Source organism: Triticum aestivum, chromosome 4D, assembly GCF_018294505.1.
Source record: "Triticum aestivum cultivar Chinese Spring chromosome 4D, IWGSC CS RefSeq v2.1, whole genome shotgun sequence".
NCBI classification, from domain to species: domain Eukaryota; kingdom Viridiplantae; phylum Streptophyta; class Magnoliopsida; order Poales; family Poaceae; genus Triticum; species Triticum aestivum.
The window spans coordinates 235,587,110-235,659,198 of record NC_057805.1 but is presented as its reverse complement, the minus strand read 5'-3'; the positions used below and the strand labels follow the sequence as shown (position 1 = coordinate 235,659,198).

At 45.0% G+C, this 72,089-nt stretch overlaps 1 long non-coding RNA gene across 1 annotated transcript; it reads left to right on the top strand.

Annotated features, from left to right (window-relative positions):
- The first annotated feature begins 21,726 nt into the window (after positions 1-21,726).
- On the top strand, positions 21,727-23,600 carry LOC123099881 (uncharacterized). The gene is made up of 2 exons (XR_006448278.1): positions 21,727-22,873; positions 23,051-23,600. It is a non-coding gene; the product is annotated as an uncharacterized lncRNA (long non-coding RNA).
- Positions 23,601-72,089: the final 48,489 nt, after the last annotated feature.

Here is a 72,089-nt window from a genome sequence, read left to right as displayed (position 1 = left end):
CTTCTATTGCCGTGCCTCCTAGTGATCCTTTAGAACAATATTTGCTAGACCATGAAAATGATATGTATATGAATGAAAGAAGGGAAATAGATGAAGTATTCTTCAAACAGGAACCCATCCTGAAACACAATTTGCCTGTTGAAATCCTAGGGGATCCTCCTCCACCCAAGGGTGATCCCGTGTTTGAGCTTAAACCATTGCCTGATACTCTTAAATATGCTTATCTTGATGAAAAGAAGATATATCCTGTTATTATTAGTGCTAACCTTTCAGAGCATGAAGAAGAGAGATTATTGAAAACTCTGAGGAAGCACCGCGCTGCTATTGGATATACTCTTGATGATCTTAAGGGCATTAGTCCCACTCTATGTCAATACAAAATAAATTTGGAGAAAGATGCCAAACCAGTTCGTGATCACCAACGACGGCTGAATCCTAAGATGAAAGAAGTGGTAAGAAAGGAAATACTAAAGCTCCTTGAGGCAGGTATAATTTATCCCATTGCTGATAGTTAGTGGGTAAGTCCTGTCCATTGTGTCCCTAAGAAGGGAGGTATTACTGTCGTTCCTAATGATAAAGATGAATTGATTCCGCAAAGAATTATTACAGGTTATAGGATGGTAATTGATTTCCGCAAATTAAATAAAGCCACTAAAAAGGATCATTACCCCTTACCTTTTATCGATCAAATGCTAGAAAGATTATCTAAACATACACATTTTTGCTTTCTAGATGGTTATTCTGGTTTCTCTCAAATACCTGTGTCAGCGTATGATCAATCAAAGACCACTTTTACTTGCCCTTTCGGTACTTTTGCTTATAGACGTATGCCTTTTGGTTTATGTAATGCACCTGCTACCTTTCAAAGATGCATGATGGCTATATTCTCTGACTTTTGTGAAAAGATATGTGAGGTTTTCATGGACGAATTCTCCGTCTATGGATCCTCTTTTGATGATTGCTTGAGCAACCTTGATCGAGTTTTGCAGAGATGTGAAGAAACTAATCTGGTCTTGAATTGGGAAAAGTGCCACTTTATGGGTAATGAAGGTATTGTCTTGGGGCATAAGTTTTTGAAAGAGGTATTGAGGTTGATAAAGCCGAGGTTGATGCTATTGAAAAGATGCCATGTCCTAAGGACATCAAAGGTATAAGAAGTTTCCTTGGTCACGCCGGTTTTTATAGGAGGTTCATTAAGGACTTCTCAAAAATTTCTCAGCCTCTGACTAATTTATTACAAAAAGATATACCATTTGTCTTTGATGATGATTGTGTAGAAGCATTTGAAATACTTAAGAAAGCATTGATCTCTACACCTATTGTTCAGCCACCTGATTGGAATTTACCCTTTGAAATTATGTGTGATGCTAGTGATTATGCTGTAGGTGCTGTTCTAGGGCAAAGAGTTGATAAGAAATTAAATGTTATTCAATATGCTAGTAAAACTCTAGACAATGCTCAGAGAAATTATGCTACTACTGAAAAAGAATTCTTAGCAGTTGTATTTGCCTGTGATAAGTTCAGACCTTATATTATTGATTCTAAAGTAACTATTCACACGGATCATGCTGCTATTAAATATCTTATGGAAAAGAAAGATGCTAAACCTAGACTTATTAGATGGGTTCTCTTGCTACAAGAATTTGATTTGCATATTATTGATAGAAAGGGAGTTGAGAACCCCGTTGCAGACAACTTGTCTAGGTTAGAAAATGTTCTTGATGACCCACTACCTATTGATGATAGCTTTCCTGATGAACAATTAAATGTCATAAATACTTCTCGTACTGCTCCATGGTATGCTGATTATGCTAATTATATTGTTGCTAAATTTATACCACCTAGTTTCACATACCAGCAAAAGAAAAAGTTCTTCTATGATTTGAGACATTATTTTTGGGATGACCCACATCTTTATAAAGAAGGAGTAGGTCGTGTTATTAGACGTTGTGTATCTGAGCATGAACAGGAACAGATCCTACGCAAGTGTCACTCCGAGGCTTATGGAGGACACCACGCGGGAGATAGAACTGCACATAAGGTACTGCAATCCAGTTTTTATTGGCCTGGTCTCTTCAAGGATGCCCGTAAGTTTGTCCTATCTTGTGATGAATGTCAAAGAATTGGTAATATTAGTAGACGTCAAGAAATGCCTATGAACTATTGACTTGTTATTGAACCATTTGATGTTTGGGGCTTTGATTATATGGGACCTTTTCCTGCCTCTAATGGATACACACATATTTTAGTTGCTGTTGATTACGTTACTATGTGGGTAGAAGCTATTCCAACTAGTAGTGCTGATCATAACACCTCTATTAAGATGCTTAAAGAAGTTATTTTTCCGAGGTTTGGAGTCCCTAGATATTTAATGACTGATGGTGGTTCACATTTTATTCATGGTGCTTTTCGTAAAATGCTTGCTAAGTATGATGTTAATAATAGAATTGCATCTCCTTATCACCCGCAGTCTAGTGGTCAAGTAGAATTGAGTAATAGAGAGCTCAAATTAATTTTGCAAAAGACTGTTAATAGATCTAGAAAGAATTGGTCCAAGAAACTTGATGATGCATTATGGGCCTATAGAACTGCATATAAAAATCCCATGGGAATGTCTCCGTATAAAATGGTTTATGGAAAAGCATGTCACTTACCTCTCGAAATAGAACATAAGGCATATTGGGCTATTAAAGAGCTCAATTATGATTTCAAACTTGCCGGTGAGAAGAGGTTATTTGACATTAGCTCACTTGATGAATGGAGAACCCAAGCCTATGAGAATGCCAAGTTGTTTAAAGAAAAAGTTAAAAGATGGCATAATAAAAGAATACAAAAGCGTGAGTTTAATGTAGGTGATTATGTATTGCTATACAACTCTCGTTTAAGATTTTTTGCAGGAAAACTTCTCTCTAAATGGGAAGGCCCTTACGTTATCGAGGAGGTCTATCGTTCCGGTGCCATAAAAATCAACAACTTCGAAGGCACAAATCCGAAGGTGGTGAACGGTCAAAGAATCAAACATTATATCTCAGGTAATCCTATAAATGTTGAAACTAATGTTATTGAAACCGTAACCCCGGAGGAATACATAAGGGACACTTTCCGGTACGTTTCAGACTCCGAAAAGGAATATGTATGTGGTACGGTAAGTAAACCGACTCCAAAACAGTTCTAATGGCAATTTTTCTCCGTTTTGGAATATTTAGAAAAATAGAAAAATAAGAAGCAGTCCGGGAAGGACACGAGGCCTCCACGAGGGTGGAGGGCGCGCCCTACCCCCCTGGGTGTGCCCTACCCCCTTGGGCGCGCCCCCTGCCTCGTGGGCACCTCGTGCGCTCTCCGGACTCCGTTTTCTTGCACGATACGTATTTTGGTCGGTAAAAATTCATTATATAATCTCCCGAAGGTTTTGACTCCTGTATCACGCAAATATCCTCTGATTCTTGTTTCGAGCTGTTTTTCTGATAGATCTAGATCATCATGACGTCTTCAAGTGCCCCCAAGGACAAGTTCTTCGAGAAGGTCATCAACCCCTACCTCGCGGAGGTGCTGCAACACCCTCAAACCATTGAGATGCGTGAGGGGGTGCTGTACATCTGCGATGTTGAGGGACCACGGAGGACCGGAAGCGTTGAGGCGAGGCTCGAGGCAATGGAGCAACAAGTATTCAAGTGCCAGGAGATGGTGGAGCGTCGACTCGACTCCAATCACATAATGATCACGGAGTTCACCAACAACCACAAGCTGGATGCCAAGGACATTGGGGAGGCCATCTTCAAGCTCCACGAGAAAATCGAGCACCTCCAAGCCCAAATCTATGACCTGCAAAACCAAAACTGTGAGTATGAATATAGATTCAAGAGGATGAGTTTGGCTGCAGATTTAAGGATCCCGGAGACTCGATCATCCTTCTATGATGGTGAGCCTATGCCCTGGAAGACGGACGACAAGCCTACATCATCAACAATCCCTTCACCAGCAAAGGAGACATAATCACATGGGTATGGGCACTCCCCTTGGCAACTGCCAAGCTTGGGGGAAGTTCCCCGGTATCGTATCACCATCACACTTCTATCTTTACCATTTTTCTTAGTTCGATCCTTTTAGTAGTATCTTGATCTAGTAGAATAAAGTTTTGGTATGATTTAGTTTTGAGTCTTGCCTTATGATCCCTCTATGTAATCGAGTCTGTGAGCTATATAATAAAAATTAGTGTTGAGTCAAGGGCTTGATTATCTTGCTATGATCTTGAGGGAATAAAAGAAAAGAAAAAGAATAAAAAGAAACAAAGAGATCATATTGGTTTTATGGAGAGTAATGACTTCACATAGAAAGAGTATGATGATTAAAAGTTGTTGGGAGTTGACAAACATAGCTTTGGTCATCGTTGCAATTAATAGGAAGTAATAAAGAAAGAGAGGTTTCACATATAAATATACTATCTTGGCATCTTTTATGATTGGGAGCACTCATTAAAATATGATATGCTAAAGAGTGATGTTGGACAAGGAAGACAACGTAATGGGTTATGTTTTCTTATATCTGAGATAAAGTATATTGTCATGGATCATCCAACATGTTGAGCTTGCCTTTCCCCCTCATGCTAGCCAAATTCTTTGCACCAAGTAGAGATACTACTTGTGCTTCCAAATACCTTTAAACCCAGTTTTGCTATGAGAGTCCACCATATCTACCTATGGATTGAGTAAGATCCTTCAAGTAAGTTGTCATCGGTGCAAGCAATAAAAATTGCTCTCTAAATATGTATGATTGATTGGTGTGGAGGAAATAAGCTTTATACGATCTTGTGATGTGGAAGAAATAAAAGCGACGGACTGCATAATAAAGGTTCATATCACAAGTGGCAATATAAAGTGACGTTCTTTCGCATTAAGATTTTGTGCATCCAACCCTGAAAGCGCATGGCAACCTCTACTTCCCTCTGCGAAGGGCCTATCTTTTATTATTATCTTCTACCTTATGCAAGAGTCATGGTGATCTTCACCTTTCCTTTTTACATTTTATCCTTTGGCAAGCACAGGATGTTGGAAAGATCCTGATATATATATATCTAATTGGATGTGGGTTAGCATGAATTATTATAGTTGACATTACCCTTGAGGTAAAAGGTTGGGAGGCGAAACTATAAGCCCCTATCTTGTTGGGGAACGTAGTAATTTCAAAAAAAATTCCTACGCACACGCAAGATCATGGTGATGCATAGCAACGAGAGGGGAGAGTGTTGTCCACGTACCCTCGTAGACCGAAAGCGGAAGCGTTAACACAACGCGGTTGATGTAGTCGTACGTCTTCACGATCCGACCGATCAAGTACCGAACGTACGGCACCTCCGAGTTCAGCACACGTTCAGCTCGATGACGTCCCTCGAACTCCGATCCAGCCGAGTGTTGAGGGAGAGTTTTGTCAGCACGACGGCGTCGTGACGATGATGATGTTCTACCGACGCAGGGCTTCGCCTAAGCACCGCTACGATATTATCAAGGTGTAATATGGTGGAGGGGCACCGCACATGGCTAAGAGATCAATAGATCAATTGTTGTGTCTATGGCGCGCCAGGAGGAGGAGTCCTCCTCCTAGTAGGAGTAGGACTCCCCTCTTTCCTACTCCTACTAGGAGGGGGAAAGGAAGGGGGAGAGGGAGAAGGAAAGGGGGGCGCCGCCCCCCTCTCCTAGTCCAATTCGGACCAGAGGGGGAGGGGGCACACGGCCCCTCCTGGCTGCCCCTCTCTCTCTCCACTAAGTCCCATAAGGCCCATTACTTCTCCGGGGGGGGGGGGGTTCTGGTAACCCTCCGGCACTCCGGTTTTCTCCGAAATCACCCGGAACATTTCCGGTGTCCGAATATAGTCGTCCAATATATCAATCTTTATGTCTCGACCATTTCGAGACTCCTTGTCATGTCCGTGATCACATCCGAGACTCCGAACAACCTTCGGTACATCAAAACATATAAACTCATAATATAACTGTCATCATAACGTTAAGCGTGCGGACCCTACGGGTTCGAGAACTATGTAGACATGACCGAGATACGTCTCCGGTCAATAACCAATAGCGGAACTTGGATGCTCATATTGGCTCCCACATATTCTACGAAGATTTTTATCGGTCAGACCGCATAACAACATACGTTGTTCCCTTTGTCATCGGTATGTTACTTGCCCGAGATTCGATCGTCGGTATCTTAATACCTAGTTCAATCTCGTTACCGGCAAGTCTCTTTACTCGTTCTGTAATACATCATCTCGCAACAAACTCATTAGTTGCAATGCTTGCAAGGCTTGAGTGATGTGCATTACCGAGAGGGCCCAGAGATACCTCTCCGACAATCGGAGTGACAAATCCTAATCTCGAAATACGCCAACCCAACAAGTACCTTTGGAGACACCTGTAGAGCACCTTTATAATCACCCAGTTACGTTGTGACGTTTGGTAGCACGCAAAGTGTTCCTCCGGTAAACGGGAGTTGCATAATCTCATAGTCATAGGAACATGTATAAGTCATGAAGAAAGCAATAGCAACATACTAAACGATAGAGTGCTAAGCTAACGGAATGGGTCAAGTCAATCACATCATTCTCCTAATGATGTGATCCCGTTAATCAAATGACAACTCATGTCTATGGCTAGGAAACATAACCATCTTTGATCAACGAGCTAGTCAAGTAGAGGCATACTAGTGACACTCTGTTTGTCTATGTATTCACACAGGTATTATGTTTCCGGTTAATAAAATTCTAGCATGAATAATAAACATTTATCATGAAATAAGGAAATAAATAATAACTTTATTATTGCCTCTAGGGCATATTTCCTTCAGTCTCCCACTTGCACTAGAGTCAATAATCTAGTTCACATCGCCATGTGATTTAACATCAATAGTTCACATCACCATGTGATTAACACCCATAGTTCACATCGTCATGTGACCAACACCCAAAAGGTTTACTAGAGTCAATAATCTAGTTCACATTGCTATGTGATTAAGACCCAAAGAGTACTAAGGTGTGATCATGTTTTGCTTGTGAGATAATTTTAGTCAACGGGTCTGTCACATTCAGATCCGTAAGTATTTTGCAAATTTCTATGTCTACAATGCTCTGCACGGAGCTACTCTAGCTAATTGCTCCCACTTTCAATATGTATCTAGACCGAGACTTAGAGTCATATAGATTAGTGTCAAAAACTTGCATTGATGTAACCCTTTACGACGAAACTTTTGTCACTTCCATAATCGAGAAACATATCCTTATTCCACTAAGGGTAATTTTGACCGTTGTCCAGTGATCTACTCCTAGATCACTATTGTACTCCCTTGCCAAAATCAGTGTAGGGTATACAATAGATCTGGTACACAGCATGGCATACTTTATAGAACCTATGGCCGAGGCATAGGGAATGACTTTTATTCTTTTTCTATCTTCTGCCGTGGTCGGGCTTTGAGTCTTACTCAATTTCACACCTTGTAACACAGGCAAGAAACTCTTTCTTTGATCGTTCCATTTTGAACCACTTCAAAATCTTGTTAAGGTATGTACTCATTGAAAAAACTTATCAAGCGTTTTGATCTATCTCTATAGATCTTGATACTCAATATGTAAGCAGCTTCACCGAGGTCTTTCTTTGAAAAACTCCTTTCAAACACTCCTTTATGCTTTGCAGAATAATTCTACATTATTTCCGATCAACAATATGTCATTCAAATATACTTATCAGAAATGCTGTAGTGCTCCCACTCACTTTCTTGTAAATATAGGCTTCACCGCAAGTCTGTATAAAACTATATCCTTTGATCAACTTATCAAAGTGTATATTCCAACTCCGAGATGCTTGCACCAGTCCATAGATGGATCGCTGGAGCTTGCATATTTTGTTAGCACCTTTAGGATTGACAAAAACCTTCTGGTTGCATCATATACAACTCTTCTTTAATAAATCCATTAAGGAATGCAGTTTTGTTTATCCATTTGCCAGATTTCATAAAATGCGGCAATTACTAACATGATTCGGACAGACTTAAGCATCGCTGCGAGTGAGAAAATCTCATCGTAGTCAACACCTTGAACTTTGTCAAAAACCTTTTTTCGACAAGTCTAGCTTTGTAGATAGTAACACTACTATCAGCGTCCGTCTTCCTCTTGAAGATCCATTTATTTTCTATGGCTTGCCGATCATCGAGCAAGTCAACCAAAGTCCACACTTTGTTCTCATACATGGATCCCATCTCAGATTTCATGGCCTCAAGCCAATTTGCGGAATCTGGGCTCATCATCGCTTCCTCATAGTTCGTAGGTTCGGTATGGTCAAGTAACATGACCTCCAGAACAGGATTACCGTACCACTCTGGTGCGGATCTTACTCTGGTTGACCTACGAGGTTCAGTAATAACTTGATCTGAAGCTACATGATCATCATCATTAGCTTCCTCACTAATTGGTATAAGCGCCACAGAAACTGGTTTCTGCGATGAACTACTTTCCAATAAGGGAGCAGGTACAATTACCTCATCAAGTTTTACTTTCCTCCCACTCACTTCTTTCGAGAGAAACTCCTTCTCTAGAAAGGATCCATTCTTAGCAACGAATGTCTTGCCTTCGGATCTATGATAGAAGGTGTACCCAACTGTCTCCTTTGGGTATCCTATGAAGACACATTTCTCCGATTTGGGTTTGAGCTTATCAGGATGAAACTTTTTCACATAAGCATCGCAACCCCAAACTTTAAGAAACGACAACTTTGGTTTCTTGCCAAACCACAGTTCATAAGATGCCGTCTCAACGGATTTAGATGGTACCCTATTTAACGTGAATGCAGCTGTCACTAATGCATAACCCCAAAATGATAGTGGTAGATCGGTAAGAGACATCATATATCGCACCATATCTAATAAAGTACGGTTACGATGTTCGGACACACCATTACACTGTGGTGTTCCAGGTGGCGTGAGTAGTGAAACTATTTCACATTGTTTTTACTGAAGGCCAAACTCGTAACTCAAATACTCTTCTCCACGATCAGATCGTAGAAACTTTATTTTCTTGTTACGATGATTTTCCACTTCACTCTGAAATTATATGAACTTTTCAAATGTTTCAGACTTCTGTTTCATTAAGTAGATATACCCATATCTGCTCAAATTATCTGTGAAGGTCAGAAAATAATGATACCTGCTACGAGCCTCAATATTCATCGGAGCACATACATCTGTATGTATGATTTAACAAATCTGTTGCTCTCTCCATAGTTCCGGAGAACGGCGTTTTAGTCATATTTCCCATGAGGCACGGTTCGCAAGCATCAAGTGATTCATAATCAAGTGATTCCAAAATCCCATCAGTATGGAGTTTCTTCATGCGCTTTACACCAATATGACCTAAATGGCAGTGCCACAAATAAGTTGCACTATCATTATTAACTTTGCATCTTTTGGCTTCATTATTATGAATATGTGTATCACTACGATCGAGATCCAACAAACCATTTTATTGGGTGTATGACCATAGAAGGTTTTATTCATGTAAACAGAACAACAATTATTCTCTAATTTAAATGAATAAACGTATTGCAACAAACATGATCAAATCATATTCATGCTCAACGCAAACACCAAATAACACTTATTTAGTTTCAACACTAATCCCGAAAGTATAGGGAGTGTGCGATGATGATCATATCAATCTTGGAACTACTTCCAACACACATCGTCACCTCGCCTTTTACTAGTCTCTGTTTATTCTGCAACTCCCATTTTGAGTTACTACTCTTAGCAACTGAACCAGTATCAAATACCGAGGGGTTGCTACGAACACTAGTAAAATACACATCAATAATCTGTATATCAAATATACCTTTGTTCACTTTTGCCATCCTTCTTATCCACCAAATACTTGGGGCAGTTCCGCTTCTAGTGACCAGTCTCTTTGCAGTAGAAGCACTTAGTCTCAGGCTTAGGTACAGACTTGGGCTTCTTCACTTGAGTAGCAACTTGCTTGCCGTTCTTCTTGAAGTTCCCCTTCTATCCATTTGCCCTTTTCTTGAAACTAGTGGTCTTGTTAACCATCAACACTTGATGCTCTTTCTTGATTTCTACCTTCGTCGATTTCAGCATCGCGAAGAGCTCGGGAATTACTTTCGTCATCCCTTGCATACTATAGTTCATCACGAAGTTCTACTAACTTGGTGATGGTGACTAGAGAATTCTGTCAATCACTATTTTATCTGGAAGATTAACTCCCACTTGATTCAAGCGATTGTAGTACCCAGACAATCTGAGCACATATTTAATGCTTGAGCTATTCTCCTCCATCTTTTAGCTATAGAACTCGTTGGAGACTTCATATCTCTCAACTCGGGTATTTGCTTGAAATATTAACTTCAACTCCTGAAACATCTCATATGGTCCATGACGTTCAAAACGTCTTTGAAGTCCCGATTCTAAGCCGTTAAGCATGGTGCACTAAACTATCAAGTAGTCATCATATTGAGCTAGCCAAACGTTCATAACGTCTGCATCTGCTCCTGCAATAGGTCTGTCACCTAGCGGTGCATCAAGGACATAATTCTTCTGTGCAGCAATGAGGATAATCCTCAGATCACGGATCCAATCCACATCTTTGCTACTAACATCTTTCAACATAATTTTTCTCTAGGAACATATCAAAATAAACATAGGGAAGCAACAACGCGAGCTATTGATCTACAGCATAATTTGCAAAATACTATCAGGACTAAGTTCATGATAAATTTAAGTTCAATTAATCATATTACTTAAGAACTCCCACTTAGATAGACATCCCTCTAATCCTCTAAGTGATCACGTGATCCATATCAACTAAACCATGTCCGATCATCACGTGAGATGGAGTAGTTTCAACGGTGAACATCACTATGTTGATCATATCTACTATATGATTCATGCTCGACCTTTCGGTCTCCGTGTTCCGAGGCCATATCTGTTATATGCTAGGCTCGTCAAGTTTAACCTGAGTATTCCGCGTGTGCAACTGTTTTGCACCCGTTGTATTTGAACGTAGAGCCTATCACACCCGATCATCACGTGGTGTCTCAGCACGAAGAACTTTCGCAACGGTGCATACTCAGGGAGAACACTTATACTTTGATAATTTAGTGAAGGATCATCTTATAATGCTACCGTCAATCAAAGCAAGATAAGATGCATAAAAGATAAACATCACATGCAATCAATATAAGTGATATGATATGGCCATCATCATCTTGTGCTTGTGATCTCCATCTCCGAAGCACCGTCATGATCACCATCGTCACCGGCGCGACACCTTGATCTCCATCGTAGCATCGTTGTCGTCTCGCCAATCTTATGCTTCTACGACTATCGCTACCGCTTAGTGATAAAGTAAAGCATTACAGGGCGATTGCATTGCATACAATAAAGCGACAACCATATGGCTCCTGCTAGTTGCCGATAACTCGGTTACAAAACATGATCGTCTCATACAATAAAATTTAGCATCATGTCTTGACCATATCACATCACAACATGCCCTGCAAAAACAAGTTAGACATCCTCTACTTTGTTGTTGCAAGTTTTACGTGGCTGCTACGGGCTTAGCAAGAACCGTTCTTACCTACGCATCAAAACCACAACGATAGTTTGTCAAGTTGGTGCTGTTTTAACCTTCGCAAGGACAGGGCGTAGCCACACTCGGTTCAACTAAAGTGAGAGAGACAGACACCCGCCGGTCACCTTTAAGCAACGAGTGCTCGCAACGGTGAAACCAGTCTCGCGTGAGCGTACGCGTAATGTCGGTCCGGGCCGCTTCATCTCACAATACCGCCGAACCAAAGTATGACATGCTGGTAAGCAGTATGACTTATATCGCCCACAACTCACTTGTGTTCTACTCGTGCATAACATCAACGCATAAAACCTGGCTCGGATGCCACTGTTGGGGAATGTAGTAATTTCAAAAAAATTCCTACGCACACGCAAGATCATGGTGATGCATAGCAACGAGAGGGGAGAGCGTTGTCCATGTACCCTCGTACGAAAGCGGAAGCATTAACACAACGCGGTTGATGTAGTCGTACGTCTTCACGATCCGACCGATCAAGTACCGAACGTACGACACCTCCGAGTTCAGCACACGTTCAGCTCGATGACGTCCCTAGAACTCCGATCCAACCGAGTGTTGAGGGAGAGTTTTGTCAGCACGACAGCGTGGTGACGATGATGATGTTCTACCGACGCAGGGCTTCGCCTAAGCACCGCTATGATATTATCGACGTGTAATATGGTGGAGGGGGGAACCGCACACGGCTAAGAGATCAATAGATCAATTGTTGTGTCTATGGGGTGCCCCCTGCCCCCGTATATAAAGGAGCAAGGGGGAGGCCGGCCGGCCCTTGTTGGCGCGCCAGGAGGAGGAGTCCTCCTCCTAGTAGGAGTAGGACTCCCCTCTTTCCTACTCCTACTAGGAGGGGGAAAGGAAGGGGGAGAGGGAGAAGGAAAGGGGGGCGCCGCCCCCCCCTCTCCTAGTCCAATTCAGACCAGAGGGGGAGGGGGCACGCGGCCCCTCCTGGCTGCCCCTCTCTCTCTCCACTAAGGCCCATAAGGCCCATTACTTCTCCTGGGGGGGTTCCGGTAACCCTCCGGCACTCCGGTTTTCTCCGAAATCACCCGGAACATTTCCGGTGTCCGAATATAGTCGTCCAATATATCAATCTTTATGTCTCGACCATTTCGAGACTCCTCGTCATGTCCGTGATCACATCCGGGACTCCGAACAACCTTCGGTACATCAAAACATATAAACTCATAATATAACTGTCATCATAACGTTAAGCGTGCGGACCCTACGGGTTCGAGAACTATGTAGACATGACCGAGATACGTCTCCGGTCAATAACCAATAGCGGAACTTGGATGCTCATATTGGCTCCCACATATTCTACGAAGATTTTTATCGGTCAGACCGCATAACAACATACGTTGTTCCCTTTGTCATCGGTATGTTACTTGCCCGAGATTCGATCGTCGGTATCTTAATACCTAGTTCAATCTCGTTACCGGCAAGTCTCTTTACTCGTTCTGTAATACATCATCTCGCAACAAACTCATTAGTTGCAATGCTTGCAAGGCTTGAGTGATGTGCATTACCGAGAGGGCCCAGAGATACCTCTCCGACAATCGGAGTGACAAATCCTAATCTCGAAATACGCCAACCCAACAAGTACCTTCGGAGTCACCTGTAGAGCACCTTTATAATCACCCAGTTACGTTGTGACGTTTGGTAGCACACAAAGTGTTCCTCCGGTAAACGGGAGTTGCATAATCTCATAGTCATAGGAACATGTATAAGTCATGAAGAAAGCAATAGCAACATACTAAACGATCGAGTGCTAAGCTAACGGAATGGGTCAAGTCAATCACATCATTCTCCTAATGATGTGATCCCGTTAATCAAATGACAACTCATGTCTATGGCTAGGAAACATAACCATCTTTGATCAACGAGCTAGTCAAGTAGAGGCATACTAGTGACACTCTGTTTGTCTATGTATTCACACAGGTATTATGTTTCCGGTTAATACAATTCTAGCATGAATAATAAACATTTATCATGAAATAAGGAAATAAATAATAACTTTATTATTGCCTCTAGGGCATATTTCCTTCATATCTTTCTCTGTGTCCGATTAAAACTCCGTAACCACAAGTATTGCGTGAGTGTTAGCAATTATGAAAGACTAAATGATAGTTGAGTATGTGGACTTGCTAGAAAGCTCAGACATAGACTCTTTCTGATGTTATGATAAATTGAATTGCTTCAATGACTGAGATTACAGTTTGTTGGTTCTCAATAAAGTTTCTGATTCATACTTTGCATTGTGAATAAATTATTACTTGAGCATAAGAAATCATATGACAATATCCATATATGTTGCTGTTATGAGAATAATCATGATGCCCTCATGTCCGTATTTTATTTTATCGACACCTCTACCTCTAAACATGTGGACATATTTATCGTTATCGGCTTTCGCTTGAGGACAAGCGAGGTCTAAGCTTGGGGGAGTTGATACGTCCATTTTGCATCATGCTTTTATATCGATATTTATTGCGTTATGGGCTGTTATTACACATTATGTCACAATACTTATGCCTATTCTCTCTTATTTTACAAGGTTTACATAAGGAGGGAGAATGCCGGCAGCTAGAATTCTGGGCTAGAAAAGGAGCAAATATTAGAGACCTATTCTGCACATCTCCAAAAGTCCTGAAACTCCACGAAAGTTATTTTTGGAAATAATAAAAAATACTGGAAGAAGAATCTACGTCAGGGGGGCCTCCACTTGTCCACGAGGGTGGGGGGCGCGCCCCCCTGCCTCGTGGGCCCCCTGTTGGCCCTCCGGTGCCCATCTTCTGCTATATGAAGTCTTTCATCCGAAGAAAAAACATAAGCAAGCTTTCGGGAAGAAACTCCGCCGCCACGAGGCGGAACCTTGGCAGAACCAATCTAGGGCTCCGGCAGAGCTGTTCTGCCGGGGAAACTTCCCTCCGAGAGGGGGAAATCATCGCCATCGTCATCACCAACGATCCCCTCATCGGAGGAGGGTCAATCTCCATCAACATCTTCACCAGCACCATCTCCTCTCAAACCCTAGTTCATCTCTTGTATCCAATCTTTGTCCCAAAGCCTCAGATTGGTACCTGTGGGTTGCTAGTAGTGTTGATTACTCCTTGTAGTTGATGCTAGTTGGTTTATTTGGTGGAAGATCATATGTTCAGATCCATTATGCATATTAATACCCCTCTGATTATGAACATGAATATGATTTGTGAGTAGTTACGTTTGTTCCTGAGGACATGGGAGAAGTCTTGCTATTAGTAGTCATGTGAATTTGGTATTCGTTCAATATTTTGATGAGATGTATGTTGTCTTTCCTCTAGTGGTGTTATGTGAACGTCGACTACATGACACTTCACCATTATTTGGGCCTAGAGGAAGGCATTGGGAAGTAATAAGTAGATGATGGGTTGCTAGAGTGACAGAAGCTTAAACCCTAGTTTATGCGTTGCTTCGTAAGGGGCTAATTTGGATCCACATGTTTCATGCTATGGTTAGGTTTACCTTAATACTTCTTTTGTAGTTGCGGATGCTTGCAATGGGGGTTAATCATAAGTGGGATGCTTGTCCAAGTAAGGACAGCACCCAAGCACCGGTCCACCCACATATCAAATTATCAAAGTACCGAACGCGAATCATACGAACGTGATGAAAACTAGCTTGACGATAATTCCCATGTGTCCTCGGGAGAGCTTTTCTCTATATAAGAGTTTGTCCAGGCTTGTCCTTTGCTACAAAAAGGATCGGGCCACCTTGCTGCACTTTATTTACTTTTGTTACTTGTTGCTCGTTACCAATTATCTTATCACAAAACTATCTGTTACCTACTATTTCAGTGCTTGCAGAAAATACCTTGCTGAAAACCGCTTATCATTTTCTTCTGCTCCTCATTGGGTTCGACACTCTTACTTATCGAAAGGACCGCGATAGATCCCCTATACTTGTGGGTCATCAGCCGGGATGAAAAGAAATATACTGATCCAGATAAAGACTGGCAATGAAGAAGATAAACAAACATGCCATGACCAAGTTTAGCGACACGTTGGCCGCCTGGAAAGCAAGGGTGAAACATCGGATCATCAACAAAAAGGAACCCTACTCCGAGATTGTAAAGGATAATCCAACAATCACGGAAGAGCAGTTTGAAATATTCAAGGCGGCTTGCGATGCCGAAGCTGCCAAAGAAAAGTCTAAGAACATAAATGGGCTTCAACAGAGGAACATGGGGTGCCACCACCTCGGATGCCGTGGTTACGGCGAGAAGAGGTCCATATGGGCCAAGGAGGACGCGGAACGCGAAAGTCTGGGCATCCCAGACCCCTTGGCGGAGTATGAACATCAACACCCCACCTAGCCAATTAGCGTCGGCTGCCGTGCTGGGTGATAGCGGACGGGGTGAGGAAGAGGCTCCATTAGTTGTTGATGACGTCGCCATAGATGAGGATGAGGATGACGATGACACTCAACAATATCTCAATACTGGCACCTATGATGATGGAGGATTGATGGCTCAGCAGTATGAGTACTCAGGGTTTGAGCGTCATGAGTTGGTGCCTGAATTGCCACCTCCGGAGGCTGAACGCATTATAGATGACCTTCCGGTAGCAAAGAAGCATAGGAAGAGACCGAGGAAAGGCAACAAAGCTGCTTCTTTGATCCAGCCGCCTCAGCAACCTCGGGTTCAAGACCGTATACCTATCCCCGGTGCGGCAAATGGCATATCCCCGGTGAACCAATCCTACCTAAGGCAGCGGTAGAGGCCACACACGGCGATCTAAGGAGACTTCATGACGATGTGCCGCGGAGAGAGAAAAGCCTCATCGCCTCAGAAAATCCAGGATACCCACTCTACGTGGTTAACGTGCCGCGGCAAAGGTCGTACGTCGACACATTCCCTGCAAAGAAGTTCTTCCTTCGATTCAATTACATCTTCGACATGTTTCACTTGAAGAAGATGGATTTTACGTTTGTCCGCCTTTATGCCTTGTACATGAACTACATCATCGGGATTGAGCACATACCTTATATCTATGTCGCTGACCCGTACTTCATGCACGAGGGCTTCTTGGCAGTCTGCACAGAGCACCGTGAATACGCGAGGGACTACATCATCGATTTCATGGTCACCAATAAGGACAAGGAGACGATTCTCGCGCCTAATCATCCCCTGTAAGTCATCTGTGCGGATATCCTTCCTTCGATTTCAATCATTCGTTTGCACGGTGGAGGCTAATCAATTTGAGGTGTACTTATTTTGCACAGCGGCGGGCGCGCCGTTCTCACCATCCTTTACCCCCGATACTCGCACGCTCTTTACTTGGAGTCATCGAAGAACATGAACAAAAAGGATTACACCCACATCAAGTCTGTTCTCAACAGTGCTATCTTTTACTACGGCGTACGGGGTGGAGAGATCAAGACCAAGAAGAAAAGGGACGGCAGGCCTGCCTTCGGCCATAAGACCGACTTCTGCTGCATCCAGAAACCGAGTGATACTCTTAGTGGTGGATTCTATGTCCTACACCACATGCTGGAGTACAGACGGGATCAGCAGAACCTTCGCATGTCACCTAAATCCGGCGATGCCCATATTCTGCAATGGGCAAAGAACGTAGGAGATATCCCGGATCATCGGCTTTGAGCTGAGTTCTATCACATCCAGCGCGAACTTGCCCAATTCATCATGAAGGAGGTCCTCGACAAAACAGGCCTATTCTACGAGGAAGGGAAAATGTCGCGGGAAGACGTTCGAACATGTGTAGCCGCTCAGCGCCTTGACCTGAAGCCTTTCACTAAGCTCAGGGACTATCTCCCTGACTTGGATGGATGGCACGACATGTTGGAGTGATTGTCGATATATGACAATGTGTCCGTTTAGTCCATACTTTCTGAATGACGAAACTTTGAGTTATGCACGACGAAACTTTATTTGTGATGTAATTAAACCGTCCTCCTCAACTAGCGAAGATCACTCTAGTTAGGGCATTTTGGGTACGATGAACTTTGTTATTTATGCCTATGATTTGTTGCTTCTATTTTTGCCATGTATGTATCTTTCTGTTGCTCAACTATATATGTTGCATATCATCGACTCATGTGACGATGCAGGTGCATAGATCATCGATGGCAAAGAAGTGCTACGCCAGGAGTATACGACGAGTGGCCGGAGTGTCAGGCCCAGGTGTACCGGTTTCCGGTTTCCGAGCGACAACCAGTAGTTAGTTTAGGTTCGCGCTAATGCGAGAGAGGGATACGAACTCATGTACTGCATAGTTCCGCTCTCACTCATAGTGATAGCTCTTCTCGCGTATATCATTGTTTAGATGGATGACGATGTAGTTGCAAGAAATCGAGATTTGTATCGCTATTTTCGAGATGATGACGAGAGACCACTTTGTGTTGGATGATGATTATGATGATGACATGATTTGATGAGACTATTTGTATGTATATGCTATGATTACATTTGTATGTGTATGATATGCTAAAGATTATTGTATAGAGCCTGTTCAAATACAAAACAAATATGTAGTAAAAATAGAAACTAATAAACTAGCAGTAGCGAGGGGAATAAAGTTAGCAGTAGCGCTCTCTTACCAGTAGCGCGTCCTAGTTAAAAGCGCTGCAGCTATTAGCAGCAGTGCGTTGCACTGAAGCTCGCTGCTGCTAGCCATGTATAGCAGTATCATGGGACAACATGCACTACTGCTACATGTTAGCTGTAGCACCTTATCAGTAGCGCGGCACCCCGCACTACTGCTAGGCAAAAAACCAGCGCTACTGCTAGGCTTTTCCCTAGTAGTGTAACCGTATGCCACGCATCGCACACACATCTCTGATCTGAATCGTGTTTGATGTCTACGCAACTGCAAACAGTTCGTCTCATTTTGACCGTTTTTTAACACCATCATTTGTGATTAATGCATCGCACACAGTTTCATTGAAGAGTCTCTGATTGTAGTGTCGCGTTCGCAGCATCTTGCAGTAGTGTATACTATTGCATAGCCTGTCCTTGCTACTGTTATTGATACTTTTACCTATTATCCCAAATGCTTAGTATAGGTATGCTAGTGTTCCACCAATGGCCCTATGTTCTTGTCTGTCTCCCATGCTATACTATCAGGCCGTGATCCCTTCGGGAGGTGATCACGGGTATATATATACATACTATACATGTTACATGATATGTTTAAAGTCGGGTCGGCTCGTAGAGTAACCGTGAGTGATTCACGGGCTGAAAGGACATTTCTCCTGACGCCCCCCTGAGTGATTCTTTGTGGCGGAGCGACAGGGCAGGATGAGACCACCTAGGAGAGAGGTGGGTCTGGTCCCTGGTCGGTGTTAGTGGTTACTTCAAACTAACACACATAACGAGATTAAGTATTTGATATGAGTTGGTCGTTGAACTATACGCACTAACCGCCACGCGGGAATAGTTATGGGCACTCGGTGTCGTACGATTTATCCCGAAAGCTTTTCAGACGTCACAGTAGCATCACGTACCCGGGTGGTCCGTGTAAGCACCTTCCTTATATAAGGAGGTAGCCAGGACTGATCCCGGCCATCCTCGCAACATGCAGGAGTGCAAACGGTGATGGGCCCAAGTCCCCTGCGCACTTAGGGTGTAGACCAACATGCTGACCTCTCTGGAGAGCCTAGATAGGACTACGACATGTTGATCTTCCGAGGCCGGGCATTACCCAGGAAAGTGTGTCCGGCCAGAGTGATCGAGCATGTTGGGTAATGTGGTGCACCCCTGCAAGGAACAAATCTATTCGAATAGTCGTGTCCACGGTAACAGGACGACTTGGAGTTATACTTCGACCTCTTACAACTAAAACCGGATACTTGATAAAACACACCCAGATAAGTGACAAATACAACTCGGTGATCGCTCTCTCATAGGGAGACGAGGAGAGGATCTCCGGGTATGATTATGCTACACGATGATACTTGGTACCATACAAGCTACTCTCTTCTCCTGCTTCAAGATAGTGGCTGCCAGAAGATGTAGTCTTCGATAAGACTAGCTTCTCCCCCCTTATTCTGGCATTTTGCAGTTTAGTCCACAAATAGTACCCCTTTTATTGATACCAGTGCATATGTAGTGTAGATATGATGTAAGTCTTGCGAGTACTTTGGATGAGTACTCACGGTTGCTTTGCTACCTCTTGTCCCCCTATACCTGGCTGTTGCGATCAGTTGACGGAGCCCCAAAGCCAACTGCCACCGCCGACGACTACTACTACCCCAAGGGTGCCTACTACTACGTGGAGGCCGCCGACGACCAGGAGTAGTTAGGAGGCTCCCACGCAGGAGGCCTTACCTTTTCGATAGTTGTTGCTTTTGTGCTAGCCTTCTTAAGGCAGACTTGTTTACTTATGTCTGTACTCAGATATTGCTCCTTCCGATGACTTGTTTGTATTCGAGCCCTCGAGGCACCTAGCTTGTAATATAAAGCTTGGATGACTTTAATTTGTTTCTAGAGTTGTGTTGTGATATCTTCCCGTGAGTTCCTGATCTTGATCGTACACATTTGCATGTATGATTGAATCGAGGGCGTCACAGAAACATCATTATTATTCTCAACAGTTTTGTCTGTAACAGGTTTACTACAAGCATGCGAAGTTCTTGATACGTCTCCAACGTATCTATAATTTATGAAGTATTCATGCCATGTAAATAACAATTTTATATGGTTTTGGTATGATTTGCGTGGAACTAACCCGGACTGGCGCTGTTTTTAGCAGAACTACCGTTGTCTTGTTTTTTGTGCAGAAATAAAAGTTCTCCAAATGCAACAAAACTTTTTGACGAATTTTTTGGAATAAAAGAGGCACTAGAAGCTTCATGGGACGACCAGAAGGTGAAGGAGGTGAGCACAAGACACCTGGGCATGCCAGGAGGCCCAGGCGGGCCCAGGTGGGTCGTGCCCACCTCGAGGCCCATCTTCGCATGATTCCAACGCTGAAAAATCCTATAAATGGAGAAACCATCAGAAATAACCCTAGATCGGAAGTTCCGCGGATGCAAGCCTCTCTAGCCACGAAAAACTAATCTAGACCCCGTTCCGGCACTCCGTCGGAGGGGCAAATCATCACCGGTGGCCATCTTCATCATCCTGGCGGCCACCATGATGAGGAGGGAGTAGTCCACCCTCGGGGCTGAGGGTTTGTACCAGTAGCTATGCATTTAATCTCTCTCTCTCTCTCGTGTTCTTGAGATGGCACGATCTTGATCTATCGCAGGCTTTGTTAATATAGTTGGATCATACTGTGTTTTCCCCTCTCTATCTTGTTGTGATGAATTGAGTTTTCCGTTTGAGATTTCGTTCTCACCAGATTGAATACTTTTACAGATTTGAGAACACTTGATGTATGTCTTACTATGAATACCCATGGTGACAATGGGGTATCATCTTGATTCACTTGATATGTGTTTTGGCACTCAACTCGTAGATTCCCGAGGTGACATTAGGGTAATCTATGCATAGGGGTTGATGCACGTTCTCGTCTTTGTTTCTCCGGTAGAAATCTTGGGGCACTCTTTGAGGTTCTTTGTGTTGGATTGAGTATTATGAATCTGAAACTGTTTGATGCATATCGCATAACAACTCATGGATACTCGCTGTGACATTGGAGTATTTAGGTGACATTAGAGTTGGTTGATGTCTAACATATGGTGTTATTTTAGTACGAACTCTTGGTTAGATGAGATTGATCGGAAAGAATAGCTTTGATGTGGTTTCGTACCCTACAAACAATTTCTTCTTATGTTCTCCGCTAGATAGGAACTTTGGAGTGATTCTTTATCGCACTTTGAGGGATGGTTATATGATCCAATTATATTAACATTGTTGAGCGATTGCACTAGCGAAATTACGGACCCTAGGCCTCATCCTATATACATAAGAGATTCATCCCCACTAACCTATTTATCTAAACATGCAAACTGTCCACGTCATCAACCCTGTCATCTCAGGAAAAATTGTTCCCACGTCATCACGAAAATAATCATTAGATTTTTCATCGCACCGCTATGTTAGCCCATTGGATCAGGCATCAGCTATAGCCTGACGCGGGGAAAACAGCCACGATCATCTCCACCCAGCCTCTAACATGCGCCCCGCTATTAATGCCCATTGCTCCGCAATCTTCTCCCCTTCCCATCCCATACTTTTCCTTCTCCCCTCCAGCCGCGCTCACATCTTCTACGCAAGCGGCAGCCCATCAAGCCCTCCATCAAAAATCTTATCCTGTCTACAATACGGCGCGGCGGCTGGGATCCCATCTCCAGCCAGGTGCTCCTCTGGCACGACACGACCACCGATCTGGCTCGCCTCCGTGACACTCTGGGATTCTCTTGGGCTACGCTTTTCTTGCTGGTGTGGTACCTACATCGTAAGAGGCGGTGCCCTAGTCCTCCCCTCCCGTCTATGTCTCCGTTTCATCCAAGGTAGCTCCAGCGCTGCTCCTCCACTGGCCGTCTGCGACACCCAAGCCAGCCGCAACCTCTTCTTGGGTCCACCGTCCAGACAGTTGTCACCTTCCTTCCCCGTTCATGTGTGCCGCCCAAGCTGGCCGCACAACCATCAGCGACCCACATCGGAAGCGTCACTCCTCCTATGGACGCCACTGCAACTGCCCCATCGCAACAACAGGCCATTGCACGCATGTTGACTCTGTGTAGAGAGCTATGTTGTGGATTTCCCCCTTTTGACTATTTCCAAAAAATTAAGTGTTGCGTGTGAAGAATTTTTCATATGAGTAATCAAGATTGGTACTTGACTGTCGAAGTTTCTCTTTCGATTCCTATAATCTCTCTATTCCTCTTCGCCATAGTGTCTTTATCCATCATCTTCCTTTTTTGTTATTTTTTGGGATGTGTACTTGCACATGTGTCTCTTGATTTTGCAGCAGGCCGTACCTATTCTAGTACTGCATGGAGGTATACGCACGGATGTTTCATCTTGTGTTTGGTCATTCAAGCCCATGCTGCATTCTAATTTCTTCCCCTTCCCTTACTGTTGTGCATCAGGATGTTCCATATGCCTGCCTGTTTATCTGTATTCAACCTTCTGACCACTACATTTTTATTCGTCTACAGAGATCGATACTGCACTGTATGATGAGATGATCTGCTCAAGATTTTTATGGTTAATGTTGTCACTTTGTGATTATCTCTATACTACAATCTGTATGTTTTGGCAATAATGACAATGGTTTGTTCGTTTTATTCCTATAGGTAAACAGTGCATTCTATGCATTCCCCTATATTTTACCCAAATCAATATGACCTCACTGACGACCGATGATCTTCTCTGCTCTTGAATCAGTATCCCACATATGCATGACTAATGAAGATTTTCTCTACTCTTAAATCCGAGCGATCTTAATATTGCAAAACTTCCTTCACTTTCAGGATTGATGCTTCAACTTATCATGCATGTACTAAGTATAAAGGTTTAGTATTGCAAAACTTCCTTTACTTCCAGTCTGGTGCTGCCTCAACCTGCACAAAGATTGGGAGAAAAGGATGGCAATCAACTTCCTATGAGGCAACATGATCAGGTAGATATGCAGCCGGCTGAAGTGTTTGCTTGGTCAGGGGAGGAGAACTGCTGCATCACACATGAAGTACACAATGATCTGTTGCCATGAAGAGAGACACCCCAGATCAAGATAGTCGCAATATTTTGATGATGATTGCAGGTTACTTTTTTTTGTATTCGGTGACTGAGTCTCAATCATTCCGTTGGTTTATTGTCAAGAGTTAATTCAACATATATGCACACCCAAGAGTGTTTACAAGTATAGGCATGTGAACTGTCCAAGGAAGATGATAGTATCTGATGGAATCATCTAGCAGTTCCTGATGATTGCGCTCTCAAGTGCTATTTTCCTAATATATAGATGTAAGAATATCTCCTGCTTTAATTTTTATAACAGATTTTTATTCTTTTATTGCTTCAGTGCTACACCTATAGTCTAATTATGTCCAGCTTTTGTGGAATTAGTAAGGTTAACTTTACTTATCTCTCTACATTATCATAGTTGTTTGACACAACGTAAATGCAATTGTTTTTGGAACAAGTTATCCTGACTTCCCAAGCCATATTTTTTACAATATTAATTAGAATATAATAGACAGGATGCATGATATGCTTATGGAAAGCTATATTCAGTTATTAAACCAAAGTTCTTCACTATGCTAAGTTTAAGAATGAAAGTACGTTATATCGACTAGGGGGGGGGAGTGAATAGGCGATTTTTACAAATTCGTCACTGAGGAATTTCAGGGTGAGGAAATTCCTAAGTCACGAACAACTAGCAGCGGAATAAGTACTCAGATGCATGCATAATAGAACAGAAGCACAGTCTTCATGATGAAATGAAAGCAAGCACAAAGTACAAGTAGCAAATAACCAGGATAAGCAAGCTGAAGACAAACTGACTGAAGAAATAGGATTGAGAAAATTGAGAAAGTCTTTAGTCAAAGTCTTCAAGCAGTAATGATCAAGTACACAGTATCTGAATGAGGAAATGAAAGGGTTGAGGAAATAAAACCAGTAGCTCGGTGAAGACAGTGATTTGGTAGACCAGTTCCAACTGTTGTGACAGTCGTACGTCTGGTTGGAGCGGCTAGGTATTTAAACCTGAGGACACACAGTCCCGGACACACAGTTGTCACCGTATTCTCCTTGAGCTAAGGTCACACAGACCTCGCCCAATCACTCGTGGTAAGTCTTCAGGTGACTTTCAAACCTTCACAGACTCAGTCACTCGGCGATCCACAATTTCCTCTTGGATGCTCTAGACCATGATGCCTAACCATCTGGAGGATGCACAGTCCTCAAAGGTAACAAGTGTGGGTTCTACACAGGAACAATCTCTTCAGTGATGCTCAATCACTTTGGGTTTGTAGGTGTTTGGGTTTGAGTTTTCCTCACTTGATGATTTTCGCTCAAAGTCCTCGAAGGATGGGATGCTCTCAATGACAAGTGTCAGTTTCTCTCGGAGCAGCCAACCAGCTAGTGGTTGTAGGGGGTGGCTATTTATAGCCTAGGGAGTAGCCCGACATGATAAGACGTAAATGCCCTTCAATGATATGACCGTTAGGTGGGTAGATATTTTGGGACAGCTGGCGCGTAGCACAGCAACGATCGGAAATTTGAGCTCTCAAATTCCTCAGGGCTATCATGTTCCTCACTTGTAGGCAATCCCCACTGGCGAATTCCTAACTCCTCAGTCAGAACAAATTCCTTAGAGACCAGAAGATCTTCGTCTCTGCCACTGAAGAAATTGACTGAACTGTATGAGATTTTCAATGGCTTCACTCGAAAGGATTGGTAGGTGTAGGATTTTGAGTATGAGCATCACTTGGAAACTTTTCCTTAGTTTTACCTCGACCTGCTTTAACAGTACGGTGTTTCCTATGACTCAAGAAAGAGAAAATGAAACTACGAAAACAAAAGTCTTCACGCTTCATGTTCCTCACATGAATATCAAGTCTTCACGGTCACATCAATTTCTTCACTATCAAAGTCTTCAGAAAGCCAAAGTCTTCAGTTGAAGACATTCATTTTTTGGGGTCGACTTTCTCTGTAAATATCAAACTCCTCATAGACTTATAGACCTGTGTACACTCACAAACGCATTAGTCACTTAACCTATAAGTCTTTAATACACCAAAATCACTAAGGGGCACTAGATGCACTTACAATCTCCCCCTTTTTGGTGATTGATGACAATATATGTTAAGTTTTCAACGGGGATGAAGTGTAAATACTGATATTGAGGAATTTGATTGAAAGATATAGAAGAACTCCCCATGAGGATGTGCATATGCGAGGAATTTGCTTTTGAAATAGCAATGCACATTGTAGAGTAGAATCATGGAGATCTCCCCCTATATCTTATAATTCATATACGCATTTGACATAGGATATGAAGAATTTGAAATGCATGATGAAATATGGTGACTGATGTAATTCTGTAACATCCCAAATTTTCAATTTGGAATGTTATACATTAGATCATCATTGCATATCATATTTTATTGCATTTTGGTTTGATCCTAGAAATTCTACGCAACTCAAGGACCCACGGAGAGAGTTGGGGATTTCGTTATTTTCGTATTTGAGATTTATCAAAATTTGAAAATAGGATCATTTGGTTTTATTCATTTTATCCTCAATTATTTCAATTATAAAAATATGAGAGAGGGAATAAAATGACTTTCCCAAAATATAGGAATATTGAAGATTTAATAAAAAAACAAATAAGATTTTATTTCGGAGTTTTCAGATATTTTATTTGAATTTAGAAAAAATGTGCGTTTTTCAAAATTGCACTTAGGCCCCAAATAAATGTTCATCTTGTCCGGCTTGATTTTAGAAGCCGGGGAAAATTTATTTCGGAATTTTTGGAGTCCGTTTGGTATTTCTTTTAATCGTTTTTCTGCGCGTAATTATTAAAAAAAAACGAAACCGACTATGGGCCGTAACCGGTCAGGACTCCGCCTGACCGGGGCTTTATATAGCGCCGAGCCGGCCCAGCCTGAGGCCAAACCCTAGCCGCCTCGAGCCCCGCGCCGCCCCAGCCCGACCCCGCCGCCGCCGCCGCCGCGCCGACGCCGCTCCGACGCCGCCGCCCCTCGCCGTCCCGCCGCCGCCCGACCTCGCCGGAGCCGGAGGTAGCCGCCGGTTTTCTCGCGAAAAATCGTTTGGTTTTTCCGCGGTTTTTCGTCGGTTTTTTTAGATCCGTTTTTCTAGATCGGTTTTTTTTGGTTTAGGTTAATTAGCGAGCGTTCGCTCGGTCGTTCGTTTTATTGAACGCGTTCGTCGTTTAGATCCAGTTAACGAACGTTCGTTCGTTAATCTGTTCGACGTTTTTCTTTTCTTTATTCCGCGATTTTTCTGATCGCGATTTCTAATCAGATTTTCGAACTAGTATAACCTTTTGCTCGTTTATCGGAATCAGGCGATTCAAGCGCCTAGAGTTTCGTCTCGAAATTCTCTTTCCGTTTAACCAACTCAAACAAGTTTTCTGTTTCTGTAAAATTTGACCTAGGTCCAGATTAGTAAACGAAGTTTGTTTCTTTCGCCGTTTGACTTTCGTTGCTTCGTTCGATTTGATTCTTTTTGCAAACCGGAGTTTTTAAGTTGAACTTTCTGGTTAGTTCTCTTATTTGAGTTTTACCCGTGCATTAGATGAGTACTTATTGTTTGCTTTTTTGTTTACGATAGAGTACCCGGAGTGCGCCGCTTGCTACTTCGAATCGCTAGGTTTCGCGGATCATCAGCAAGGCAAGTAACACTTTGATCATACCCTTTTACTACCCAGTTTTATTGCATTAGATCAATCCTCAACATTTCATGATTAGGATCTAATTAAATTATGGGTATTGGAAAGTAGAAGAGGTAGTACCTATCACCTGTTTCATTATCAAACCTTTGGGAGTTACTTCTACGTTTGCTTATATTGCTATGCTATGCTTGTAGACGTGGATTGGGTTTGAGAGATATTCACGACAGATGTGAGATTGTTAATTAATGGTTTACTTAAGGTGGCAACTAAAACTCACATCTGGGTGGATTGAGGTACCTGGGTATTCCAGGATTGCCTGTTTTTCTTTTTGGACCGCCACCCAGGTTCAAAGGGATAATGAGATTATTCATGCTAGAAACTTTCGTGTGCAGCCACAAGCTATTATGGGCTCTAGCATAGTTGATTAAGTTGTGTGAACTCTTACAGTGGTAGACTAGCAGATGTAGGGGATGTAGGTGTACCGGTCTACCCATCGTAAGGTGCTAACGCTTCTGAAAGACTGTGTCTCGGCCATCCGTTTCTCAAACATCATGTAGTGCGAGAATCAAGCGGAGGCGATCGAGTCTTGTGGGGAAAAGTGTGCAAACCTCTGCAGAGTGTACAATCTAATCATGGTTAGCCGTGTCCCCGGTTATGGACATCTTGAGTATCTAGTACTTGGATTATCATGTGAATCTCATCATGTTACTTTAATTAATCTTGTTGGGTTAATGATGATACTTAATTGGGATTGAGATGCTGTCAACCATCTCAATGTTTAACAACCACCATGATAGTTAAATAAAATTTATTCCTTTGCAGTAGGAAAAAACTGGCTTTTCGCAAAACTGTAACCATAGAGCTTTCTACCGGCCATATATGCATGTAGTATAGCATTATTATGTTCATTATTCTCTATGTGTTACATTGCCAGCATATTCCATGTGCTGACCCGTTCCCGGGCTGCAACGTTTCATGTTGCAGACTTTTCAGATGACGAGTAAGGTGCCTTAGGTCGTGGTCTTATACTCAGTGATGCCGTTGGAGTTGATGGACTCACTATTCTTCCAAGTCTTCCGCTGTTATCGTATTAGATGGCCTTAAGCCATATTTATCATACTTATTCTCTTTTGAGATATTCATTGTAATAAGTGTGTGATTGCTACTCTGTTATAAATCCTCCATTTGTACTGTGCGTGTCAGCATTACTGATCCAGGGATGACACTGGTGCACAGCAGCACAAACTGTTTGAGGTCTGGTCGCTACAAATTCAGCATGCGTGCATTAACATATATGAGGAAATAGCATGCAGAAAAACATAGCAAAAGTATCAGACCATCATCGGACTTAAGTTTACAACTCGATCCAGCAAATACTTTAGAAGAATGAGAGTTGTAACCTAGCAAAAAAAACGCCCATATATAGAGACCCGCTTGAAGACTAACTCAAATTTCTCCCCCTTTGTCATCAAATGACCAAAAGGGACGAAAAGTGAGGACTAACGCCCCTGAAGAATATCATCACGAAGTTGATGGAGGAGCGCCAGCGTTGTTGGGGTCGTTCGTTGACGTAGGGCCTGCCGTAGTGTCGTCCAAGTCTTCATGTTCATCAGTCTCGCGCTATGAAGAATAGGAGCTGGCCACCAAGTGAGGAATTTTGACCTTCTTGAATTTCTTCGAAGGCGTCTGAGACCAGTCAAAGTCCTGCTTGAAGCCCATCTGCTTGAGATCTTCTTCACTGTAGAGATGAGACAGAATAGCTCAGGTGCGATCAAATACTTCATGCAGATAGTAATGGTTCTTCTTCACAGAGTTTTGCATGATTGTCATGTTCTGAAGAATTGAACCAAACTGTCGCTTGACCCATTTGTGGTCGCGATCGACCTTCTGATGAAGACTGAGGATGAGCTCATGATCAGTCATCACCCTTGGAGCAGTGCCTTGAGGATTTGGCTTTGAAGCATTTGCGGCAGTGTCATGAGTGGTAAAGTCATCTTTGGTGGTGTAGGATGCAGCTTTGCGAAACTTGCCATCCAATGGAAGAGTGCATTTATCAATAACAGCGGCCTGGCCCTTCTCATCAGCTGAGGAAATAGTCCATTTAAGGGCTTCAATTGGGGCAAGTAGCTGCCATGATTGAGAGTGTCAGCCTTGTAGTTGATAGAAGACCTTGATCTGATGAATCTCATGATCCAGGGAGCATAAGGCTTCAATTCAAACGGTGAAAGAGCGACATTGGCCAAAGTCCTCATGAAGAAATCATGGTAGTTGATAGGAATACCATGTACGATGTTGAAAAGCAGATTCTTCATGATGCCAACAACCTCTTCTTCATTAGAGTCGTGGCCCTTGATTGGACTGAGGGTCTTGGTCAATATCCTGTACACAGTTCTTGGCATATAGAGCAATTCCTTGATGAGGAATTTGCTCCCAGGAGCTTGGCCTGGCTTCAAAGGCTTCATCAACACTTGCATCAGATGATCTGACAGTTCAGCGTCATGGTAGATGAGCCTTGCACCTTCAAGGGGAGGACTGATTGGGATGGCATGAAGTAATTAAGAGGTCGGAGCTTTGTAGTGAGTGTTTTCAGTCATCCAGTCTAACACCCATGAATTCACATCTTCAACGTTGTCTGTGATGTGCAACGTAGCATAGAACTGAAGAATGAGTTCATCATTCCAGTCGCAGATGTCGGTGCAAAAGTTGAGCAGCCCAGCGTCATGAAGAACACTGAGGACTGGTGTGAAGCAGGGCAGCGACTCCATATCCACATGAGGAATGTGCTCATTGTCAAAGATCTTGTCTTTATCAAACAGCGGTGAAGAATAGAAATTCATTTGACTCGCTGTCCAGAAGTGCTTCCGTTGAAGACGAGCAGAGTCATAGGGATTGAAGTGAGTGAAGAAAATGTGCTCATTGAAGAAATCTTCATCTTTGAACTTCTGGTTCTTGGAGAAGGGATTCTTGGGCTTGGGCTGAGGAGTGTTAGTCAAAGTCTTCACAACCTCTTGAATCACATTCTCTGGAGCCGCAGGCTGAGGAATTTCAGTTGCAATGTCATCAGTAGCAGCCTAGGTCTCCATTTCTTCAGCAGCATTTACATCAGCACTAGTGGCTAGAATTTCTTCAGGTATGGTGAGAAGAGAAGCTTGAGGTTAGTCAGAGCCCGTGTGAATTTCTTCGGCCTGAAGAGGGGACTGAGGAATCTGTTGCAGAGGTGTGAACAGTGGTGAATTAGGGTGATGACTTTCCCAGTAGTCATCATTAAGGATTGGAGTGGTGCACCTAATGTCCACGTCTTCATTTTCTTCATTAATTTCCTCAATGCCTGCCTCTTTAGCTGTGAACTGAGGCATGGGCGATGATACCAGCCAAGTTGAAGTGACGTTGTCAACTTCAATTTCTTCATCAATCTGCTCTGACGAGGCAGCAGAAGGATCTTCTTCATCAGATTCATTGGGAATCACATATTCCTCACCAAAGGGAACAATCTCCTTTGATGGCATGCTTGAAACAGGAACAACATCTATGGGATTTTCATAGGAGCTTATCAAAGTCTTCGCCTTCTTGGGAGCGGAAGACTCTGAGGAATCAGATGCTTTCCTTTTCCTCACAGCTGCTCGCTCCACAACTTTGATCTTCTTCGCTTCTGATGCAGAAGGAAGGATATAACTTGTTGTTGGTGCAGGAGGAGCAGAGGAATTTGGTTCATTTTCTTCAGGCGCAACTGATGCAGTTGCCCTGGCATTGTTAGTGTCTTGAGGCGCAGCAGCAGATGCTTCAACTGGCCTGGATTGATCCTCAGGTGCAACACTAGAGGTTGCCCTGGCAGTTTCTTCAGTGGCTGGAATCTCTTCTTCAGCCCTGGTGGTTTCAGAATCATCAACAGTCTGATTGTCATCAGCTGTGCTTGCATGTTCTTCTGTTTGTTGTGCAGAAGCTTTAGCCTAAGGAGATTCACGTTGCGTCGAGGCTACAACATTTGAGGCGAATCTTTCAGCTATCTTGACGAATCTGACTTTGGCTCCTAGAAAATCTGCACGGTAGGCGTCAAATTCATCACTGAGAGTTTTGATCTCAGCTTGCGTGGTCACAAGTTCATCAGTTGTCATTTTGACAACGTTTTTCTTCAGGAAACACTCCTTCTTGTACTAAGCTTTCTTCAGTTGCCTGGCCTTTTCAAATTTCCATTTTTCCTCGCCTATGAAGGCTGTCAACATGTGACTTTGGCCAGGTGTGAGATCGAAGTCAGGCATAGGAGTGTTGGGGTCCTTTTGCCAGAGATCAATGAAATCAAGGATCAACTTGGGATCCAACAGAAGAGGCACATCTGTGCCTTTGGCTCTAGCGGCCCATTGTTGTCTGTCTCTGAAGATTTCAGCGAGTTCTTCATCATCAGCTTCATCTTCACTGGACGGCACATGAAAGGCAACCTGGTTCTTGTGAGGACTTGGTCTAGTGCCTCATCCAACAGTGGCCTTTGTCTTCAGCAAAGTTGGGCCTGTTGAGGACTGCGGAGGAGCTGAGGAACTTGGAGAAGCTCCTGAAGCAATTGACATGCCTGTGGTCCTTTGGCAAGTGGCGAGATGCGCATGTGCCTAGGACTTTGTAGCAGCAGCTGAAGGTCTTGAAACAGAAGGGACTGGTGCTGCTTGAGGAATTTGCTATGAGGGCTGTGACAAGCTTGGCCGTGAGGGCATATCTGAGGAACTGGGCTTGCGAGCTGGCTTCTTGGGCATAGCCTTCTTAGGCTTGCTAGCAGAGGCCTCAGCAGCGGCAACAACAGAGTCTTTGTTGAATTTTCTCATTGCTTCTCTGGTCATTTCGGCCAACTTAGCTTGCCGTTTGGCCCATTCATCAGGATAGTCCTCACCGCGCTTGAGGCTTGTGGGATCAGCAATTTGGCCAGGTGCCAATGGAGGTCTTGGGCAAGGAGGGTGTAGTGCGAATTTCTTCATGTACCTAGGAGTAACATATCTCTACTCCCTCCATTCCCGTGCCCATCTTCTCTCAGTCCTCTGTATGTGCACCTTGCCACTACTAGGGAAAACCCTAGCAGTAGCGTGGGTATTTTTCCTATCAGTAGTGCGGGACGACGCGCTACTGATAAGGCACTACAGCTAACGTGTAGCACTAGCGCCTGCCGTCCCATGCTACCGCTATACATGGCTAGCAGTAGCGCACTTTAGTGCAGAGCGCTGCTGCTAATATCTGCAGTGCTTTTTAGCAGGAAGCGCTACTGGTAAGGCAGCGCTACTGCTAACTTTGTTCCCCTTGCTACTGCTAGTTTTATTAGTTTCTGTTTTTTTTTCTGCATATTTGTTTTGTATTTGAATAAGCTTTATACAATAATCTTTAGCATATCATACACATACAAATGTAATCATAGCATATACATACAAATAGTCTCATCAAATCATGTCATCATCATAATCATCATCCAACACAAAGTGGTTTCTCGTCATCATCTCGAAAATAGCGATACAAGTCTCGATTACTTGCAACTACATCGTCATCCATCTAAACAATGATATAGGCGAGAAGAGATATCACTTTGAGTGAGAGCGGAACTATGCAGTATATGAGTTTGTATCCCTCTCTCGCATTAGCGTGAACCTAAACTAACTACTGCCTGTCGCTCGGAAACCGGAAACCGGTACACCTAGGCCTGACACTCCGGCCACTCGTCATATATATACTCCTGGCGTAGCACTTCTTCGCCATCGATAATCTATGCACCTGCATCGTCACATGAGTCGATGATATGCAACATATATAGTTGAGCAACAGAAAGAGACATACTTGGCAAAAATAGAAGCAACATATCATAAGCATAAATAACAAAGTTGATCGTACCCAAAATGCCCTAACTAGAGTGATCGTCGCTAGTCGAGGAGGACGGTTTAATTACATCACAAATAAAGTTTCATCGTGCATAACTCAAAGTTTCGTCATACAGAAAGTATGGACTAAACGAACACATTTTCATATATCGACAATCACTCCAACATGTAGTGCCATCCATCCAAGTCAGGGAGATAGTCCTCGAGACTAGTGAAAGGCTTCAGGTCGAGACGCTGAGCGGCTACCCGTGTTGGGACATCTTCCCGCGACATTTGTCCTTCTTCGTAGAACTTCCCTGTTTTTTCGACGACCTCCTTCATGATGATTTGGGCAAGTTCGTGCTGGATGTGATAGAACTCAGCTCGAAGTTGATGATCCTCAATATTGATAACCTACAAGTATAGGGGATCACAACAGTTTTTGAGGGTAGAGTATTCAACCCAAATTTATTGATTCGACACAAGGGGAGCCAAAGAATATTCTCAAGTATTAGCAACTGAGTTGTCAATTCAGCCACACCTGGATAACTTAGTATCTGCAGCAAAGTATTTAGTAGCAAAGTAGTATGGAAGTAACGGTAATGGTAGCAAAAGTAATATTTTTGGGTTTTGTAGTGATTGTAACAGTAGCAACGGAAAAGTAAATACGCGAAGAACAATATGTGAAAAGCTCGTAGGCATTGGATCGGTGATGGAGAATTATGCCGGATGCGGTTCATCATGTAACAATCATAACATAGGGTGACACAGAACTAGCTCCAATTCATCAATGTAATGTAGGCATGTATTCTGAATATAGTCCTACCCTCTCGTGGCAGCGGGGTCCTGACGGAAACTAAGGGATATTAAGGCCTCCTTTTAATAGAGTACCGGACCAAAGCATTAACACATAGTGAATACATGAACTCCTCAAACTATGGTCATCACCGGGAGTGGTCCCGATTATTGTCACTTCGGGGTTGCCGGATCATAACACATAGTAGGTGACTATAGACTTGCAAGATAGGATCAAGAACTCACATATATTCATGAAAACATAATAGGTTCAGATCTGAAATCATGGCACTCGGGCCCTAGTGACAAGCATTAAGTATAGCAAAGTCATAGCAACATCAATCTCAGAACATAGTGGATACTAGGGATCAAACCCTAACAAAAACTAACTCGATTACATGATAGATCTCATCCAACCCATCACCGTCCAGCAAGCCTACGATGGAATTACCCACGCACGGCGGTGAGCATCATGAAATTGGTGATGGAGGATGGTTGATGATGACGATGGCGACGGATTCCCCTCTCCGGAGCCCCGAACGGACTCCAGATCAGCCCTCCCGAGAGGTTTTAGGGCTTGGCGGCGGTTCCGTATCGTAAAACGCGATGAATCTTTCTCTCTGATTTTTTCTCCCCGAACACGAATATATGGAGTTGGAGTTGAGGTCGGTGGAGCGTCAGGGGGCCCACGAGGCAGGGGGGCGCGCCCAGGGGGCAGTCGCGCCCCCACCCTCGTGGACAGGGTGTGGGCCCCCTGACGTGGATTCTTCTTTCAGTATTTTTAATATTTTCCAAAAATATGTTCCATGGAGTTTCAGGTCATTCCGAGAACTTTTGTTTCTGCACATAACACTACAAAAAAATACACTTCCGTGATGATACGTGTTTGTCACAGTAGGTCGCGTTTTTTGTCATGCATGTACATCCATGACAAATTTGTGACAGAATCAAGATAGTCATAACTGTGCTGTCGTAGAAGTGTTCCATGACATTACCAAAATTATCATCACGGAAGTGTCCACTTCCATGACGATAAATCGCGCGTCACAGAAGTGCTTTCGTCAAGGGTGACCGACACGTGGTATCCACCGTAACGGAACGCCGTTAAGCTATCGGGTCGGGTTTTGGATCCAATAACCCGTTAACAGCCCCGACCAATGGGGATTTTCCACGTGTAAAATCATCATTGGCTAGAGGAAACACGTGTCGGCTCATCGTTGGGACAGATGTCATCCACTCACTGGACAGAAGGCGCCTATGATACGTCGACACGTGGCACGGCCCAACAGTGGCCCATTCCTGCGAAAAGGCCGGCCCGTTTGACTTGGTCAAAAGCTGGCGGGCCGGCCCATGGAAAGCCTGTTAACGGCCTATTCGCATATAGCCCATTTACAGCCCGCTAACCCAAGGCCCGTACGCCCTATCCGAATTAGGCCCAGTAGCGTCATCTGGGCCATCCAATACGATTCCAGCCTGTTTTCACTTCTGGCCCATGTATAGCCCATGACGTCTTTCGGCCCATATGAGGCCCTTTGTAAATCTTGGCCCATTAGCGGCCCGTGCTGAAACTGGCCCGTAATGAACAGTGTATTACTTTACACCCATTAACGACCCGTGGTGAAACTGGCCCGTAATGAACAGTGTATCACTTTATACCCATTAACGGCCCGTTATTCCGTTGGGCCATTTCCAGCCCAAGTTAACTTTCGGCCTTCTGAGGGCCCATTTATTCTTGGGCTCATTTGCAGCATTCGGTTACTTACGGCCCGTTACTGTCATTTTCTGCTTGTGGGCCGAATTCAGCCCATCGTTACAGTCGGCCCGTTTGTGGACCGTTAGTCTGTTGGGCCATTTTCATAGCATCACCAAATACGACCTATTAACGATGGCCCGTTATGGTCGGCCCATGAACGGACGATTGCAACTCTAGCCCGTTTACGGCCATAATGCGGTCTGTTTGGCCCATGTTTGGCCAATCGATCATACGGCCCGTATAAGGCCCATTGATGATAAGGCCCGCAGAAGGCCCATTGTTTCTACGGCCCGTAGAAGGCCCATTGTTTCTATGGCCCGTAGAAGGCCCACTGTTTCTACGGCCAGTAGGAGGCCCAGTGTCACTATAGTAAATATTAGCCCATGGTTATTGTGGCCTAGTTTTAAAAAATAGGTTATTGCAGCTACTAGCTAACCGCGGAAAAAGAACTGCAATGACTACAAGCAAACAAATAAACAAGACACCAAGGAAATAAATAAGCAAGCAACTAATGCTAGGCTATCACGGCTATTACACATATTACATCCACTGGGCATCAAAGTTCGCCACCAGTGCAAATATAGGGAACAAAGCAGCATATCATATACACTGGTTGTCAAAGTTGGCGACCAGCGCAAATAAACGCCGCAGCAAAACAAATCCAGAACTGAAACCACTTCAGAAAATCTCAAGAAACAATATCCCGGGTACCCATAATGCTGGCAAGATGCTTAGCAAGCTTATTAACTTTCTCTTGTTTGGCGCTTAAATCCTCCAGCGCTTGCTGTTGCACCAGAAAATATGCATCTGAATTCTGCAGGGACTTCCTCAGTCCTTCAGCTTCCTGTCGCAGCACGTCTGATCGATGTCTTTCAACTTGAAGTTGAGACTCAAGAAGACGAACTGATTCAGGCAGCGAGTTCGAAGAGCTTGTGCCAGCAGTAGTGGCCAGTAACTCGAACACTACATCAAGACAGGACTTTTGGGTTCCCTCACTGTCGTCAAGATAGTTTTTATCAGCTTTCTTGGAGACCAACAGGGATGTCTCACTATCTTGAACCTTATCTGCATTACTTCCTTTACCATTGGATAACGCGGTGCTGTTCTCCAATATTTTGTCCGCATTCTAAAAGAGAAACAAGCAGACACATCACATGTTTACCATGTTGTATATGAAACTCATTTTGGTAAATGAGTTCAATAGTAAAGTGGACAGGATAACAGCATGAAACAAACATATATCTATGTACCATGGTCACTTTATGGTCTATATCATTCTAGTTTTTGTTGCCAAATCAAGATAGAGACACAGTTCAAATAATATTTGTTCAAGACAAAGCAGAATAGACAGAATATAAGTGTGGGTAACTATAGAGCAATAACAACACTTGTAATGTGCATGACATGATAACATAATTGTTTATTCAATTGAAACTGAAAACAACATAGAGCAGGTTACAACAGCAAACCAGTTAAAGAAACAGGTTTAAAACATACCTGTTGCACCATTGGAGTTTCAATTCCATCCTTCAAATTTGAAAATAGTTGGTATGAGTAAATACAGTAATGCAAGAGCAAAGGAGTATGAACCATAGCTACAGAACCTGACCTGAGAACAAATCTTCTTCTCCTGTAAGCGTTGAGTTGGGATTCAGAGTGGTGGTCCTCGTGCTTTGGGCACTGCAGTTCCCTTACTAACTGCTCGTGTTTGGGTGCTCTGTGGTGGAGACGGTGCCGTGTCAACTGGAACTGGGTTACTATCTGCCGGGGTTGGGGTTAGAAGGGGTGTAGTTGGTTCTCTGTCCAACTGGGTAGGGGTACAATCTGCGAGAGTCTGGGTTATGTGTGGTGGATCTGGTCCTTGGGCAAGTACAACCGTGGTTCTATCTGCATCAACTGGTAGCACTATCTTTTCTGAAGACCGTGTTGTTACTCCCTTAGATACTGCCATCACGCTCTCCAATTCAAATGGCTGATAAACAAGAAAAGTAATTGAAAGTATAGACATTGTATGATAGACAGGTGCAATGGATAGTGGGGAATAAAAGAGGGCATGAAATAATTCATATTTATGTTGTCTAACCAAACAGGATAGCATGACACAATTTCACATATATGATGGCTAACTAAACAGGATAGCATGACACAATTTCACATTATGATGGCCAACTAAAAAAGATGGAAAGACATAGTTCAGAATATGAGACTATGTAAACAGGATGACATGACATAACTATATAATGTGTTTATTAAATAGGTTGGCATGCCATAATTCACATACATTCACGGATAGAATGCCATAATTTAAAATATGATGACTGTAAACACTAAACAGGATGAGATGATATAACTATATGATGTCTTTATTAAATGGGTTGCCATGCCATAATTCAGATAGATGATGTGTATGTACTATGTAAGCATGATGGCATGATATAATTCAAATATATGATTTATATAGGAAGCAAGTAAGCAGATGGCAATCCATATATGATGTAAAAACTAAGCAATGCAAGACAACATGCATGACATGGGTAATATAACCCTGCCAAGTTTGAGCATAGACCTCAGGGGGGAAATAGGACTGGTCATCAGTCTCTGAATCCTCCTCTGAGGAGCTCTCTGTAACCAGCAAGATGTCTGCTTCAGCAGGTAGCATTGTCTGCTCTGAATACCTTGTTTTCACTCCACATACTTCCATCACCGCTTCAAATGGCTGATGCACAGGAAGAGTAGTTGAATATACAAACGTTGTCGACAAATGGAACACGTAATACAAAAAAATGATAGCATGATATAATTCACATACATGATGATTGGCTAAACAGCATGGCATTGCATAATTCACATATATAATGCCTTTGCAACAAGATAGCATTGTATAATTCACATATATAATGTCTTGCAACAAGATGGAAATGCATAATTCACATATATGGTAATTAGACACTGAACATGTGGCATTCACATAAAGCATGTCTAAACTAATCAAATGACATAGCAATGCGAGACACCATACGCACGATATGAGCAACATAACCCTGCCAAGTTAGAGCATACACCTCGGGGGGGAATAGGACTGGTCATCTGTCTCTGAATCCTCCTCTGAGGAGCTATCCGTAACCAGCGAGATATGCGCTTCGTCAGATAGCATAGTCTTCTCTGAAGACCTTGTTTTCACTCCAGAATTTGCCATCACCGTGTCAAATGGCTGATGCACACGAAGAGTAGTTGAATGTACTAACATTGTTGACAAATGTAATATGTAACAAAAAAAGGATGGCCTGATATAATTTACATATAAGATGACTAGCTAAGCAGGATGGCATGGCAAAATTCACATATATGATGCCTGGCTAAACAAGATGGCGTTGCATAATTCACATAAACGATGAATAAACTAAACAGATGGCATTCGCACAAAGGATGTCTAAACTAAGAAGCTGACATATTTGATGTATAAAGTAAGCAATGCAAGACACCATATGCATGATATAACCAACATCAGCATGCCAAGTTAGAGCGAAGACCTCAGGGGGTAAACAGGAGTTGTCTTCTCCTTCTGAATCCCCCTCAGAACAGATATCTTCCTCTCGATTACAATCCGAAATGCGTGGAGGGGGGGGGGGCTGCCTTTGCGCCTACCATGGAGCAACGTCTGCATGAAATTTTATTGCCACGCAAGGCTCGTCTCTTTTGCTCTACATGTTCAGTTCCATTGTTTACAATAACTGTCATGCATAGGAATAAAACATAGTGAGATTATGTAAGGAGTGCATGCAGAAATCCAGAGTGATGGTAGCAACCTGTGGATAGACCCCAAACCAATAATAACAGGCAGATAATGGCTTCAGTTAAAAAATACAGATAATGGCTTCTTTACTGTTTGTTTCCCACCCAACATGAAACTCATAGTAGACACCGGAGATTAACCAGATAGTAGATAGATACTATTGAGAGGGGCCCCGATATGTACCCCACAACCATTTAAAAACTCAAGTTTGACCATTAGTTTGGAGCTGACTCAGAGTCTAATCGGTGAACAGGACGATAAAGTAGCATGTAATATTAAGCGATGCATAACGTAAGCAGACACGAAAGAGTGCGACCTCTCTTGCGGACTCGTGTAGTCCTCGAGGTCATCTGCTCGGTTGATGATGGTAATGCAGTTTTCATGGCTACTAGCGGCGAGGAAGAAGATCTGAGGCGGCGAAAGACAGTCCGGAGGCCGGATCCCTGCTGTGCTGGACCCTTCTGTCGTTGGAGCAGCTGAGCTGGGGTGGACGACGGCGTAGCAGGAGCGGGAAAAACCACACAAGGTTTTCTTTGACAACTATCTGTAAGAGAAGTAATTCTGTAAGGGCTCGTTTGAATTGGAGGATTCCAACAATGCAGGGATAGGAAATAGACAGGAATAGGATAGTAATTCACGTGCAAAACAGAGAATTTAAAAACACAGGATTTCTGCCAATCTGGGTGTTTGATTCACAACAATTGGAAGATGACAGGATGCAAAGAAGCATGGTGTGATTAAGTCAAACCACAAGAAAATGTACGGTTATAATGCTATTATGCTACTATCTCTTAGTCTTGTGCTTCATGAATAGGAATTTGAAAAGGAGGACAAGTGAAAATTAAAATTCCTACGTTTTTCTTTCAAGGAGACACTAAAGGAACAAATCCGTGTGCTTAGTGGACAATATATATAGGGACAATTGCATTTTTGCCCCTAGTTGGTTCCTACCCACGGGTTTTGCCCTTACTTTTCGAGCTTGCTCAGTTTTGCCCTTACTTTTTCCGTCGTGGTCCCTCGAATGCCCATTGACCGTTTGGCCAAAACTTTGAAAATTCATAACTAATTCCTATGAACTCAGAAAAATGCAAATAAGATATCAAAATGTTCAGATAAACATTACCTTTATGTGCATATCATTTGCATTCAGGACAAAAGCACCCTTTAAACTACCTAAGGTAATTAATGTTATTAACATTATTAAAAATAAAAAGGTATAAACAATATTTTTTCCATGAATAAAAATTACATGCAAATGTAAGTGATGTTTTCTGAACATCCAGATATCTTATTTTCATTTTTCTGAGTTCATATCATCTTGTTATGAATGTTCTAACGACTTTGACCATTATTTGGAAACTTCATAACAAGTTGATACGAACTCAGAAAAATGCAAATAAGATATCAGGATGTTCAGAAAACATCACCTACATTTGCATGTAATTTTTATTCATGAAAAAAAATATTGTTTATACCTTTTTATTTTTAATAATGTTAATAACATTAACTACCTCAGGTAGTTTAAACGATGATTTTGTCCTGAATGCAAATGATATGCACATAAAGGTAACGTTTATCTGAACATTTTGATATCTTATTTGCATTTTTTTGTGTTCATATGAATTAGTTATGAATTTTCAAAATTTTGGTCAAACGGTCAAAGGGCATTCGAGGGACCTCGACAGAAAAAGTAAGGGCAAAACTGAGCAAGCTCGAAAAGTAAGGGCAAAACCCGTGGGTAGGAACCAACTAGGGGTAAAAATGCAATTGTCCCATATATATAACATGTAGAGTAAAAAAGAGATGCAACAAGTGTACAACCTCTTTGGCGAAGCTATGTCGATCTGAGCGTGATTGGGTTGGCCGGTGAGGATGCCCCGGCTGACTTTGCTGTCGGAGGAGGGGAAGAAGATCTTAGGCGTCTGGAGATGGAGCCCGAGGTACTGCTCCGCTGTGATGGAGGGTTTCGTCGTTGGAGCAGCTCCGGTGAGTTGTACGACGCCGAGGCTGAAGCAGGACAAGAGAGACAACGAACAAGGTTAACCTGAGTGGAATTCTAATAGCTTCTCCAATACATGACGTAAAATACATAACCACAAAGTGCTAGATGTAAAATACATCAGCCGCTCATCTCTGAACTTAACTGTCGAAACTGAACTTAACTGTCCAAACTGAACTTAACTGTCGAAACTGAATTTTGCTGTCGAAACTGAATTTTGCTGTCGAAACTGAACGCACTAGCAAGGTGAGGCTACACGTCGGTTGACTGACTTTTTCATCTCTGGTCAGTCGATTTTGCAGCCGTTGGATACGAAATCAAGGGCCTGCGGTTCATCTTCAACCTCCACCCCCCCTGAGCCGCCAGCCACAACCGGCCAAACAGCAGCCCCCCGCCGCCCGCGGCCGGCGGTGCGCCGCCCCGCCCACCCCGAAAACACTCCCCACCGCCGGTCCGCCGCCGCCCCGGCCATCCCTCTAGGCCCCCCCGTGCCAAGCTTTTTCTCCGGCGATCCCCACACCAACGCCCTGCCACCGCCGGCGACCACCGCCCCCATCCTGAACCCTATGATAGATAGTGGGGTACCTCTCCGGCGAGCCCCCTCCCCGCTGCAGCTGGTTCTTCCTTCACCCCGGCGAGCCCCCCACCCCCTGAAAATCGACTGACCCAAAAGTCGATTCAGTCGACTGAACTGTAGCTAAATCGGAGCAGCATCGCAAACAAGAGCAAGAGCGAGAGCAGCAGCGCGAACAAGAGCAATAGCAAGAGCAGACCAGGCAGGGGACCGAGAGCAAGAGCAGAGCAGCAGCGCGAGCGAGAGCTAAAGCAGCAGCAACTCCTACTGATGTGGACATCGCCGCCGAGGGAGCGACGCCGTGGAGGAAGTGGCCGGCGACGCCGCCGTGGATGGAGCCGCGCCGTGTCGGCTCGGGACTGAGCGCCGGCAGCACCGTGAGATCGAATCAAGAAGAAAATACGGCGATTAGTGTACAACCTCTTTGGTGGTGCCGATTAGGCCGCAGCTTCATCCGAGGAAACGGTGATGATGATGCTCTTCCGGTGGTGCAGGTGAAGATGGCGGTGTGGGAATGGAGGTGGCGCGGAAGACGAGGGGAACGTTGGGGCAGCTCCTTGGAGGTGGAGGACGGGGTGGCTGAACCGGCGGGACGATGAGATCTACGACGGATCCTCATCCGGTACGGTGGATGAGGACGTCGAGGTGTTGCTGTGGACGACGTCGGCGGGGAAGAGGCTCCGGCTGGGTGGCGGACGGAGCAGGGTGTGGGGTTTCGTGACGGGTTTTCGCGGCCTTGGTGTATGAATGGGTGGGCGGATGGGATGGCAGTGGGGAACCATGGCTTAGAGACGCGCTTGTCCGAAATGTGGGGTAAGTTACGAAAGTACCCCCACCGATTTGAGGCGGTTCTTTCGGTTCAGGGGTACCACGGGCATTTCGCGTGTCGGGATTTCACAGGAGGTGGGAGTTTTCGCGCGCGTTGTAATTTCGGAATAGCAAGGCGCAGGTTGAGATGGAGGGAGTTGTCGGAGCACAACGAGACAAAGATATGTCTTAAATATTTCGGGCTAACAAGGCGCGGGTTGAAATTTCCGGACAAGCCTAACGTGTACTGTACCAAATCAATGCGCACTACAAATGTCATTCAAAACTTTGAATTCATGTTATGTTCAATTAAAATATTTCGCTACATGTATAATGCATGCAACCTACTACTCAAATGAATGTTTTAGTGCATTCCAAATATATATACTACCGCTTCAATATGAACTAAATTTGAATTCGTTTCTCTATTTGAATAAGATCTACAATAATGATTGTGTGAAGTCAAAGCATTCGAATTCGTTTCTCTGTTTTAATAAGATCTACAATCATCATTATTGTCAAGTTAAACCATCGTTTGTGTATTATCTTCACAGCACACCACATGATTAGTCTCGAGTTACATATGAACTATGTGTACTATATGAACTCGAACTAGATTTTTTGAATCCACTTTATTTTGATTTCAAATCACATTACATTTCTAGATCTAGCTAGATCTTCATAATCTAAACCATGTCTCATATGTATAATGTGTTTATCACATTATGTATGGTGCCCCGCCCCCTACGCCTACAAGTATTTAGATGTGAGTTGCAAACACCACACATTACCACAAATTCAAATAAAATGTGAGAATGTTCGATATATAGTATTGTTTAGATTGTTCGATATTTAGTTGTAAGCTGCAAACGCCACACATTATCACAAATTCAAATAAAATGTGAGATTGTTTGATGTATAGTATGGTTTAGATTGTTCGGCATTTAGCTGTGAGTTGCAAACGCCATGCATTATCACATTATGGTATAACATGTGCACAACACGTGTATCACCGCTATATTCATGCATGCAATGTTTAAAACACTATGATCTCCTATTCAAATATATGAATCCGCTTTCATATCAAATTATGATCTTTGTTAGTCTCTTACACCCACACAATCCTCTAACCTTTGTAGCTACCACTAACTTTCTCTCGTGCATGCACACACCCTCCTCGCCCTCCCCCTCCCTCGGCATTCTATCCACCGGGCACATTCATTTTTTTCTTTAGGTCGTTCTCCCAGAGTCTCCACAACTCCTTTCCGACACACACCGATCGATAAACCTCTCCAGCGATGCCTGCCTACAACATACACACACACACCTTCAATCTCCTCCTTTATGTGTCCTTGCCTCGTGTCTCTCATACGGTCAGACACACGTGTAAACTCTCGCCCCTCTTTTCATCGATCTCACAACCGCACACTCCTCCCCCTATCTAGCTAGTAGTTGGGCCTCTCGCACCACCTCCTAGCTCCATTCTCTCTGTCTATCTGTCTCGCTGGGCCTTATTTGCCTCTAACAAATTGACGTAGACCGACCGATCTCTCGCTATACATATAGCTAGCTAGGTCCTTATAACTCGTTTTTGCCCACACGTCAATCGATCTACATCATTAGTTGTGTCTCTCCCTTCCTCCGACAAACAACAATTGATCTACTGATCTAGTTAGGTTTGCTTACCAAACACATGGTTCCCCTTCGTCATCCATGGATGCGTCCCGACAGATCTATCACGCACAGGCACACACAGGAACACATCCCCACTCTTATTGATAACATTGCAGTTCCACCCTCAGTTTGTCTAGTAGGCCTCTCCCACCATCTTAGAGAAGCAACTCCATCACCCATCCATCACTCTACCCCTCTCCCTCCCTCTCCCTCCCTCTCCCTCCCTCTCTCTCCTCTCTCTGTCCCATCATATTTCCCGTCCTTCAGTTATGTATGGATGTCGACCGATCTCCCTCAAGACATAGCTGGGTCTCTCCTTCTCAACACATATACGAGTCGTTCTACCTCTATAGTTAGGCCTCTGCCTACCCCTCCCCCCACCCCCTCCCCCACACACACCGATACATCGAGCGCTCTAGTCATGTCTCCCTGCCACACACAAACTTGACATGTGCCCTCTAACGTTCCGGTAGGCCAGTCGCCCTATATCTTTGACTTGCACACACACACAATTTCGATGGCTCTCTTCATCGATCTCGCACCCACCCACTTGATCCTCTCTTCGACTCTATCGATAGCTATGACCGCTCCCTCTCTTCTCGTGGATTGCCTGACCCTCTATGTATGATATGGATAGGCCTCCATTTCACACACATTGCATGCAAAATTTTGTTTGAGATGTCATCGACACATATTCCCACAAATAATTCACGAAATCAACCCCCCACCCCACCCCCACCCCAAAACAAAAAACACTCATGAACACGGTTTGTATCTCTCACACACACCCACGTAGGTGGGGGACGTGCACGAAGAGAAGAGGTGCATGCACGGCGCACGTACTCCCGTCTCTTTCCCAACCACACCCGCGCGGGTACACGGTGGAGCTCATTTCTGTACGAAAAAGGCAGCCCACATGGTAATTTGGCACGTGTATTGGTTGTCCACTTGGTGGAGGGCGGATCGTCTACCACGGGTGAACAAACAAATTGCGACTTGACGTGTTATGTTAAAAAAGAGGCAAACCATGTGGGGCCTACCTTAGAGGCAAGGCTCTATACACTGGAGTACTTTTGATGTGTCCCGTCAACTCGCAGAACGAGGAGAAGCTTGCTTAGTACACCGTCTCCCCCGCCCACGGGTGCGGTGGCTCGCAGGATGAGGTGAAGCTTGCTCCGCCTTACGCCCGCTCCCTCGCCCATGCGCGCGGTGGCTCGCAGGACGAGGAGAAAAATTTACTACTCCCTCCGTTTACTCCTCGTCCCTACTACCTTGGTTATAGAGATTATATCATATTGTTTGGAATATATGTCCTTTAGTAGATTTCAATATGAACTACTAGTACATACTCCAAACACTGATGTATATAGACGTATTTTAGAGTGTAGATTCACTCATTTTGCTCCGTATGTAGCACTCTCCCTCGCCCCTTGACCCTCGCCCATGTGATTGACGTGCAACAATTCATTCGGTCTCATATAGCCAGAATGATATATACTGCACTTGGAGATGCCAAGCGCAAGGTTATAGGAGAATGAGTAGTAGGTGCCGCGTCATTTATAAATAAAGTTTTTTTTCTTCAGTGGCACGTACGCAATATGATAGGTTCATATGGAGAGAAAAGGAAACCGCTCCACTATATACATAGTCAGGACGGGCCAGCCTACACGGTTGCTTGCTGGGGTTGCTCTCTTCACACTCTCTCGCACAAAACGACTATGGCCACATCTCTAACATCCCGTCGGATCACGTCCGCTTGGGGAAGGGGTGGATGCTTAGTGTAGATGCGGTTGCCGTCGCCGACGGTGAAAACCACTGTCGGCACGTCCCGATCAGGGGTCCCCGCCGTTCTCTCTCGCAAAGCCGGTGAGGTTGCCTTCGTCCCTTGCTCACTGCCGCGACGTGGGTAGTTGCCGCCTCCCGCCGCCCTCCTCAAGGTTGAGCTATGTCCCTCAGGTACAACTCCCTTTACAGTCGGCTTGCACCACTGCTCCAGCTGCCCGACATCACTCCCTGTGGATATTTCTCTACTTCTTTGCCCCGCACATACCTCTACTGGCTTCGACGTACTGTATTTGTGATGAGTTTATGTCTCATCAACTAGTCCCAGTAATCTTATTCTAACCACGCTTCTTCAATTTCTTTGCCACAGGGATGCTCATCTCGATTTTGTTGAAACTGCACAAAATGATCCGATGGTCAAAAGGTTGCAAACTTCATTTATTAGGAAGCTCGAACATTGCCAACAAATTGAAGCCTGGTCAGGGTTCATGGTTCAAGGGCTAGGGACTGCATGGATCGTTTTTTTTCTTTAGCTGCCTCTGTTCCAAATAAGTGTCAACTTTAGTAGTACAACTTTGTACTAAAGTTTGCACAAAGTTGAGACACTTATTTTGGAACGGAGGGAGTACATATTTGCTATGATCTGTCAATCATTGAGATGCAATAGCATGCATGTTAGTCTCCTTTGTATTTGATGAAATGTTGCAAGGGCAACCCTGGACGCAAGATACATGTAACAGAAGCTGGAAGCTTCATAGCATTGTACAAATTTATCTCGCTGATAAATTACAGTACGTACTATACTAGTACTTCCTCCGTTCCTAAATATAAGTCTTTGTAGAGATTTCACCATGAACCACATGCGGATGTATATAGATGGATTTTAAGTGTAGATTCATTCATTTTGTTCCGTATGTAGTGGAATCTCTACAAAGACTTATCTACTAGTAATAGCTAGCCCCCACCACTAGGAATTCTCTATCCTCTCCTTGAGCCACATCATCAAAATTGATGTAGCCGTTAGATGAAGTAAATCAGTCCATAATAGCCGTCTGATCTAGACGTTGAGAGGCTCCGCACTAAGCCACATGCAAGCATGCAGAAATACCGTGGCACATGCATGTGAGTGGGTTTTAAATCACATCAACATGTCTGCATGCAAGCATGCACCGGTAGCATGCATGTAAGTGAGCTTTTAAGTCCCATTAACATGTCAAAAAGATAAATATAATCCCATTATGCGGTAGGAGTTGGCTGATCTTTTTTCCTTACGTGGGATGATCTAAATGATGATGGGAGTTTATTTAGTTTGGCTACCACATTTTTCATGCGGTTATAGAGTTTTTTTAGTTCTATGAAATCGATAATTTTGCGCAGAGAGATATACCGTTGTTCTGCGGCAACGCGCGGGGACTCATCTAGTAATATTTAGGAATGGAGGGAGTACTATGTAAAGAGTTAGGTGTCGCACGGTGATAGTGTGAGGTGGGCCATGTAATCACTGAGCCTGCGTGTTTTCACTGCTCTTGCATGCCTCCGCTGTAAGAATGGAGAAAATTGTAATCTAGTAGCAGTACCTCCTTTCGCCGAAAGCGTGGGACATCCAGCAGTCCTACCACCTCAGTAATAAAGACCAATGAGTCATCAAATCACATAGACCCAGTAGTAAGTTGGACGGACGAAGCAACCATCACTCTTGCGCCTGTGAGAGGTCGCGTCCGCTCTGCCCGGGCATGAATGCGGCACCGATTCTTTGGAGCAGCGCTGACCGTTTCGGGCAGGAAGCGCGCGCGGGCGATGGAGGGGCTTTGGGTGGGCCAGGCTGGTCAGGAGCGGGCGTGGCAGCTGTCCGCATGTCCCTACCGGACACGCCCGGAAACAAGAGGATGCACCGACTCTCGCGGCTAAAATCGTACACTACACAACATCTCTCTGTAGGAGTAGGTCGATCTGTCGCTCTCTCTAACACACACATGCTGTTAAACACACACACACACACACGCACACGCACGCACCTTGGTCCCGTTGCACCTTCTAACGTGACTTATTACACCTAGACAGAGGGAGTAGTAAGTATACGAGATACGGTGGCACACTGACTTAAGTCGAATACAAGTGCCCAAAATTTGTGTGCATGTTATAATAAGGATTCACTTAAAATAGTACGTGAGCGAACAGAGGGATCAATTGGACAGTGTTCCCGAGCAGTAGCGAGATGTGTGAGGTAAGATACACCGCTGGCGCTTTTAATTTTTCTTATTAATTTGTTTGTTTCACCCTCTGACTGGTGGGACCCAACGTACTACGTGGAGAGAGGTAAGGTGACTAAGGCTGCATTATTTCTGCACCACTGTGGATAGTCTTACCACCAAAGCCACATGACACGATTATGATTGAAATCCCAATGACTCCCACACACACAAAAAACACGGCATGCTTGTCACACGAATGCAGGAATGTATAAAAGGTTATTTCCCTCTCGTTGAACATAACGGAGGGTTGTGTAGCTGGTTAGCCTGTTCGCTCATCAAACTTGAGGTCTCGGGTTCGATAACTACACTTGAGCATAATTTGTGCCAGGAGGATTCTTTGACTGGTCAAAATGTTTTCTAGGGTTTGCACGCTTCACACTCTCTCTCCAGTATATATATACACGCTGGAGCCTCAGCGCTTGTAGTTGCTCTCTTCACACTCTCTCGCCCTCTCCCGCTGGAGCCTCAGCGCTTGTAGTTGCTCTCTTCACACTCTCTCGCCCTCTCCAGATCTAAACAAGACTTCGTTGGCCTCTCTCTCCCCTCACTGCTGCTCAAAGAGCCGGCAGGATCCGTCCGCCGGGAAGGGAAGGAGGCTTAACGCTGTCGCCGTCGGCGAGGGACTACCGGCGCAGCTGTTCACTTTCCACCCAGCGGCGGCGCGGGAGGGCCTCCGACCCCTTCTTCTTCGCCGCCGTCCCGTCGCCCACCGAACCACGCCCCAAGAACCTTAAGGTATAATTTACTTACTCCACATGCATTGCTCTAGCTGCATGTATACCATGAATCTAGGACGTGGTTCAAAGAGGAAAGGAGTGGGGGAAAGTAGTGGGAAAAGTTGTATATAGCATGAATCTAGGACGTGGTTCAAAGAGGAAATGAAGGGGGAAAGTTGTATAGCATGAATCTAGGACGTGGTTCAAAGAGGAAAGGAATGGGGGAAAGTAGTGGGGAAAGTTGTATCGCATAAATCTAGGACGTGGTTCAAAGAGGAAAGGAAGGGGCGAAAGTACTAGTTCAAAAAGGAAAGGAAGGGACAAGGCTGTAGAGTTTGAGCAGGACTAGATTTGCTGCGCTCACATAGGGAAAGGTGTCTAAAGATAACAAAACTGGGACCAACACAAATATGCTCCTTGGTTGTTTGTTCTTTGTTGCAACAGACTGTGCATGACCACAGTACATCGGTAGATGCACATGGTGCTGGTGCGTCCACTGTCCCGTGCAACTCATTAGCTGTTGTTAATCTAAGGCCCTGTTTGGTTAAAAACTCCCTAGTCCCTACCTGCTTGGTTCCAGGGACTAAACATGGACTAGAGGTTATTAAATGACATGCTAAAAGACCATGTTACCCCTAGTAATGAACTAATAGAGACAAGGTGCGATGCGTGGCAGGGGCAACTGTTGGAAAAAGTCCCAAAAAGACTCCCTCGGGGTCTTCTTTCTTTAGTCCCAAATGCCCACTTTTAGTCCCTAAAAGTCCCTCCTGTTTGGTTTAGATGGGACTGACACGGAGTTTTTTTAGTCCCTACACCAAAATGTCCCTGTAAACAAACACCCTCTAATAATGCCGCTGGAAAATTGATGCAATGCCACAGTTAAAAGCAAATTACATGTTTAACGAATTTTATTGTTAATATAATCTCTATGTTAATATTAATCAATGCCACCGTTTGAGAAATGCTACTGTCTTGCTTTCTTTCCCATTTAGATAAGGTAGATGCTTCTTTTTGTTGGCTTCTGTGTCATCCACCGTTATTGACCACTAATTGTTTCCTTTGCACCTCTGTGTAAACAGGGTTATCTACTTCACCTCGTTGCCATTGTGACCTTTTGTTGCACTGCACAAAACACTTTTGTTTTAAGAGTGTTTTGTGCAGTTCAACCAAAATGTCACACCGACAACGTTGCTTGATTGCTTGATCTTAGTGGAACTGCACAAGAGGAGATCTTACTTCCTATCCGTTAAGGCGAATTTGGTTCAGATCTTCTTCTTGTGAGTTGTTTGAATTCCGCATCATGAGAGGTCAGTACTAGCCTTCTTTCACATGATTCTGCAGTGTGCTTTCATATGTTGTGCTACTTGTACGATAATGTTGCTTGATTTTAGTGAACTGCACAAATGGAGACAAGACTTCCAATCTGTATGTGCACCGTAATATCCCATTGAGGTAAGATAAGGATATTTCACAACTGCTGGCCTGTATTTTGCCACTTTCATCAGAAAATTAAGTTTAGTACTATACTTGTGCTCCCTAATTGACATGCCAAATCTTACATTGAAGGCGAAGCTTGTCTGTTATTGAACCAAGTGATGAAGGGGAAGAACAAGCGGAAGAAAAACAAAAATCAACTCCCGGTGCTGTAATGAAGCACTGGAACTGTGATGACACAAGTAATGATATAGTTTTGCATCTTAATTTATTGCTATGGCTGGAACGAGCAATTGTTTTGCCACTGATTTGATGCCACTCTTAATGTAATATGTAATTATCTCTACTTGTGCAAACAGGGATCTTCTTTGAAGATACCATATATTTTAGTGGAACTGCACAAGAAGATGTTGGAAACATTAAACTAATCGAGGAGTATATAGTAAGCATGGCCACCACCGTAGATAGCAACAGATGGTTCCGGAGAAGTGCTTCATCTGTATGCTCTACACAATAAGCCTCCTGACAAAGGTTGGTACTCGCCCACTGATTTCATCCATATGATTGAGCTTTGTCATCTCTATTGGTGTTGTGCTACTGTTTAGATACTGTCATGAAAAAGTGGTATTGTCCTTGAGAAGTGCTTCATCTGTGCTGTTTTAAATATTTCCTTTCCTTTTTTTCGAGCAAACAGGGATGCTAGCATTTAGTAGTCCTCTTGTCTTTGCACAACAGGATCATCTTCCTCTGAAGAAGAATATGGAGTACGTGAAGTGACTAGTTCCGATTATGCCAGGATGAAGAAGCCCTGTCTATCTTCTCATCAGAAGGAGCAGTTGAAGGATGGTTACATTACTCCCCACAAGACCAAACTAACTTCAGCTCAGAAGGACTGACAAATCTCCATTTTTTTGCTGTGATGCGCGAGTACAATGTTGTTCTAGGATTCTTTCTGGTGAGTTCCATTTTTCTAAAAGTGTGCTCTACATGGACCATGTATGTGCCTGTTGAAACTGTCAATTCATAGTACAGTTTGCTTTATACTAATCACTTTTTTGTATTTGTGCAAACAGGGGTGCTCAGCTTGATTTCAATGGGAACTGCACAAAATGTTCATGAATACATCGAATCATTCATTTCCACCACAAGAAAGGAGGTGCCGATAAGTTCAAGGCGTTGCAACATATAAGGGCGAAATCATACAAGCTACGCGCGAATTTGGTTGATTTTGGTGGAACTGCACAAAAAGAACAGCTGGTTTATTTAGCACGAGGTGCCATGTCAATGTCCGAACTGATGGCAAACCCTGCCCATTCCACAATCGTAGGCATTTGATATTTTGGAATGGGACAACCTTGTCAAATTTTGCTCATTGATTTTAGCAAGACATGCGTTTGATATTTTCGAATGGGACGCCCTTTGCTGTCAGCAGCGTCGATCAATTTTTTCTTTATTCTTTAGTTGTGAAGTAAATATTGCCTCTGACATGTGAGTCGCTGAGATGCATAATCATCGATTGTTTTGAATGTTCTCTATGAATTGCCAGGCCTGTGTGTTTGATTGCAATGTACAGAAACGCTAAAAAGCTGCTCAAACTCTTTGTACTCCTTCTGTTCCTTTTTACTTCGCACATTGTGAAAGTGCATACTTTTTTGTATAAGATTGGTCAAAGTAGAGATACTTTGACTGCAGACAAAACTTGTATGCACGACTAGAAAGGACCGGAGGGAGTACATGTGAAACTGCTGCAAACGAGGTGATCACCCTGGGAATAATGCTAGTACGTATTGTTTTGCATGTTCATCCAATGCCAGTGATACAGGAATTCGAACTAATCGAAATAAATTCATTCATACACGGTCGGATTTCATATAAACATGCCGGATTTCATTACATTTCATACATTCTTCAACTAAAAAGGGGTGCGCTGGAGGTATAATTAATTAACCGAAGCTACCCACCTGTGTCCCGCTGAGCCGAACAGAAGCTTCAGTGACTTAACTGCAGGTGCAGTTGCGTAACTGACATGTGGCCTGTTGGGCCCACGTGTCAGTCAGCCAACTGCACCAGCAGTTAAGTAGAAGCAGCGTTCTTCTCCAGCGCAGCTCTCCGACTCCACGTCGCCGCCAAGAAGCTAACCGGCCGTCAATGGTCAACCCGCCTAGCTTGGCTTCAACCGGAGGGTAGCAGCGGTGGCCTTACTTGGACCCGAGCGGCGGCGACCTACCGTGTTCTACTCTTCCTCGTTTTCTGTGTGGCGCGGCCTCGTTGGCAGCGGGGCGGGGCCTCGGCGGAGCCGGCGATGTCCTCTGTCTCGTTGCCGGCGGGCGGCGCCTCAGCGGAGCGGTGGAAATCCTCCCCCACGTTGCCGGCAGGGTGGGGCCTCGGCTGAGCCGGCGATGTCCTCTGCCTCGTTGTTGGCGGGGCGGGGCCTCGGCGGAGCCGGCGGTGTCCTCTGCCTCGTTGTTGGCGCCGCGGGGCCTCGGCGGAGCAGGGCCTCGTCGACGCCAGCGGAGCGGGGACTCGTCGGAGCCGGCATTGTCCTCTGCCTCGTCCTCGGTCTCGCCAAACAGCGCCTCGCCCGCTTCATCGCCCTCTTTGCTAGCCTCTTTGTAGGCGGCCGCAGCCTCCGCCACCCGCATGCGGTACCGCCAGCGCTCGAGGCGGCCCTTGCGGGCGGAGCGGTACGAGTCGAGCAGCGCCTCCTGCTCCGCCCGCTCCGCGGCGATCTGCTCCTCCGCCTGCAGGTGCTCCTGGAGGAGATGGTGGTTGTAGGCGGCGTCGGCCTGCGCCTCCCGGAACTGCTCCTCACGCATCTGCCTCACCCTGTCCATATATTGGGCACGGGCCTCGCCGATGGTCATGGTGCAATGCACCGGCGAGGATGGCACGGAGGAGGGGGTTGGCGCCGGATCGTCGACTACCATGTTCTCCATTGGGACGTCGTCGTCCTCCGGCTGCCTGCCGGCCAGCCGGTCGGCAGCAATGGCTGCCATCTCCTTGTGGTCCGTCGTCCGCCCGTCCCGAAGAGCGCTGGAGCGCGAGGAAGCCATGGTGGGCAGTAGTGGTGTGGACAGGAGAAAGGGAACGGATGCGGATGACTGCGGCTATGGCCGGCGCAGCAGTTTATATAGCAATGGTGGGCGGGCGGAGGGACGGACGTGTGGCGCCGGAGTAGCCGCCTCGGCAACCGCGTATCATTAATGTGGGCGGCAGATGGACGGACGGACGACACTTGTGTCGTTTGAAGGCGGAGCAATCGCCTGCACCGGGAAGCGGGGCGGGCGGCGCTGACTGTTTCGGGCGGAAAGCGCGCGCGGGCGAGGAGATGACTTTACTTGGAGAGGATGACAATGGGGACCCACCAGGTCCATAGCCTCACGTACGCAAGTGCCTCCTTATTATATATATATATATATAACTATAATTTATTTTGCTTCCTCCTGGTTTCCTGACATCACGGTCCCACACCATTGTCAACCTATGTAGTAGTCAATAAACGAGAGAATTGCACAAGAAGCGGCCGACAGCTGGGACCAAGCAGCTCGAGCAGTATTTGTGTTTTTGAGGTGTGAGCACTGCAGAGTTTTTCGATGTTTAGCCCAGATATTAATTTTTCTCCTCTGAACAACAACGAAAACATCGCTGCAGGTATTAACTGGGCGGGCTGTGGCCCGTCTAGCCCAGGCCAGATATCCAGCCCAGATATTAATTTTTTTCAAGCTGAAAATGGCTAGCCCAGCTATACTTTTTTTAGGAATACCCAGGCAAGGTCAAGTTGTTATTCTCCGCCCCGCTGGGCTGCAAATCTTTCCTAGGAGGGATGCATTAGGCTTAACAAGAAAATGGGCTTTAAGAAATAATAAATGGGATGTAATTATAAAAACTGGGCAGTAACTATAAAAAATGCACCAAACACGTGATTACTTTATAAAATATTATTTTTGGATATTGAAAATTTTAATTTCATTAATTGTTGCGAGCGCAATGTTTCGTTGGATTTTTACGTAATATAAATTTATATTGAAATTGTATTTAATCTGACTAGAAATTTCGGGATAAAAATATTTCGGATCCCATCAAAATGTGGGAAATTTTATTGAATTCTGTTTTGAACGGTTGGTTGAAATGGGCTGTACTTTTAACAAACTGTAAATGGGCTGTAGTAAATTCCATTAGAATTCAAAAATGGGCTACACATTCTTACAAATCTCAAATGGGCTATAAGTTCTCTGCCACACACTTCTGGCCTTACTAAGTTGACGCGTCCCCTAAAAAACAGAGTTGACGCGTATGCAAGGCTTTGTCAACTTATAGTCAACACACGGTTCTAGCAGCAGTGGCCGTTGGATGTCCATCCAACGGATGCCGTGCTTCTTCTTCAATCTCGGATATTCTAGCTTCACCCGCCCAAAAAATGATTCCTCCCCCTGACATCTGGGGCGCACCGTTTCGGAAGCTGACCTGTGGGCCTACTAAGTTGACGTACCAAGGGCTTTGTCAACTTAGTCAATATAAACGATTCTAGCTGCAGTGACCGTACGATGTCCATCCAACGGCCGTCGTGCTTCTTCAACCTCTGGTCTTCTTGCTCCAGCCGCCCAAAGCAGCGCCGGTCGTGCCGCCTGCTCCTGCCTCCCGTGGCCGGCTGTGCTGCCGCGGAGGCCTCACCGCCCCCTACTACTCCCACCGCTGGCCAGGCCATCCCTCCACTCACCCACACCCCCTGTTATTCTGCGGCGACGGCAGCGCAGCCGAACCAGTGAACCCTCGTACTCCTCTCCGCGTGTGCATCCACTGCCGCGTCTTCCCCGGCTCCGCGTCGTCCCCTTCCTAGGCCTCGCCGTCGTCCACCGCCCTGGTGCTCTCGGCGCGGCGTGGTCAACGTGGTCAAGGAACGACTTCCATCGGACGTGGACTGTACGTGGAGAGGCTGACAGCTGGGTCCACGGCAGCCGCAAGGAAGTGCCTCCTTATTACGCGCAAAATAATTATTCCTCCACCTGACAGCGGGGACCCACCGGACGGGCCACCGTATTTCGCGAAAAAAATGATTCGCCCCCTGACTGCTGGGACCCACGAGCTACATCTTCGCACGCAAGGAAGTGCGTCCGAAAAAAACGATTCGCCCCCCTGACTGCTGGGACCCACCAGCTACATCTTCGCACGCAAGGAAGTGCGTCCGAAAAAAAACGATTCGCCCCCCGACTGCTGGGACCCACCAGCTACACCTTCGCACGCAAGGAAGTGCGTCCGGGCAAAAAAAACGATTCGCCCCCCTGACTGCTGGGACCCAGCAGCTACACCTTCGCACGCAAGGAAGTGCGTCCGGGCGAAAAAAACATAACGATTCGCCCCCCTGACTGCTGGGACCCACCAGCTACATCTTCGCAGGCAAGGAAGTGCCTGACAGTCGGGACCCACCTGGTCGAAGCGTACGTAGCGTTGTCATTCTGGTCGCGAACGTGTACGTACATACTGGTCATAGTAGAGGCGCGCACGTGTCGTAGTAGAGGCGCGCACGTGTCGTAGTAGAGGCGCACACGTAGCATGTACACGTACGTACAGCGGCCAGGGTGCAAGAAAGAAAATACGGCCACGTATGTGTACATACGGGCAGGGTCTCGAACGTCTACTCGCGCATACGTATGGCCAGGGGTCGTGTACATGGCTGGGTCGGAACGGAGAAACAACGTCGTCGTCGTGTTCATGGGGAGGCAACGGAATGCGTCGTGTTCATGGGGAGGCAACGGAATGCGTCGTGTTCATGGGGAGGCAACGGAATGCGTTGTGTTCATCGGGAGGCAACGGAATGCGTCGTGTTCATCGGGAGGCAACGAAACGCGTGGGAGCCAACCGGCTGGGTCGGAACGGAATGCGTGGTCATGTTCACAGGGAGGGCTTGGACGGAACAGGCGATGAAACGAGGCCTGGCGTACCGCAGAACGGAGGAAACGGACCTCCTACGTTCGAAACGGGGTCCTGTTGATCGGGAGGGGTGTGGCGTACCGCAAAACGGAGGAAACGGACCTCCTACGGTCGAAACGGGGGTCCTGTTGATCGGGAGGGGTGTGGCGTACCGCAAAACGGACGAAACGGACCTCCTACGGTCGAAACGGGGGTCCTGTTGATCGGGAGGGGTGTGGCGTACCGCAAAACGGACGAAACGGACCTCCTACGGTCGAAACGGGGGTCCTGTTGATCGGGAGGGGTGTGGCGTACCGCAAAACGGACGAAACGGACCTCCTACGGTCGAAACGGGGGTCCTGTTCATCGGGAGGGGTGTGGCGTACCGCAAAACGGGACTCCACGGGATACTGTTCATCTCCACCGTCGACCTCCTCCAGCCTCCACGGGCTACCGTCGACCTCCTCCAGCCTCCACGGGCTCCTGTTCATCCAGCCTCCACCGCGCGCTACTCCACCGGCTACTGTTCAACCACCCCTCCACGGGCACCCCTCCACCGTCTACTGTTCATCCAGCCCTCCACACCACGGGGTCCTGTTCAACCACCCCTCCACGGGCACCCCTCCACCGTCTACTGTTCATCCAGCCCTCCACCACACCACGGGGTCCTGTTCATCCAGAGGCAACGCCACCGCTCACTGTTCATCCAACCCCCCCCCGCAACGCTCACTGTTCATCCAATCGATCGGCTTCAGTTAGCAGCAGTAGCGAAGGAATCGCTCGATCGGGTTCAGTTAACAGCCATCGATCGATCGCTCGGGTTCAGTAACGCGTAGCCTGCAGTGCAATCGCTCGGGTTCAGTTAGAGCCCAACGCCTCGCTCGGGTTCAGTTAGAGCCAACGCCTCGCACACACGCGCGTACGTGTACGAGAGAAACGCGCATCGCTCGGCCCCCGACCTCCCACCGTAACCGGGAACTCCCCGAAATTTCCTCCCCCTCGCTTCTACCACGGTTTTTTCCGTCATGGACGGCCCAAAGAATGTCATGCAGCTGCGTCTCCGGCCCGCCCAGGACGAAAAGCCCATTTTCTGTCATGATTTTTTGTCATAGAAGTAGGAGCCCACCACATCTATGATGATACCGGGTTTTGTCACAATTATCGTCATAGAAGTGTCATATGTATGACAGAAATTTTTTTCGTTCGGCCCAAAATGTCACGGATGTGTCTTTTTTTGTAGTGTAAATAACACCATGGAAAGTCTGCTGAAAACAGCGTCAGTCCGGGTTAGTTCCATTCAAATCATGCAAGTTAGAGTCCAAAACAAGGGCAAAAGTGTTTGGAAAAGTAGATACGACGGTGACGTATCAAATATCTCCTAAGTTCTTTGCCCATTGCAGAATATGGGCATCGCCGGATCTAGGTGACATGCGAAGGTTCTGGTGATCCTGTGTGTACTCTAGCATGTGATGATGACATGTGAAGGTTCCTAACTAGTACATGTAGTAACATAACTACATCTGGAAGGATTTTAATTTTTGAAGTTTTTATCATTTTCTTTTGCTTTTTACAAAACTGAAAAGGCGATCCACAGGGGGGGGGTAGAGTTTGAAAATGGGACCTTTAGTACCGGTTCGTGCCATGAACCGGTACTAATGCCTCAAACCCCATTAGTACCGGTTGGTGGCTCGAACCGGGACTAAAGGTCTAACCTTTAGTACCGGTTGGTGCCACGAACCGGTACTAATGGGCATCGCACCCTTTAGTCCCGGTTCGTGGCACCAACCGGGACTAAAGGTCCCATTTGAACCGGGACTAATGCCTGTACGGTGCCCTAGCCGCTCGAACCGGGACCGGTTCATAATGCAACCGGGATTAATGCTCTTTTCTGGCCGAACCAAAGCCCTGTTTTCTACTAGTGGAGGTTCACTAGCACTACCCCATTGTGGAAGTTTGCAAGCAATGGTAAAATCCTCTAAGTCCATCGTATAAGATTTTTCATAAAGATCAAACAGGACAGTTGGGGAATTATGTGAAGATGAAAATTCAAACCTCCTCACAAAGGAACTAGTGAGATAGTGGTACTGGCGGCACTTTTCTTCCTCGAAGCTCACAAGATCAGTGTTACGCAAATATGCGTTAAATTCTTCCTTGATTCCCGCTCGGTCCATAAAGTTTTCTGAAGGCCATTCATAAGGCCGCACTGGAGCATCCCTTGGTGGCTCATCATCAGCATCACGCATTGCAAGCCTGGGTCCTTGCTTCCTTGAAGAAACACCTTGGTACATTTTCCTAAGCGTATTTCTTCCTCTGAAAAATTTCTGAAATTTTTAGTAACTACAAACAAAAGTGAACCAAGCTCAACAAAAGTAATAGCAACTACTCCTACAAGTGCCTAGAGACTACATCATGCATTAGAACTACTTGGAACCATATAAATTTGACATGCAAGCTCAAGAACATGGTCACCTAGGCAGCACAAATTTGCAATGAATAAAGCACTAGAACAAAAACTAATTGGACCAATGGAGGAGTCACATACCAAAGAACAATCCCCCCAAGCAGTTTTGTGAGAGGTGTTTTGAGCAAGGAGATCGAAAATCGCAGCAAAATGAGCTAGAACTCGTGCTTGAGCTGGATGGTGATTTTTTGGGAGGAAGAAGGAGTGTGTGGGTGCAGGAATACGTGGAGGGGGGCCACCGTGGGCCCACGAGGCAGGGGGCGCGCCCTGGACCCTCGTGGCCAAGTGCTTGCTCCCCCTGCTGTGTTCTCAGTTCCAGATATTCTCAAATATTCCAGAAAAAATCATATTCCATTTTCAGGGCATTTGGAGAACTTTTATTTTCGGGGTATTTTTATATTGCACGGATAAATCAGAAAACAGACAGAAAAATACTATTTTTACTTTATTTCAACTAAATAACAGAAAGTAGAGAGAGGGTACAGAAGGTTGTGCTTTCTAGTTTCATCCATCTCATGCTCATCAAAAGGAATCCACTAACAAGGTTGATCAAGTCTTGTTAACAAACTCTTTCCGAATAACATGGAACCGGAGAAATTTTGAATAACACTATGTTACCTCAACGGGGATATGCACATCCCCAATAATAAGAATATCGTATTTCTTCTTGACAGTAGGAAGAGGAAATTCAAAACCTCCAAAAATAATCGATGGAATTTTTCCAATAGAGTTGATACTATGAACTTGAGGTTGTTTCCTCGGAAAGTGTACCGTATGCTCATTACCATTAACATGAAAAGTGACATTGCCTTTGTTGCAATCAATAACAGCCCCTGTAGTATTCAAAAAGGGTCTTCCAAGAATAATAGACATACTATCGTCCTCGGGAATATCAAGAATAACAAAGTCCGTTAAAATAGTAACGTTTGCAACCACAACAGGCACATCCTCACAAATGCCGACAGGTATAACAGTTGGTTTATCAGCCATTTGCAAAGATATTTCAGTAGGTGTCAACTTATTCAAATCAAGTCTACGATATAAAGAGAGAGGCATAACACTAACACCGGCTCCAAGATCACATAAAGTAGTTTTAACATAGTTTCTTTTAATGGAGTATGGTATAGTTGGTACTCCTGGATCTCCTAGTTTCTTAGGTATTCCACCCTTGAAAGTGTAGTTAGCAAGCATGGTGGAAATTTCATCTTCCGGTATCTTTCTTTTATTAGTAACAATATCTTTCATGTACTTATCATAAGGATTCATTTTGAGCATATCAGTTAATCGCATATGCAAAAAGATAGGTCTAATCATTTCAGCAAAGCGCTCAAAATCCTCATCATCCTTTTTCTTGGATGGTTTGGGAGGAAAAGGCATGGGTTCCTGAACCCATGGTTCTTTTTCTTTACCGTGTTTCCTAGCAGCAAAATCTCTCTTATCATAACATTGATTCTTTGATTGTGGGTTATCAAGATCAACAGCAGGTTCAATTTCTACATCGTTATCATTACTAGGTTGAGCATCATCATTAACATTATCACTAGGTTCATGTTCATTACCAGATTGTGTTTCAGCATCAGAAATAGAGATATCATTTGGATTCTCAGGTGGTTCAGCAATAGGTTCACTAGAAGCATGCAAAATCCTATCATTTTTCTTTTTCTTCCTTTTAGAAGGACTAGGTGCCTCAATATTATTTCTCTGAGAATCTTGTTCTATTCTCTTAGGGTGGCCTTCAGGATACAAAGGTTCCTGAGTCATTTTACCGGTTCTAGTAGCCACTCTAACAGCATAATCATTTTTCTTACTATTCAATTCATTGAGCAAATCATTTTGAGCTTTAAGTACTTGTTCTACTTGAGTGGTAACCATAGAAGCATGTTTACTAATGAGTTTAAGTTCACCTTTAACATTAGACATATAATCACCCAAGTGTTCAAGCATGTCGGAATTGTATTTCAATTGTCTACCAAAATAAGCATTGAAGTTTTCTTGTTTGACAATAAAATTATCAAACTCTTCTAAGCATTGTCTAGCAGACTTATAGTGAGGAATATCACCTTCGTCAAATCTATAGAGAGAATTTACCTTTACTACCTGTGTTGGGTTATCAAGACCATGTGTTTCTTTAATAGGTGAAGCATTAGGATCATATGTTTCTTCAACAGGCGGTAAATCAAGACCATGTATTTCTTTAATAGGAGGTAAATTCTTAATATCTTCAGCTTTAATACCTTTTTCTTTTATAGATTTCTTTGCCTCTTGCATATCTTCAAGACTGAGAAATAGAATACCCCTCTTCTTCGGAGTTGGTTTAGGAATAGGCTCAGGAGCTGGCTCAGGAAGTGTCCAATTATTTTCATTTGTCAACATATTATTCAATAGAATTTCAGCTTCATCCGGTGTTCTTTCCCTGAAAACAGAACCAACACAACTATCCAGGTAATCTCTGGAAGCATTGGTTAGTCCATTATAAAAGATATCAAGTATTTCATTTTTCTTGAGAGGATGATCAGGCAAAGCATTAAGTAATTGGAGAAGCCTCCCCCAAGCTTGTGGGAGACTCTCTTCTTCAATTTGCACAAAATTATATATATCCCTTAAAGCAGCTTGTTTCTTATGAGCAGGAAAATATTTAGCAGAGAAGTAATAAATCATATCCTGGGGGCTACGCACACAACCAGAATCAAGAGAATTAAACCATACCTTAGCATCACCCTTTAATGAGAACAAAAATATTTTGAGGATATAAAAGTAGCGGGTTCTCTCATCGTTAGTGAACAGGGTGGCTATATCATTTAATTTAGTAAGATGTGCCACAACAGTTTCAGATTCATAGCCATGAAAAGGATCAGATTCAACCAAAGTAATTATATCAGGATCAACAGAGAATTCATAATCCTTATCAGTAACACAGATAGGTGAAGTAGCAAAAGCAGGGTCAGGTTTCATTCTAGCATTAAGAGATCGCTGCTTCCATTTAGCTAATAACCTCTTTAGATCATATCTATCATTGCAAGCTAAAATAGCTCTAGCAGCTCCTTCTTCCAGAACATAACCCTCAGGAACAACAGGCAATTCATAGTTATTAGGGGGAGAGTCTTCATCATTACTATCTTCAATATTATCAGTTTCAATAATTTCATTCTCTCTAGCCCTAGCAAGTTGTTCATCAAGAAATTCACCAAGTGGCACAGTAGTATCAAGCATAGAAGTAGTTTCATCATAAGTATCATGCATAGCAGAAGTGGCATCATCAATAACATGCGACATATCAGAATGAATAGCAGACGCAGGTTTAGGTGTCGCAAGCTTACTCAAAACAGAAGGTGAATCAAGTGCAGAGCTAGATGGCAGTTCCTTACCTCCCTTCGTAGTTGAGGGATAAATTGTTGTTTTTGCGTCTTTCAAGTTCTTCATAGGGACCAGCAGATATAGATCCCAAGTGACTCAAAGAATAGAGATATGCTCCCCAGCAACGGCGCCAGAAAATAGTCTTGATAACCCAAAAGTATAGGGGATCGCAACAATTTTTGAGGGTAGAGTATTCAACCCAAATTTATGGATTCGACACAAGGGGAGCCAAAGAATATTCTCAAGTATTAGCAACTGAGTTGTCAATTCAGCCACACCTGGATAACTTAGTATCTGCAGCAAAGTATTTAGTAGCAAAGTAGTATGGAAGTAACGGTAACGGTAGCAAAAGTAATATTTTTGGGGTTTGTAGTGATTGTAACAGTAGCAACGGAAAAGTAAATATGCGAAGAACAATATGTGAAAAGCTCGTAGGCATTGGATCAGTGATGGAGAATTATGCCGGATGCGGTTCATCATGTAACAATCATAACATAGGGTGACACAGAACTAGCTCCAATTCATCAATGTAATGTAGGCATGTATTCCGAATATAGTCATACGTGCTTATGGAAAAGAACTTGCATGACATCTTTTGTCCTACCCTCCCATGGCAGCGGGGTCCTAACGGAAACTAAGGGATATTAAGGCCTCCTTTTAATAGAGTACCGGACCAAAGCATTAACACATAGTGAATACATGAACTCCTCAAACTATGGTCATCACCAGGAGTGGTCCCGATTATTGTCACTTCGGGGTTGCCGGATCATAACACATAGTAGGTGACTATAGACTTGCAAGATAGGATCAAGAACTCACATATATTAATGAAAACATAATAGGTTCAGATCTGAAATCATGGCACTCGGGCCCTAGTGTGAAGCATTAAGTATAGCAAAGTCATAGCAACATCAATCTCAGAACATAGTGGATACTAGGGATCAAACTCTAACAAAAACTAACTCGATTACATGATAGATCTCATCCAACCCATCACCGTCCAGCAAGCCTACGATCGAATTACTCACGCGCGGCGGTGAGCATCATGAAATTGGTGATGGAGGATGGTTGATGATGACGATGGCGACGGATTCCCCTCTCCGGAGCCCCGAACGGACTCCAGATCAGCCCTCCCGAGAGGTTTTAGGGCTTGGCGGCAGCTCCGTATCGTAAAACGCGATGAATCCTTCTCTCTGATTTTTTTCTCCCCGAACACGAGTATATGGAGTTGGAGTTGAGGTCGGTGGAGCGTCAGGGGGCCCACGAGGCAGGGGGCGCGCCCAGGGGGGCAGGCGCGCCCCCACCCTCGTGGACAGGGTGTGGGCCCCCTGACATGGATTCTTCTTCCAGTATTTTTAATATTTTCCAAAATTACGTTCCGTGGAGTTTCAGGTCATTCCGAGAACTTTTGTTTCTGCACATAAATAACACCATGGAAAGTCTGCTGAAAACTGCGTCAGTCCGGGTTAGTTCCATTCAAATCATGCAAGTTAGAGTCCAAAACAAGGGCAAAAGTGTTTGGAAAAGTAGATACGATGGAGACGTATCAAATATCTCCTAAGTTCTTTGCCCATTGCAGAATATGGGCATCGCCGGATCTAGGTGACATGCGAAGGTTTTGGTGATCCTGTCTGTACTCCAGCATGTGGTGTAGGACATAGAATCCATCATTAAGAGAATCACTCGGTTGCTGGATGCAGCAGAAGTCGGTCTTATGGCCGAAGGAGAGCCTGCCGTCCCTTCTCTTCTTGTCCTTGACCTCTCCACCCCGTCCGTCGTAGTAAAACATAGCACTGTCGAGAACAGACTTGATGTGGGTGTAATCCTTTTTGTTAATGTTCTTCGACGAGTCCAAGTAAAGAGCGTGGGAGTATCAGGGGTAGAGGATGATGAGGACGGCGCGCCCGCCGCTGCGCAAAATAAGTACACCTCAAATTAATTAGCCTCCACCGTGCAAATGAATGATTGAAATCGAAGGAAGGATAACCGCGCGAATGACTTACAGGGGATGATAAGGCACGAGAATCGCCTCCTTGTCCTTATTGGCGAGCATGAAATTGACGATGTATTCCCTCGCGTACTCACGGTGCTTTGCGCAGACTCCCAGGAAGCCCTCGTGCATGAAGTACGGGTCAGCGACAGAGATATGAGGTATCTGCTCAACCCCGATGAGGTAGTTCATGTGCAAGGCATAAAGGCGGACACACGTAAAATCCAGCTTCTTCACGTGAAACATGTCGAATATGTAATCGAATCGAAGGAAGAACTTCTCCGTGGGGAATGTGTCGACGTACGACAATTGCCGCGGAACGTTAACCACGTAGAGTGGGTATCCTGGATCTTTCGAGGCGATGAGGCCTTTCTCTATCCGCAGCACATCGTCATGAAGTCTCCTTAGATCGCCGAATCTGGTCCCTAGCGCTGCTTCAGGTAGGATTGGTTGACCGCGGATATGCCATTTTGCCGCACCGGGGATATCTATACGGTCTTGAACCCGAGGCTGCTGAGGCGGCTGGATCATAGAAGCAGCTTTTTTCCTTTCCTCGATCTCTTCCTAGACTTCTTTACTACCAGAAGGTCGTCCATAATACGTTCAGCCTGCGGAGACGGCAATTCAGGCACCGACTCATGACGCTCAAACCCTAAGTAGGCGCTAGTATTGACACACTGTTGAGTGTCATCGTCATCCTCATCCTCATCTATGGCGACGTCACCAGCGACTAATGGAGCCTTTTCCTCACCCCCTCCGCTATCACCCAGCACAACAGCTGACGTTAATTGGGTAGGTGAGGTGTCAATGTTCATACCTAACTGCGTGCTCGTGGGTGTGCTCCCGGCCGCCTCCAGACAAAGCAGACTCTTTGGCCACAACAGGACCCACCCATTGCAACAATCACCAAGCCGCCGCAGGGTCTTGTCATCATACCCCACTAGTACCAGAGGAGCCAAATTCTCGTGGCCCGGTTTGACACTGGCCACGGAAATCTTGAAGACGTCCGGGGGGATCGGCCGGCTGTGGAACAATGGTTCCTTCGGCTCCATTATCGTCGCCTTCAGCACGTCCACCTTCTGGTCGCCGATGGTGTACAATATTGTGCACGGGGTTTCGTCGGCCTGCAAAGAAAAGTCTGCGACGTGAGACATCCGAAAGGTGAGGAAAACGCGAGATTATACATTTATTGAAGGGGGCCGGTGTGAAAGATACCGTGAGGGTGTCGAGCTCAGCCAAAGACGAAGCACCGCCGAGCACGTCCGGTGCAGGAGCCGGTGCCGGAGCCGGTGCGGGAGCAGGTGCAGCTGCAGGTGCTGGTGCAACGCTAGTCGAGCTGCTCCCCAAGAAGTCAGCAAGGAGAAAGTCCGCTGCATTTTTTTCTGGATTTTTCTTGCTCCAATTGAAAACGGCCGGAACCAAGGAAGTAGACATATCTACAAGCACCTGTTTTGCGGCAGCTACCGCTGTTGCGACTGTCTCAGATGATTTCTTCTCAACCGCAATCTCTACCTTCTTGTCGATGTTTTCTTCAGTTAACCTCCGTCTTTCCTTTCTCCCCTCCGTGGTCTCACGGTAGTACTTCTTCCACGTGGCGCCATCTCCGACACCGTGCACGCGTCCATACGACGGTCGAGTCTCCACCGGGAGTCGTTTCAATATGTTCAACGCCCGATTGAATGGAGTGTCCCACTTGGGCCTCGCCAACGCCTCAGACGGCGAGTCACTTTCACCGCAATCTTGTGCTGCTCTCTCTGCAAAAGGCACAAGGATCGTTTGCAAATATGACTAACATGCAGTCGAATTGATCAGAAACTAAAATTACCAGCAGTCTCATGAACTCCATCGTGACCGCGTTCGTCTCGAAAACCTTCTTCACTGGGTCCCAACGGTGCCGGGCCCTGAGGACGTCATGCTCCTACGGGACAGTGAACTCCGCCAAGGGGTCTGGGATGCCCAGACTCGCGGCTTCCGCGTCCTCCTTGGCCCATATGGACATGTTCCTGCCGCAACCACGGCTTCCGAGGTGGTGGCACCCAATGTTCCTCTGTTGAAGCCCCTCCATGTACTTCAACTTTCTTTTTGGCAGCTTCGGCCTCGCAAGCCGCCTTGAATATTTCAAAGTGCTCTTTCATGATTGTCGGATTATCCTTTACAATCTCGGAGTAGGGTTCCTTTTTGTTGATGATCCGATATTTCACCCTTGATTTCCATGCGGCCAACGCGTCGCTAAACTTGGTCATGGCGTGTTTGTTTATCTTCTTCATTGCTGGGTCCTTATCTGGATCTTTATAATCCTTTTCATTCCGGCCCGTGAACAAGAATATCCGGTGCAGCTTCTTTAGGAGGGAGGGCCTCATATTATCTATCTTCAGTAGTTTCTCATCGTTGATGGTGGCGGTTGTCCATATGATGCAGCCTATTTGATTGCCGTAGCACGCGCGCGCTTCCTCGGGCGCGTTTGGCTCAAAATTGCCGTCGTCCACCTCCGTGACCACCAGTCTAGTAGTCCTGAGCTTGTTAGGAAGCGGTTGCCTCTTTGCTTTCGGTTCTATACCGGCTGTGCTAGTCTCGGCGCCGGTCTCAGTCTGAGCGCCGGTCTCGATGTCGGTCTCAGTCTCAGCGCCGGTCTCACTCTCAGCGCCGGTCTCGATGTCGGTCTCAATCTCCGATGTGACAGGTGGACCCAGCAACATCAACTCTTGATCGTCGGCTTCCCTCAAAAATTCTTCTGCCGCCAGGTAGACGTTGTCTCAGTCACCAGAACCCTGTCCTTCATCGTTGCTATCCATGTTTCCTACGATTAAATCTAGTCAATTAATTCTAGACCTAATAAAATGAATAATGACATAAAAAAGGCCTATTCTTTGCAGGAATGTTGACTCCTTCCCGGTCGGCAAATCCCGGGCACTCAATATGTCCTAGTTTGTAGCACAAGTCATGCCGAAATTCACGGAAAATTTCGGCATGACTTTTGCTAAAAAGTGGACAAATCGAGAACCTGAAATACGCCGGAACGGAAATGAATCAACATTCTGGCAAAACATAGGCCACTCGGCTTCATTCCCTGGAAATAGTGTTCAAATATCCATATTCGACACCGCAACACATGTCCAAATATACACGAGCAACCACATGTCCAAATATACATGTCCAAATTTCACAAGCTAATTCAAAAACTAAGTGTAGAAGAAAATTCATTTAACTACTAATAGAACAAAATTCAGTTAACTTTAGTGCTCTATAATGATGAAAGGAAAAAATTCAGTTAACTACTAATTTCATTCATTTAGGTTATTCATTTAACTTCACCTAATTAACCTACTGTACCACTACTACTAGCAGCACTACTAACCTAATTAACCTACTGTACCACTACTAAACTAATTTTTGCTCTAACATCTACCACTTAACATCTTTTGCTCTAAACTAATTTTTTTGCTATAAACTAACTTTTGCTCTACTAATTTTTGCTCTAAAATGCAGAGAGAGGAGTGCTGGGGGGAGGGGTGGGGGGCTTACAGAGAGGGGACAGACAGTGGCGGGGACGCGCTCGGCGACGGAGGCAGGGGCGGGGAGGGCAGGCTCGGGCACGGGCAGCAGCGGTCCTGGGCGGGCTCGGGCGGCGGTGAGGTCGAGGGCAGCCACGGTGAGGTCGAGGGTGGCGACGGTGAGGTCAAGGGTGGCCTCGGGCGGCGGCGGTGAGGCTGAGGGTGGCCTTGGGCGGCGGCGGTGAGGATGAGGGCGGCCCCGGGGGGAGACTGTGAGGTTGCGGGCATCCACGCCGGCAGGAGACGGCGGCGAAGTGGAGCGACGGCGAATTGGGGAGACGGCGGCGAAGTGGGCCGATGGATTTGGGGGAGAAGTGTTGGGGGGGGGGAGGGAAACCGCTGGTTAAGTGAAACATAACGGTAGCGCATTTATGAAAATGCGCTATAGCTAAGTTAGCTACAGCGCGTTTTCAGAAACGCGCTACTGCTATGCCTTTCTCCTTTCTTCATTTATTTTTCTTTACATTTTATTTTTTTCCTTTTTCCTTTTCCTATTTCTTTCATTTGCATTTACTTCCCTACTTGTTTTTCATTTCATTTTATTTTCGTTAGCAGTAGCGCCTTACACATAAACGCGCTGCTACAACAATATTAGCAGCAGCGCTGTTTCTGAAAGAGTGCTACTACTATGTGTAGTCTATCGGCTTAGTGGTGGGAATTTTAGTAGTAGCGCTTTTACAACGGGATGCGCTACTGCTATATATGTATCTACAGTGCGGTTATTCCGCGCGCGCTACTGCTGTGCTTTTTTAACAAGTGCTACTGCTAAAGTTCTATGTATAAGGTTTTCCCTAGTAGTGACCAGGTGGCCACAAGCCTGGGGGGCGCACCCTACCCGCTAGGGCGGGCGTGCCCCCAGGTCTTGTGGGCCCCCTGGCCCTCGTCTGGTGCCCATCTTCTGCTCTCTGAAGCGTTTTGACCTAGCGCTGTCTTGAGGCAGAACCTGGGCAGAAGCAATCTAGGGCTCCGGCGGAGCTATTCTGTCAGGGAAACTTCCCTCCGGGAGGGGGAAATCGAAGCCATCGACATCACCAACGATCCTCTAATGGAGGGACAGTCAATCTTCATCAACATCTTCACCAGCACCATCTCCTCTCAAACCCTAGTTCATCTCTTATATTCAATCTTTGTCCCAAAACCTCAGATTGGTACCTGTGGGTTGCTAGTAGTGTTGATTACTCCTTGTAGTTGATGCTAGTTGGTTTATTTGGTGGAGGATCATATGTTCACATCCTTAACGATATTCAATACCCCTATGATCTTGAACATGGACATGCTTTGTGAGTAGTTACGTTTGTTCCTGGGGACATGGGAGAAGTCTTGTTATAAGTAATCATGTGAATTTGGTATTCGTTTAATATTCTGATGAGATGTATGTTGGCTTTCCTCTAGTGGTGTTATGTGAACATCGACTACATGACACTTCAGCATGATTTGGGCCTAGGGGAAGGCATTGGGAAGTAATAAGTAGATGATGGGTTGCTAGACTGACAGAAGCTTAAACCCTAGTTTATGCGTTGCTTCGTAAGGGGCTGATTTGGACCCACATGTTTCATGCTATGGTTAGATTTATCTTAAATGTTCTTCCGTAGTTGCGGATGCTTGTGAGATGGGTTAATCATACGTGGGAGGCTTGTCCAAGTAAGGACGACACCCAAGCATCGGTCCACCCACATATCAAATTATCAAAGTAACGAACGTGAATCATATGAGCATGATGAAAACTATCTTGACAGTAATTCCCATGTGTCCTCGGGAGCACTTTGCTTTATATAAGAGTTCATCTAGGCTTATCCAGTGCTACAAAAATGATTGGGCCACCTTTCTGTACCTTTTCTATACTTGTTACTTGTTACCCATTACGAATTATCTGATCACAAAACAATATGTTATCGATAATTTCAGTGCCTGCAGAAAATACCTTGCTGAAAATCGCTTGTCATTTCCTTCTGGTCCTCGTTGGGTTCGACACTCTTACTTATCGGAAGGACTACGATTGATCCCCTATACTTGTGAGTCATCAGCGGGCGCTAGATCCGGGGCGGAGGGACGACAGGAAAGGGCAGCAGCGCGGCTGCTGGCAGGAGCTCCAAGCTTCGGTGGGGCGCGTCCATGGTGTGTTGCTCCTGTGAGGAAAACACAGAGAGGGGTGAGATGGGAGAGGATAAGGAAGCAACCAGAGGAAGGAAGGGAAAGGAGGACAGGGAGAAGGGCGGCTAGTCCTAGTGGACCTCTGGTGAGGTCGCTCAGGGCTTGGCGAGGCCCTCGGGTGGAGGTGATTGCCTCAATCCTGGTTGGATCGAGCACATGCAGAGGTTGCGGGAGGTGAGGCCGGGGCGCTGGAAGCCTCCTGGGCCGTCGGATCTAGGATCGAGCAGTCCAGATCAAGTGGGAAGTGGCTGTGGTGTTTGTCTGGATCTGAGGAGAGGCGGGAGGAGGCTGCGGGATCGAGGGAGGCGATCCCCAGGCGATCAAATGGCGCCTACTGGGAGGTTATGGTAGCTAGGATTTCCAAAACAGGAGGGCTATGCCTTCCTTTTATAGGCAGGGAGGCTAGGTTTAGGGGTTTCGGTGGTTTCGGAGCTCTCTGATCACGATTTGATGGTTCGGGTTAGAGGGGTAGGCTAGGTGGGTCTAGTGGGCGGTGTAGGAGGCCTTGGGCTGAGAAGAGAGGGAAGAAGCGGCCCTGCAATAGGTTTGGAACACCGAAAATATCCGACGATTAGACCGACTATAGTGCCGCTATGGTTTTACAAGTTTGGCTATCAAACGATCTTCAAATGCGATAAAATTTGGCACGCGGTCTACCTACAATATAACAATACTGCGCGCTAACTGTCACCCTATCCCGAGAACATTTTTATCCCACTTAGAAAATAATTTTCGGAGATGCTGCGGGCGCATACAAGTATGGTTGGTGTGGAAATGGTCAACGAAGAGGACAGAGGGAACCGACAACCACGAATAGATGCAAGTTTGAAAAATATGATGTCACGGAGTGCCGATGCAATGCGAATGATGCGATAATGAATGCAACAAAAAGATAAATCATAACGATGAATGCAACAAACAGATAAATCACACAGCGAAGCTCAAAATACATGGAAGGCATCTGGAGTGTCAGTCTCGGGCTGTTACATGGATTTAGGCGAAAGGTGGTGGAGTTGGAGGCCATAGAAGTGCAATAAACCCCTCAAGAAAGGATGAATTGGAAACCCCAAACCCCTGAGAAAAAAGGGGACGAAACATACCCTCTTGTGCTTTTCAAGCTTGGGGCGAGGATCCTGGGAGAAATTGCCATTGATAGCAACCCGTCCGGATTGAGGAAAGGCCATGTGCGAGGGAGGAAGATAACCGAACTCCGCGAGGCGATCTATTTGGCCTTGAGCCACAGTGTAATTTTTTCACTCTCCCTCGAGGAGGCAGTTGGATCATGAGGACGAACCGGCGGCAGGAGACATGGAAGCTAACCTCTCGATACGACGAGGGACAACCAAATCGTTTGGTGAAGAGCGTAGGCGAGAGACATCTTGACGGCGGGGGATGTGAAATCGCCCTATCTGGCTCCCTCATCCTTTTATGTGAGAAATTTGGGATACTCACGATGGGGCGTTTGAGTCCTGGGGCGTAATGTGACCCCGAGACCGATGCTCCAGTTGCCTTCCATTTATTTTTTCGTTGTCGTCGTGTCTTTCAATTGTTTGTTGCCATGATCATGATGAGTGCCATTGTCATATTTTGCTTCTTCCATCATGTTCATTATTAATTATATTTTGCCATCCTTGTTGTTGCCATTATCATCTTGCTTTGTTATATGCATCATGATTTTGATGCGCCTCTTGTCATTTTATTGCATTGCATCATGATCATCATGCCTTGGTTTGCATATTTAAGTTTTGTTGTGTGATCTTGTGTGAACCCCTCTTCTTATTATCTCCACCTCATTTTTGTGCCATGCACATACTAGCAACCAATTCATCAAGTTCACCCAAGTTTTGATCCCATCCAAACTTCTCCTTTCTTCTTTATCCAATTTTTTTCTTCTGAGATTTTTCCTGTTCGGGAAAATTTCAACCTATCCCAATAAATCCTAAATAATGCCAAGACCACCTCCTCCAATTTTCAGGTCTTCTGTAAGTGTTTTGGTTGGGCTATGGATTTATTCAAGTTTGAGTTATTATCAAACTTGCTTGAATTTTCAGTCTCTAAAAATTCCCAGAGCATTTTATGAAAAAATGTCCATATTTCCAGGACTCCACAAATATATTCTTATCTGTCTAATTCCATTCATGCCCTTCTATTCTTTTCCTCCAAGTGTTTTGTTTTCTTGAAAATAAAAAAGGAAATAATATGGAGGGAGAGGGAGAGAGCACAGCGACTTAGCCCAACCATGGTCCAACACAGCCACTTTCTCCCTCCGATGCAGCCCAGCCGGGCCCACCAGCACCAGCGCCCCTGTTATTCTTCTTCTCTCCTGTACGGCAGCGC